Source organism: Lampris incognitus, chromosome 18, assembly GCF_029633865.1.
Source record: "Lampris incognitus isolate fLamInc1 chromosome 18, fLamInc1.hap2, whole genome shotgun sequence".
NCBI lineage: Eukaryota > Metazoa > Chordata > Actinopteri > Lampriformes > Lampridae > Lampris > Lampris incognitus.
Window position 1 is genome coordinate 10,396,227 of NC_079228.1, and position 71,793 is coordinate 10,468,019.

Consider the following 71,793-nt stretch of genomic DNA (forward strand, 5'->3'; position numbering starts at 1 on the left):
TTCACTTTTAGCATTGCATTTCTTGTGATGGAGTGATCTAAGGAGGGGTGTCTGCGGTGTAACAACCTGTCCTCCTTCTGCAGGGTAGGTTGATCATCAGGAGTGTCGAGGCTGTGCCTCCTATCATTAGCATGCCAAAGGTCCCCAGCTCCTATCTGAGGGCGGGGAGGGGGGGGGGTGCCGGTGTGTGTGTGTATGTGTGTGTGTGGGGGGGGGTGCAATTACTGTCCCCACCAATTCTTTTTATCCCCTTCAAAGAGACGGGTGATTAGAAGAGGAAAGTTTAGATTTCCTGAACTTGAAGTGGAAACGCAAGTGTGACAGACGAATCTCAGGGGCTCAATCCACATCAGGGTGGGCTGGTGTGTGTGTGTGTGTGTGGGAGATGAGAGAGTGGGGGGTGGGTGGGTGGGCAGGGGGGGGTAGTTTTACCGGTAGGATTATTTGAAGATGTAGGGAAGTGACTCGTTGGCCTTTCTGTCCTTAAGGCAACACCTCTTCATGCACACAGCGCCTCGCTCCCTGTAATAAAGAACCATTACAATACAATACAGTGGCTGACTGCGAATCCACCTTTACTCTTTCATGCCCCATTCACTTGATCACACAAAAAGACACTTAACACACTAACAACATGCAGGTGAGGTCGGCCGCGGTGCAGGGCAGGAAGTCCACGGGTTCGTTCTTGAACTTACATCCACGTTATTGTGTCACTGTGGGCATTCAGCCGACGCTCTCGTCCACAGTCAGCTGAAATAAATGGTATAGAGTTAACAATGGCCCTCGTATCGCTAACGTCTCAACTATTCAGCAGGAGGACATGGTTGGGGCAAAAGTTGCCCCATGCTGGTCACTAACATGAGAGCGCTGCAGAGCATGTCCTCTTTTTACTATGAGACAAGGTCATGTGAGAGAAGATAGAGGATAGGAACATATATTTTGATGTTTACTGGTAAGCTTAAAAGAAAATTACATGTGTCAACGTCAGTGGTTGGTTCAGGGAGTGTGCGTAGGTTAGTGTGCAGAAGTTCAGTTTGAGGTGTGGTTCACGTCTGGATAATCCATCCATTATCCAAGCCGCTTTTCTCAATTGGGGTCGCAGGGATGCTGGAGCCTATCCCAAAAGTCATTGGGCAGCAGGCGGGGAGACACCCTGGATAGGCCCCCAGTCCATCACAAGGCCCACTTAGTCAACTTATCTAAATATTATTTTTGGAGAGTTTTGTCTCCCAATATAGACGGGAGAGGTACACTCATTAGATCTTGTTCTAAGTGCTTCCATTTAGCTAGCTTCCATTTAGCTAGCTTCCATTTAGCCAGCTTCCATTTAGCTAGCTTCCATTTAGCCAGCTTCCATTTAGCTAGCTTCCATTTAGCCAGCTTCCATTTAGCCAACTTCCATTTAGCCAACTTCCATTTAGCTAGCTTCTGTTTAGCTAGCTTCCATTTAACCAGCTTCCATTTAGCTAGCTGTCTTGGACAGTAAAGCTGCCCTTAGAAAAAAGTTTATTCAAGTGTACTATTATTATACTTCTTTTAAACTAAAAATAAGCGAGTATGCTTTCAGTTTACCTTTTATGTACTTATCAGAGAGCTGCTAAACAAAATTACACCTAAGCATAATTGGCTTATACTGACAAGAATACAGAAAAGTTAAGTACATTTAGCCTATACTTGTACTTATTTGTCTTATATGCCTTATATGTGTCTTATATATTACTTATGTGTCTGGATACTATTGAGATATATTTACTGCACTGAGTTTCTGCACTTTTGGCCAGCTTGTTAGTGTTTTTCTTCAGAGACACATCTCTCATACATTTCTGAGGTCCGATCCTGTCCCGATTTCCCATCAACCTAACCAATGTTTCAACATTTTTCATATACTCATGCTCATTCTTCAAAATGATATTATTAATTATCGTTATGTCATGGCAGGGCTCAAATGAGAGGAACATGGTAACAATCTCCAACTGATGTATACTGTCATCCTCAGACACACTTTTAATTATTACTGCAATAATTACTGCATGGTTTTGTCATTTGTCATCTATTTAAGACATATGTAACAGAAAATAAGCTGTCAAGCCTTTTGTGTGTGCGTGCGTGTGTGTGTGTGTGTGTGTGTGTGTGTGTGTGTGTGTGTGTGTGTGTGTGTGTAGGTGTGCGACTGTTTTTTCTTCCCAGGGCTGACTCATTCGCCTTTCTGTGTTTACTTATTTGAGCCAGCGTAGTCCTCTGGAAAATATGCATCGTTATAACTGTCCCTTTGTGAAGCACCAGACCTCTGTAATATTTCTCACCTAGGTGAGTGTGTGCTGATGCCAGAGCAGGACCGAGCCGTTTAACCCCCGAGTCCCCGGCGAGTGGTGTGCAACAGGGAGACGAGCAGGAAACCTCCGGCGGTTTTCAAGTAAACAATATTCCAGACAGACGTTCGCTCATCGTCATGCTCTTCGTACGAACATTATTTGTAGACCAGTTTCGGGTGTTATTGGCTCTAGAGAGGTCCAGCTACTAGATATCGCCACTTAGTTGATGCAGAGAATGGATTTGTTGCCGTCATGACTCGGTGCTCTCTCACCTTTCTAAGTCTCTCAGATGTAGGATTCAGCTTCCTGTCACTGTTGTGCTGAGTACATCTCTATGAGGCTGTGTGTGTGTGTGTGTGTGTGTGTGTGAGAGAGAGAGAGAGAGAGAGAGAGAGAGACAGACAGACAGACAGACAGACAGACAGACAGACAGACAGAGGGAGAGAAGGAGAGAGAGACAGAGGGAGAGAGACACACACAGAGAGAGGGAGAGAATGACGGGGGGTAGAGAGATGGAGGGAGAGGCAGACAGACAGACAGACAGACAGACAGACAGACAGACAGACAGACAGAGGGAGAGAAGGAGAGAGAGACAGAGGGAGAGAGAGAGGGAGAGACAGAGAGGAGTGGAGAGAGAGACACACATAGAGAGAGAGAGAGAGAGAGTGAGAGAGACACACACAGAGAGAGGGAGAGAATAACGGGGGGTAGAGAGATGGAGGGAGAGGCAGACAGACAGACAGACAGACAGACAGACAGACAGACAGACAGACAGACAGACAGACAGACAGAGGGAGAGAAGGAGAGAAGGAGAGAGAGACAGAGGGAGAGAGAGAGGGAGAGACAGAGAGGAGTGGAGAGAGAGACACACATAGAGAGAGAGAGAGAGAGAGTGAGAGAGAGACACACAGAGAGAGGGAGAGAATAACGGGGGGTAGAGAGATGGAGGGAGAGGCAGACAGACAGACAGACAGAGAGAGAGTATCTCTGTCTGTGCATCTGTCTTTATTGGGGTTGGGGGGCTTAGGAATAGAGACAGCATGCCTAGTTGTAGGGGGTATGTCCTGTATGCGACTAGTTTAACACTCTCCCTCCTCTCCCCCCCCTCTCTCTCTCTCCCTCCCTCTCTCTCTCTCTCTCTCTCTCTCTCTCTCTCTCTCTCTCTCTCTCTCTCTCTCTCTCGGGCTCCAATATAAGAAAAAAAGGAAAAAGAAAGAGGCCGCTGAATGATATGGGATGGAAAGGTGTGAGAGAACCCCTTTACATTTATGGCCTTTGTGGAGCTGGAGGAAGTGGTGTAGTAAAGCGGAGTCGCGCTCCAAAGCCCTCACTCAATTCCAAGTACATCACAGAGCCCAGGATGGAGGAGACAGGAAAACAGGAGGGCCCACGTCACATCTAACATTTCACAGGATCAATGGGCCTGCCGGACAGCTGAGGGCTGCTGTGTGGAGGCCCGGTGGGAAATAACCAAGCAATCTGATGGTAATTGTATATTTATGGGAAGATAGATTTGTCGGTACACTTTCAAGTAAGAAATAAATATCAACTCTACGTGGTCTTATCATTCACAGTGAACAACCACTTCAATATCTGAATTGGCTGAGTATGTGTGGCCGAGATACTGGCACCAGTCGGCAATATACAGCCAATTATTCCGTCTAATAATGGAAACGAAGTGAGCACGCGGGCCCAATTTCTGACAATCTGACGGAAAATGCGATACTGAGACATTCGTGCCAAACTAAGCACCGTGACGGCAGCCGAAGGAAGCGTCCGCACTCTGGCTGCTGCATTTAATGGCTCGTCCCCGGTAAACACAAGCAGCCTCACATGTGTATTTGGAGCAACAAAAGATTAGCATTAGTTGCAAATATACAACTGAGTTCAAAGGCACTCGGGCCGCGGCGCTGTCTCTTTCCTTTTGTGCTTCACCATGCATGGCTCTCTATAGGCTCCCACTGGTGTGAAGGCAGGCTCTGTAAGGGCACCGATGAGAAGTTACACCGAGAGAATATTTCTCGATAATTTAAAAAAAAAAATCTGTAATTAATTCTGTAGACATTCATGGTACGGTCAAATCGGCCGTTACAAACAGCTATAAAATTACTTTTATTCTAAAACTGCATTAATACATCATGCTGAGAAAGGCCACATATCATAGGGTGGCAATAGGATGTTTTTCATAATAATTCTTCTTCTTCTTCTTCTTCTTCTTCTTTCGGCCTATTTCCTGTTTCCCAGGGGTCGTCACAGTGGATTTGATATTTCCATCGGTACCCTGTGAGTTTTGATAATAACTGCTTAGCCTAATTGATAAAGTATTTGTAAAGCGGCTCTGATGTTTAGAGAGGACTGGAGCGGGGGAAGGGGGCGTGGTCTGTTCGTTTAAGACACGCCCACTCCCCCCATGAGGTCCCTTGGGGCCTTTAAATTATAAGGCCTCGAGAGCATGGGTCAACACTATCTGTAGGCCTTGTCGCGCTGTCAGCGGAGACAGTCGAGTCCTACCACCTGCGGGCAAAGAGAAGAAGAAGAAGACGAACAAGAAGAAGAAGAAGAAGAAGAAGAAGAAACTTCTACATCGCTTGGAAATATGTCTTCCTCCAATCCCGACCAGCGTTTGGATCACCTCCTCAGCGCCGTGGAGAGCGAGTTTCAAAAGGGCAGCGAGAAAGGGGACGCCTCGGAGCGGGATATTAAACTGACACTGGAGGACGCCGAGTTGTGGACCAAGTTCAAAGAACTGACCAACGAAATGATCGTCACCAAAACCGGAAGGTATGTCCCCAAAGCCGGGCCCCGACCCGGTCTCGCAGCCCCCCGCGCCGAGGACCGTTATCACGCCGTGTGATGACGCAGAGCAGTCGGGGTTTGGGTTTGAACGCGTTCGGTTAGGGAAATAAATGCCGGTACATGTCAGCAGGTTGATTTGCCTCCGTGGATATATCGTAGTAGAATTACCGCTATAATATATTGTAACGTGTACGGATAAGTAGACACGCCGGCTGCCGGGTCTGACCCTTTAGCCGAGCGGTCAGCGATGTCTCCCGCGGTGCGGGCGACACGGGTTCGCCTCCCGGCCGCGGCACTTCCCGTGGTTGCGTATGTATCCATGTTCGCCTCTCGGTTCGCCGCTGGGTCAGTAAGCGTAACTCGGGAGGCCGCAAAGGCGCAAAGTTCCCCAATATGAAAACCCTGACGTGTGACTTCATGAGGGACCGTTTTGTCAATTGGCGTAAACACGTTACCGTAATGTATTAGCGTAATCAAAGGTGGGAAAAACCCCGGTCCAGAAAGTAAAAATCCTAACCGTGTCTTTACTCCATCCACGTATTAAACCGGCTGATTTGGGGGAAAATAGCGCAATCTGACGGTTTAACACATGGATGGAGTGAAGACACGGTTAGGGTTTTTACTTTCTGGACCGGGTTTTTCCCACCACCTCTGCATCGTTTTTGTTTTCTTCTTCTTCTTCTTCCCCCCTTCCTCTCGTTACTGTGTTACTCTAGGAGGATGTTTCCGGTGCTGAGAACAAGCGTCACCGGGCTGGACCCCAACGCCATGTACTCGGTGCTGCTGGATTTCGTGGCGGCGGACAACAACCGGTGGAAGTACGTGAACGGGGAGTGGGTCCCCGGCGGCAAACCGGAGCCGCAGAGCCCCAGCTGCGTGTACATCCACCCGGACTCGCCCAACTTCGGCGCCCACTGGATGAAGGCGCCGGTCTCCTTCAGCAAAGTCAAGCTGTCCAACAAGCTGAACGGGGGCGGACAGGTGAGGAGGCGCGAACCAAACCGGGACGGATCCCCAATTGACCGCCAGTCAAAAAAAACACTTAATCCACCAGTTCATCAGTTAGTCTAATGCAGTGTTTCTCAACCGGGGGTCCGCGGACCCCTAGTGGTCCGTGGTGTAATTGCAAGGGGTCCGTGAAAATAAAATATCTTTAAGAAAAAGATCCTATGACATTTATAGAAATAGGATTATTTTACTCAAATGTGACTGAGACCTTTATCTATCTAAACTATAAAGGGTAACAGGACTTTTTTCCCTAATTACATCTGTTTCACAAGTGTCATTTATTGTATTTTAATAAGAGATCTCGCTCCCGTTTGCATTGTTAAAAGTTACTGAATACATATTCTGTTTTGTTACATATATCTGAAAGTTACTGAATACATATTCTGTGTTGTTACATATATCTGAAAGTTACTGAATACATATTCTGTTTTGTTACATATATCTGAAAGTTACTGAATACATATTCTGTTTTGTTACATATATCTGAAAGTTACTGGATAAGAATTCTGTTTTGTTAACTATATCTAAGTTACAACTGAAAGCTCTTATTTTTGCCCCAAAGAGTGAATAAACGCTATAATGCAATTTAAAATGCAGTTTCTACTGTTTCTATCAAATTGCAACCCCCCCTCCCCCAAGATCAGGTGGAGGGGTCCTCAGGGTAGATCAAAAATACGCAGGGGGTCCAGGACCCCAAAAAGGTTGAGAACCACTGGTTTAATGGATGTTAAATGTTGGCAAGTCACACTGACCCAGGCCCACCTTTTGGATTTAATAGAAATATAATTGTAAAATGTATTTGGAAACTATCCAATATATCTTCACCTCAAATATTGATCATATCAATTATTTATTGTTGAGTATTTTCATAATGGGTTATTTGGACCCCCCCCCCCCCCAACAGAGCACACGGGCTCAAAACTCTTAAGCGAGGCAATAAAGGTCCAGATCTCTCTACATCCACATTGCTGTTGACACAAACCATGGACCGACATGTAGCTCTGTGGAGCTTCTTTTTCCAGAATAACACATTTCTGTAACGATTAACCCCTAACTTCTTTATAGATCATGTTGAACTCTTTGCACAAATACGAGCCGAGGATACACATCGTGAAAGTCGGAGGGATACAAAAAATGATCAGCAGCCAATCGTTCCCCGAGACACAGTTTATCGCCGTTACGGCTTACCAGAATGAAGAGGTAAGATCTAGCACAAGCAAACACGCTGATTTCCCCGTTAGTCAAATGAAACGGACGTTGACTGAAAGGTTTTAACAATTCTGACGTCTGCCGCTTCCACAGATCACCGCTCTGAAGATCAAGCACAATCCCTTCGCTAAAGCTTTCCTGGATGCGAAGGAGAGGTAAGGGGGAAACGACGAGCAGGATTACTGCAACTTAAAAACAACATTTCCTGACCTGCTAAGACTGAGACCTAGCACCTTTCTAAATGACAGTCTGTGATTTATTTGTTGTTTTGTTTGGATTGCAGGAGTGACCATAAGGACGTCCCCGATCACAGCGTGGACAGCCAGCAGTCTGGGTACTCCCAACGTGAGTTCCATCTGCAGCTCCACAACCTGGCAATTGCACGGTCCTCAATAATAAGAAGCGGCTATCAGAGAATTGGGGTGACGTGAAATCCCTAAACTTTTTTTTTTCTCCTCAGTTGGGGGTTGGTTCCTCCCGGGCCAAAGTCCTATCTGCCCCAGCAGCAGCCCTCCTCAGTTCAGCGGGACAGCAGGCCATTCCTCCGGGTCCTACTGTGAGCGTTACTCCAGCTTGAGGAGCCACCGGACTGCCCCGTACCCTAGCCACTACCCCCACCGCAGCCCCAGCACAAGTAAGATCCCCGCACAGCAGCTGTAATCACTATGATAAATGGTAAATGGACTGCATTTATACAGCACTTTTCTAGTCTAGCGACGACTCAAAGTGCTTTACAGTGTCTGCCTCACATTCACAAATTCACACACATTCATACACTGATGGTGGAGGCTGCCATGCAAGGTACCTGCTCATTAGGAGCAGTTAAGGGGTTCAGTGTCTTGCTCAAGGACACTTCAACACTCTCTCTGCAGAAGCTGGGGATCGAACCAGTGACCTTCCAATTACTAGACGACCCGCTCTACCTCCTGAGCCATGCTGCCCCTAAAACGATCGACTATAATCACGATTATGTCGTAGGGATAACAATGCATTAGCAGCCTTAATACTGAGTAGTCTTCTGTGCGTCTCTGTCACACCGCCGAAATTATGTCTGCCGGTGACATCGCTGGTGGAAAATCCGGGAATGGGAAACATTACTTCCTGGTTTGCCAATAGGCTGCACTGTATAAGAAAATGTGAATATCAACACTACGTACAGCTGTATAACAAAATGCAAATAACAGGGCTACATTGTTTATAGACGATGTTTTTATTTTCTCCTACGCTGCAGCCTATCAGGGAGCCAGGAAGTGATTTTTCACATTCACAGCTTTTCTTCCAGTGCCGTCACCAGCGGACACTTTTCCACAAAATGTTGGTGATGCACAGAAGACTTCCCAGTATAATGGCTGCTAATGGATTGTTAGCCCTACATCATACGTTGAGAGATAGCATTGAAAATCACGATTTATTTTCCCTCTGTAAAATTCAGCACGTTTGGACCCACCCCAACAAAACCCACTGGAATTTAACTGGGATCATAAACGCTCTCCATTCTGATTTTCAGACAACTACATGGACAACACCTCAGGGAGCCTGCCTACTCATGACAGCTGGTCGGCTCTTCAGATCCCCAATTCCACAGGCATGGGCACGCTGTCCCACACCACCAACTCCACATCCAACTCCAGGTGAGTCTATAGACGGCAGCATACACGGTCGAATTCGGTAATTTTAGAGGTGCACAAGGATGGACCGGCTTCCGGTTTGATCCTGCCGCTTTGTCCGAATACCCCGCTGTCCCACAATGCAAAGCGTCCCTACGTCCACCTCTTTGTCTTACCAGTGTTGACAGAGAGGACGAGGCGGGATGTTGCAAGGTACGCATTGCACTGTGGGATGAGCGAGGAGGACCCAATGACATCAATACCGGAGGTGGCCCTCTTTGGGCATCCAGTTATTATCTGTATGGTTGTATTTGAACATCATATCATATAACATATTTTTTTTACCATTCCCACACTTACACTTCTCATAACTATCTGTCAAGTGAGATACGGTAACGCCATGTATCTCTTTCCCACAGCCAGTATCCCAGCCTATGGTCGGTAGCTGGGACAACTCTCACTCCCTCTGGCTCAGCCTCGGGCTCCATCGCAGGGGGTCTGACCTCCCAGTTCCTGAGAGGCTCCTCCTACACAGGCCTGACCTCCTCACTGCCTGTCTCATCGCCTTCCTCCATGTATGACCCCAGCCTGACCGAGGTGGGTGTCGGGGAAGCCCAGTTTGAAAGCTCCATTGCTCGGCTGACAGCATCCTGGGCTCCCGTGGCTCAGAGCTACTGAGCAGGCGGCGACCTCCGAGACACTCGGCAACCAACCTCCCTCCTTGTCTCACTGCTCAGCTATCATTTGTAAGGTGATAGCCTAGGGGAGCGAAATGCAGCCGTCACAATGTACAGGACGGCTTTGTGTGAACAATCTCTCTTGATTAACCATTCCAGACTAATGACTGTCTGAAAGTCTCCGAACTTGTTACCCTGTCAGAGTCCTGCTGAAGTCGTAGATGGAGTATGCCGTACTGACAGAGGTCATCTGCAGCTTGAGAAGACACGATGATGTGATGAAGGAAGGGCCTCAAAAATCATCTAAAATGGAAACAATTACTTTTTTTTTCAACATTATCTTTATTTGTGTGTTGTAGAGTTAGCGCTCCATTAGCCGGCGTTATATTGAGCAGTCGTCTGTGTGTTTGTTATTCAAATCTTCTTATACAGCTATATGTGTGCAGCCAATAAGAAAACCAGGACATAAATTTTCCCATTCACGGATTGTCCGCCAGTGATTTTCCTGGTGGACACTTTATCACACAAGTTCATTGGTGTTTTAAAGACACGAAATACTGCTCAGTATCATTGCTGCTAATGCAGTGTTATCTCACACACATTTATATGGTGGTACGGTGGCGCAGTGGTTAGCACGGTCACCTCACAGCAAGAAGGTCCTGGGTTCGAGCCCCAGGGTTGTCCAACCTTGGGGGGTCATCGTCTTTGTGGAGTTTGCGTGTTCTCCCCGTGTCTGTGTGGGTTTCCTCCGGGGACTCCGGTTTCCTCCCACAGTCCAAAGACATGTAGGTCATGCAAATTGGCCGAACTAAATTGTCCATAGGTATGAATGTGTGTGTGTGTGTGTGTGTGTGTGTGTGTCGGCCCTGTGTGATGGACTGACGGCCTGTCCAGGGTGTCGCCCCGCCTGCCGCCCAGTGACTGCTGGGATAGACTCCAGCATCCCCGTGACCCTGAAAGCAGGATAAGCGGTTTGGATAATGGATGGATGGATACATGGATATATATATATATATATATATATACACACACACACAGAAAATGTTAAAAATCCTGATTATTTTGTGTGGAGGTGCAATGTTACAACAGTTAAAATGTGTACGTGGACCTGGTCACTAGACCAATTTCTGGTGACTTCTGAGCATTTGTTGTTAGGGCTCCTTGATTTTATTCTGAAATATGTTAAGAAAAAAAAATGGCTGTGCTAACATAAATGTGTATATGTGTGTAAATAGAATAAGTTAATGTCCTTGTTCATTGTTTACCATATATATATATCTATAGTATGTGCCTTTCTTGATCGCAGTTCAAAGGTGTGCCTCGTATGATAAGACAAAAGTGCCTTCGCATCCTCGTAGGGTTGTCAAACAGAAAGACTCAGTAGAACACGTGTACATATCTATTTGTATTTGAACTCAATGTGAGCTTTATTTATGCCATTTAATAATAAATTAAAAATGTCTTTTTCTGAAACTTTTTTTTATTTTAACGTCAAAATCACTGTTATCTGATGCAAACTTAAGAATTCTCTTTCACATCATTACAGTCAATGAATAATAAATGGATTACACATAAAAGATGCAGATAGTGCTGATTATAGTATATATATTTTTAAAAGCGAAATGCATGGGAGCAGCATATCCAATGCTAAAAGGTCAGGTATTTTCTCATGAGGGATAAGGGCTAAGGAGCAGGGCTTTAACAACAACAACTACAGCACATTACAAACCAATACAAAATATATAATTACAATAAAGTTTGTGTGGTATGCCCTCAAGCAAACATTAGGCCCAGAGGCGGTTCAGTGAGTGGCCAGTGAGCCTCATGTTAAGCTCATTTAAAACACTGGGCTTTACTCTTGAACTTGTACATCTAGAGGATTCATACCATCACACTGTGATTCTGACACTCTTTTCTATGGCTACTTAAACAAGATGCTAAAAGCTATGATTCTGAAGATTTACATGCAAACAAGTGTCTTTTTGATGCTTTCTATTTCTGGTATATTCAATACGATGCAACACATATCAACACATATCATTTTACATCTTCACCATAGTAGGCGGACGTGGGTGTGAACAAGCGATGCCAAAGCAAAATGGCAGACAAGGCTCTTAGGGGATCACATCAAGAGCTCAAACCAAGGTTAGGCCAGATTTTATCATGTGGTGGTGAGTAAGGTGCTAATGCGAGAACACCGATGAGTCTCTCTTTTGGCTTGTTTCTATGGGGTTTAGTGTGGTTGAACACCAATACATTTGCCAACATCACCACGGGTGTCAGTAAGTTAGAAAACAGCAACAAGAATAACAATGATTTCCAGGATTGTAGTTTTAACTGAATGCTTTCCCTCCACTAAGTGTTTACACACCTGGAGTCCCAGAAAGTTGAACCAATTCATCTGGACACAACGTTTATCGAGAGAAACGTTTAAACACTAATCTAGTTCTTTGATATACTATGTAGCACAACCTGGACACATTGGCAGTAATGAACCCGTGGTCATCAGGTGCTTTGGGTCTTAACATCAGACACCCTCGTCCGAGCACCTCAGCTGGAGGGGATCAAGCCCCGACTTCTGTCCAGGTAGTGGATTACGCCAAGTGTCACCCCTCTTCACCCAGAGCCAATGGGAAGCCTTTTCAATGCCTTTTAGGATGTTTCTAATGGCTCTTCTTTGCAGCCCACAAATTCCCAAGAGTCCAAGGACCCGGTGTACAGACTGGCCTGCAAAGCCCCTGCAGCCCGCTTCAACCGGCTCACAGTGGGCCTTCCGCCCATTCCTCCGACACTCATCTTACCTGATCTGCATACCTGGCTCTCTTCCTTTCTTGCCCCTCCTCCATCCAAACAAGATCTGCATACCTGGCTCTCTTCCTTTCTTACCCCTCCTCTATCCAAACATCATAGGGGACAGTTAGCTCTAGCAAAACCACTTGCTATGTTGCCACGGACATCAGGACCATGTCTGGCCTAAGTGTGGTAGCTGCAATGGTGTCTGTGAGCCTCAGTTGTCTCCCTAGGTCGACCAGGAACGGCCAGTCCCTTGCTGTTGTGAGCAGCCCACCCTGAGCCTTTGGCTGGGGCTGGGGCTTCTCCCTTGCTTGAACAAAGGCGATGGTGCATTTTGTTGGGTGTTGCTGCTTGCTGTAGCTGATCCTAGTGCAGGTGGTGTCTGCTACTGCCCGCAAAACGTGGTCATGGCGCCAACAATACCACCCCTCTCCCAAGGTCTTTGGACAGCAGCTCAGGATGTGCTCCAAGGAGCCCCTTTTCTGGCAGAGTTGGCAAGCAGGTGAGTCTGCCAGGCCCCGGCTGAACAGATTGGAAGGGCTCAGGAGGACATCATACAATGACGGGACCAAAAACTGGAATCGGTGTGATTCCGCCTTCCACAGTTCTGCCCAGGTGATCTTTCGGCCAATTGTATGCTCCCATTTGGTCCCAGCCCCCTGTTTGCATATACCCACCATTCTGCTGTAGCGAGCTTCCGTCACCTCTGCATGTACTTCCTCCTGGATTAGTTTTTGCCTCTCCTTTCCTCGGGTTTTACCAAAGCAAGATCTTGAGTTGCTCCTGAGCCCAGCCTGAGCAGTTGCCACAGTGCCCATCAGGGTGCTGTGCTGCAATCTTGCCTCAGCCCACACAACTGCCTCCTGCACGTGCCACTTACTTCCTGTTCTGACTTCGATACCCGCAGAGGAGACCTTGGTGTCAGCGGAATCTCGGTAGAGCAGGACTTCTCTCGCTCGGGTGACCTTGAAATCCTCTGCCAGACTGCTGAGAGGAAGCTGTAGCTTGGTGTTATTCCTGTAAAGGGCGATGCTGCTTAGACTCCGCGGCAGGTCCAGCCACCTGTGCAGCAACTGGCTGAGTTTCCTTTCGAAGCCCTCCACGATGGTGATTGGGGCTTTGTAGATTAGCAGTGGCCAGAGGAGTCGAGGCAGGGTTCCATGTTGATATATCCAGGTCTTGAATTTTCCAGGAAGCCCTGACTTATCCACTGTGGAGAGCCGAATGTTGAGGTCATCGCTGATTGCCTGGTGCATTGCTGTGTCCTTCAGATTGCGGGTGAAGATCTTACCCTGGCTCTTGACCGGCTTTTCAGTCACAGATGGAATTTGGATGCCTCCCAAAGAGAAGCTGAACTGGTCAGTTACGCTTACTTTCTTGAAGACTAGAGACCTGGATTTTGTGGGCTTGAAGCTAATTGCCATGTAATGAACCATTCAAATCCTTGAAGGAGCCATCTGCATCCGGGCACTGATGTAATTGTTGCCATTAGGTCATCCATGAACGCTCTGATTGGGGATTGTCAGGTGCCAGATTTGGATTGGGGACCTCTGCACTCCACTTACACAGACTTCACAAGCATATTCACGACCAGCGCAAACAGGGACACAAAAATTGTGCAGCCAGTGATGATACGCTTTTCTAGCCAAAGCCATGTTGATGTTGAGGTCTCAGAGGACACCCTCAGGGCTCAGGCTAAAGTTGTTGTAATAGTCGAGGATGAAGTTTTGGATGTTCTTTGGGACATGGTGTCTGATCAGGGCCAATTCTAACAGCTTGTGTGGGATCGATCCGTAGGCATTAGCAAGGTCCAGCCACAGTACTGCCAGGTCCCCCCTACTTTCTCGTGCCCCTCTGGTCAGTTGGGTTAACACACCTGTGTACTCTATTCAACCTGGAACACCAGGGACTCCTTCCTTCTGCGCCGAGGTGTCTATGTAGGAGTTTTTCAAGAGAAATCCCGTGAGGCGATTGGCAAAAATCTTGAAGACGATCTGACATTCCACCCTGAGGAGCGAGATCATCCTAAATTGCTCGATGTTGCTTGCGTTCTCCTCCTTAGGAATCCATATGGCTTCTGCATATCTCCACTGCTATGGCACCTTTCTCCTCCTCCAGATCACCCTGTAGATTTTCCAAAGGTGATCCAGAAGCCTGGGGCACCTTTTGAAGACCTTGTATGGTACTCCACTTGAGACTGGGGCTGAAAATGCTCTGGCTGACTTGATGATCTCTTTCAGTGTGGGTTCATTGATGTTGAACAGGGCGCTAGTTTCAGGTAGGGATATAAGAGCTGCACTGTGGCCAAGGTCTTGCTCCCTCATTCAGTCACTGTGGGTGTTGCTAATGTGACAGTTATCTCTTCCTCAGGGCATGACAGGTGAACACTGTGTTTCTGCCCCAGCAGCTTCTTCGTAAATTCAAATGGATTTGCGATAAAGGCACTGTGCTTGTGGGCCTTTTCCTTGCCCCTCTTCCTGTGCCACTCAGCACACTGAAGGATGATTAGCCTTTCCCTTATTATACCTCGAAGTTCTGACAATGCTGCCTTCTTTTCCTCACTTGTCTTCCTGTACTGGCTCTTGAGTGTCCTCAGCTCTTGTCTAAGTTGGCCAAACTTAACTTCCCGTCGGTTTGGATTTGCAGTAGTCTTGGTGGCCAGTTGTTCCTTGACGCCAAACCTCTCTGCAGTGATGCTCCTTATTAAGGTGCTCATTGTCTGAAGCCTCTGGTCTGCACCACCCTTGGTTGTTGCTTCAAGGGCTGCATCAACATCTTCGTCAAACTGGTGCCACCCTGACTGTTGGCAGCAGGCCACAAAACCTGACGATGTTCTGCTGGTCTACTTTGAGGTGTGGCTTGTGGTGCTTGGAGGTTCTGGGCACTGTGGGGTGTCTCTGGGCCTAGCTCCTCCTCCGTCTCACCAGGTGCTGTATCAGGTACTTTCACTGTGCGTTGCACCACTTACTCCTTCTTCAAGAAGCCCATCTTGGTCTGGTGGGATCTTTTTGGAGGTTTATGCAGACCTTGCCGCACCTGCAGACTGCACTTGTTGTCACTACCAGCATATCCATCCATTTGAGGTGCTCATCCTCTCCCCCTTCCCCCTCTCCGGCAACACTGGGGGTATTTCTCTGAAAGGCTTTTCGTAGCATATTTTCTAAGTGACCTCTTCAGTCTCAACTGACTGCAGGTATCCCCACCATTATAAACAATACAGTGGCATAACGACCGAAACCCCAATCCTATGTGAATAGTACACATTGCCATTGTAATTCGTTAATGGTGATGACAATTTGCATATGAAACTGATCGCTGTTTTCAGTTGTTATGCCACTGTATTGATTATAAGGGTGGGGATATCTGCAGTCAGTTTAGACTGAGGAAGTCACTTAGATTTGTGATGAAACATTTCCCCCAATAAACGTCCAGATGAACTGATTCAACTTTCTGGGATTTCTTACCTGGATTATTGAGCATGCATCAAGCTACCCACCTGGAGGTTATCTTCATGCATTTGGCCTGTTGCATTTTCAGAGGTCGAGCTGTATTACCAATGTAAACTAGTGAGCATGGACACTGAAGTAGGTCAGTTTCATTATTTGTCTAATACAAAGCCAAAAAACTGTTCCCCAATTTCAAACATGACAATTGATTTGTTGACTTTTTATAAAATTGCCAATTTTATAGAATGTGCAATCACCACAAGCAAATCAACTTTTAATGAATGTCTCTTCTACCACGGATAAGGTCTGTCCAAACAAACTGGAAAAGTTACATGGTCTCTTAGGTGAGCAGAGGGAAAATTGTAAAGAGAGATAGATCAGAAGCCAGAACATGCAAGCGTCTATTTACCGTGACTCTACTATGACAGTTTCCGTTATAGGCATGGCTTCTTTTACAGCATCTATTTATGAAAATTTAATCATTAAGCAAGAACAAATGGGAGTTGAGTGTAAAATACTACACATGACACTTTTCCTTTTCTGCAAAATTGACACAAACATGTAGGCTGAAAGGTCACGAAGGATGGCAGAATATGATAGAATATTCTTTGCTAGGTCCCAAAAACTAGCACAACATGCAGCTGGGCAAGAGAAACCTGAACATCATATTTCACACAACGAGACAAGGGGGACAGTTTCGTCCTGATATCTCAAGACTTGGTGTCTAGGTGCAAGTCTCACTTTGCCCTTACGCACCAAACCTCAATCGAGTTTTGGCCCGCGATATGGACTTTCTTGAAGTAATGTCAGCATGGCTGCGCTAAGTGAACATGGCTTCTTTGGCATGTAATTGAAATGACGAGTGGGAAGGAGAGGTGTGCACGGTTTTAGAAATCCATGCGAGTTTCTTCCATCACTGGCACCCTTTTGTTACAATCTGCATTATGGTGTGACACACAGCTAACACAGTCAGAATTCCCTGTCAGGTATTATGGACCCAAAACGTTAACACCAGGTGAAATGACCGTGGCCTCAAGACATCACGTTCACTGACACCATTTTGTCATCGGCCAGGTTTACGTTTGTAGTTCTGCATGATTAGTCCAGAGAACCCACTAGTGCTTTGTGTAAAATGCCACATTTTGATGGCCTAAAAAACTTGTACAACACTGAGAGCAGTATATACAGATAGGCGACAAATTAAGGATAAATCAACATAAAGTGTCTTAGTGAGGTGTTGGGCCACCACGAGCCTCCAGGACAGCCTCAGTGCTCCTTGTCATAGATTCTACAAGTCTCTGAACTCTACTGGAGGGATGGAACACCATCGGTCCAAAGTCTCCCATAGCTGTTCAACTGGGTTGAGATGTGGTGACTGTGAAGGCCATAGCATAAGACTTACATAATTTTCATACTCATCAAACCATTCAGTGACCCCTCGTGCCCTGTGGATGGGGGCATTGTCCTCCTGGAAGAGACCACTCCCATCAGGATAGAAATGTTTCATCATAGGATAAAGGTGATCACTCAGAATAACATTGTATTGATCTGCAGTGACCCATCTCTCTCTAAGGGGACAAGTGGCTAGGATATATATATATATATATATATATATATATATATATATATATATATATATATATATATATGTATATATGTGTGTGTGTGTGTGTGTGTGTGTAATGACATGTGTAATTGATATATGTGTAATTGATAAAATAGCTAGATGAATTTTAACCCTATCTATCTATCTATCTATCTATCTATCTATCTATCTATCTATCTATCTATCTATCTATCTATCTATCTATCTATCTATCTATCTATCTATCTATCTATCTATCTATCTATCTATGTTTTTGCACATTCTGGTCTTACAAAACCGGCACACAAATCCAGTGTGCAGTATCACAGCAAGGGGCTAAAAGAAGGGCAAAGGCAAACATCTTCTCTCCGGTTCACAGTTTGGGCCGCTGGCTTCGTTGGGCCCTTATGATGTCACAGCTGTGCTGTGTGACAGCTCCGGAGAGCGGTGGTCCCAGACCAGTGATGGAGCACTCCCACACCGAGGTGCAAATGAAGACCGGGGGGAGGGGGTGGAGGGTGGAGGTTGGGGGTGGGGGTTCATGGGGCCACAGGCTACTGGCAATGAAGAAGCAATGTGACATGCACCTGGCAGGGCCGAGCACCAGCGGCAAGCTCTGTGTGCAGAGCTCTGGGAGCAAAGGTTCCCTCAAAGGAAACGCTGACCTCTTAGGACACCGCCGCTTCAGGGAGCACCGTCCCTTACACTGTCCCTTACACTGTCCCTTACACCGTCCCTTACACATCCCTTACACTGTCCCTTACACTGTCCCTTACACTGTCCCTTACACTGTCCCTTACACATCCCTTACACTGTCCCTTACACTGTCCCTTACACTGTCCCTTACACTGTCCCTTACACCGTCCCTTACACTGTCCCTTACACTGTCCCTTACACGTCCCTTACACTGTCCCTTACACTGTCCCTTACACGTCTCTTACACCGTCCCTTACACCGTCCCTTACACATCCCTTACACGTCCCTTACACTGTCCCTTACACCGTCCCTTACACGTCCCTTACACCGTCCCTTACACCGTCCCTTACACGTCCCTTACACCGTCCCTTACACGTCCCTTACACTGTCCCTTACACGTCTCTTACACCGTCCCTTACACTGTCCCTTACACCGTCCCTTACACGTCCCTTACACCGTCCCTTACACCGTCCCTTACACGTCCCTTACACCGTCCCTTACACGTCCCTTACACTGTCCCTTACACGTCTCTTACACCGTCCCTTACACTGTCCCTTACACCGTCCCTTACACTGTCCCTTACACTGTCCCTTACACGTCCCTTACACCGTCCCTTACACCGTCCCTTACACTGTCCCTTACACGTCCCTTACACCGTCCCTTACACGTCCCTTACACGTCCCTTACACCGTCCCTTACACTGTCCCTTACACCGTCCCTTACACCGTCCCTTACACCGTCCCTTACACGTCCCTTACACTGTCCCTTACACTGTCCCTTACACGTCCCTTACACGTCCCTTACACCGTCCCTTACACTGTCCCTTACACCGTCCCTTACACCGTCCCTTACACGTCCCTTACACGTCCCTTACACCGTCCCTTACGCCGTCCCTTACACATCCCTTACACCGTCCCTTACACCGTCCCTTACACTGTCCCTTACACTGTCCCTTACACTGTCCCTTACACCGTCCCTTACACCGTCCCTTACACTGTCCCTTACACCGTCCCTTACACTGTCCCTTACACTGTCCCTTACACTGTCCCTTACACCGTCCCTTACACTGTCCCTTACACCGTCCCTTACACCGTCCCTTACACTGTCCCTTACACTGTCCCTTACACGTCTCTTACACTGTCCCTTACACCGTCCCTTACACCGTCCCTTACACGTCCCTTACACTGTCCCTTACACTGTCCCTTACACTGTCCCTTACACCGTCCCTTACACTGTCCCTTACACTGTCCCTTACACCGTCCCTTACACCATCCCTTACAGTCCCTTACACCATCCCTTACCCAGTCCCTTACACTGTCCCTTACACGTCTCTTACACTGTCCCTTACACTGTCCCTTACACCGTCCCTTACACTGTCCCTTACACGTCTCTTACACTGTCCCTTACACCGTCCCTTACACGTCCCTTACACCGTCCCTTACACTGTCCCTTACACGTCCCTTACACCGTCCCTTACACATCCCTTACACGTCCCTTACACGTCCCTTACACGTCCCTTACACTGTCCCTTACACGTCCCTTACACTGTCCCTTACACGTCCCTTACACGTCCCTTACACTGTCCCTTACACGTCCCTTACACCGTCCCTTACACTGTCCCTTACACGTCCCTTACACCGTCCCTTACACGTCTCTTACACTGTCCCTTACACTGTCCCTTACACATCTCTTACACTGTCCCTTACACTGTCCCTTACACTGTCCCTTACACTGTCCCTTACATGTCCCTTACACCGTCCCTTACACATCCTTTCAACTGTCCCTCACACATCCTTTACACCATCCCTTACATGTCCCTTACACCGTCCCTTACACGTCCCTTACATATCCCTTACATGTCCCTTACACCGTCCCTTACACTGTCCCTTACACCATCCCTTACAGTCCCTTACACCATCCCTTACCCAGTCCCTTACACCGTCCCTTACACGTCCTTTCCACCGTCCCTTACACGTCCTTTCCACTGTCCCTTACACATCCCTTACACATCCCTTACACATCCCTTACATGTCCCTTACACATCCTTTCCACTGTCCCTTACACATCCCTTACACGTCTCTTACACTGTCCCTTACACGTCCCTTACACGTCTCTTACACTGTCCCTTACACCGTCCCTTACACTGTCCCTTACACCGTCCCTTACACGTCTCTTACACTGTCCCTTACACGTCCCTTACACGTCTCTTACACTGTCCCTTACACGTCCCTTACACGTCCCTTATATGTCCCTTACACTGTCCCTTACACCGTCCCTTACACGTCTCTTACACTGTCCCTTACACATCCCTTACACCGTCCCTTACACCATCCCTTACACGTTCCTTACACCGTCCCTTACACGTCCCTTACACTGTCCCTTACACTGTCCCTTACACCGTCCCTTACACCGTCCCTTACACTGTCCCTTACACTGTCCCTTACACCGTCCCTTACACCGTCCCTTACACCGTCCCTTACACTGTCCCTTACGCCGTCCCTTACACCGTCCCTTACACTGTCCCTTACACCGTCCCTTACACTGTCCCTTACACGTCTCTTACACTGTCCCTTACACTGTCCCTTACACGTCTCTTACACCGTCCCTTACACTGTCCCTTACACCGTCCCTTACACCGTCCCTTACACTGTCCCTTACACGTCCCTTACACTGTCCCTTACACCGTCCCTTACACCGTCCCTTACACGTCCCTTACACTGTCCCTTACACTGTCCCTTACACATCCCTTACACCGTCCCTTACACCATCCCTTACACGTTCCTTACACCGTCCCTTACACATCCCTTACACTGTCCCTTACACTGTCCCTTACACGTCCCTTACACTGTCCCTTACACCGTCCCTTACACTGTCCCTTACACTGTCCCTTACACTGTCCCTTACACGTCCCTTACACGTCTCTTACACTGTCCCTTAAACGTCTCTTACACTGTCCCTTACACTGTCCCTTACACATCTCTTACACTGTCCCTTACACTGTCCCTTACACATCCCTTACACTGTCCCTTACACCGTCCCTTACACGTCCCTTACACGTCCCTTACACGTCCCTTACACGTCCCTTACACGTCCCTTACACCGTCCCTTACACTGTCCCTTACACCGTCCCTTACACCGTCCCTTACACCGTCCCTTACACTGTCCCTTACACCGTCCCTTACACCGTCCCTTACACCGTCCCTTACACGTCCCTTACAGCGTCCCTTACGCCGTCCCTTACACATCCCTTACACCGTCCCTTACACCGTCCCTTACACTGTCCCTTACACCGTCCCTTACACTGTCCCTTACACCGTCCCTTACACCGTCCCTTACACTGTCCCTTACACCGTCCCTTACACTGTCCCTTACACGTCCCTTACACCGTCCCTTACACCGTCCCTTACACATCCCTTACACCGTCCCTTACACCGTCCCTTACACGTCCCTTACACTGTCCCTTACACCGTCCCTTACACTGTCCCTTACACTGTCCCTTACACGTCCCTTACACGTCTCTTACACTGTCCCTTACACCGTCCCTTACACCGTCCCTTACACTGTCCCTTACACTGTCCCTTACACTGTCCCTTACACGTCCCTTACACGTCTCTTACACTGTCCCTTACACGTCCCTTACACCGTCCCTTAAACTGTCCCTTACACGTCCCTTACACCGTCCCTTACACGTCTCTTACACGTCTCTTACACTGTCCCTTACACGTCCCTTACATATCCCTAAACTGTCCTTTCCACTGTCCCTTACACGTCCCTTACACTGTCCCTTACACGTCCCTTACACTGTCCCTTACACTGTCCCTTACACGTCCCTTACACTGTCCCTTACACGTCCCTTACACTGTCCCTTACACTGTCCCTTACACTGTCCCTTACACGTCCCTTACACTGTCCCTTACACGTCCCTTACACTGTCCCTTACACGTCTCTTACACCGTCCCTTACACTGTCCCTTACACGTCCCTTACACTGTCCCTTACACGTCCCTTACACCGTCCCTTACACTGTCCCTTACACGTCCCTTACACATCCCTTACACGTCTCTTACACTGTCCCTTACACGTCCCTTACACTGTCCCTTACACGTCCCTTACACCGTCCCTTACACGTCTCTTACACCGTCCCTTACACTGTCCCTTACACGTCCCTTACACCGTCCCTTACACTGTCCCTTACACGTCTCTTACACGTCCCTTACACCGTCCCTTACACTGTCCCTTACACGTCCCTTACACCGTCCCTTACACTGTCCCTTACACGTCCCTTACACTGTCCCTTACACCGTCCCTTACACTGTCCCTTACACGTCCCTAAACTGTCCTTTCCACTGTCCCTTACACGTCCCTAAACTGTCCTTTCCACTGTCCCTTACACGTCCCTTACACTGTCCCTTACACTGTCCCTTACACGTCTCTTACACTGTCCCTTACACGTCTCTTACACCGTCCCTTACACGTCCCTTACACCGTCCCTTACACGTCCCTTATATGTCCCTTACACCGTCCCTTACAGCGTCCCTTACATGTCCCTTACACCGTCCCTTACACATCCTTTCAACTGTCCCTCCCACATCCTTTACACCATCCCTTACATGTCCCTTACACCGTCCCTTACACGTCCCTTACATATCCCTTACATGTCCCTTACACCGTCCCTTACACTGTCCCTTACACCATCCCTTACAGTCCCTTACACCATCCCTTACCCAGTCCCTTACACCGTCCCTTACACGTCCTTTCCACCGTCCCTTACACGTCCTTTCCACTGTCCCTTACACATCCCTTACACATCCCTTACAAATCCCTTACACATCCCTTACATGTCCCTTACACGTCCCTTACACGTCCCTTACACTGTCCCTTACACCGTCCCTTACACGTCCCTTACACATCCCTTACACCGTCCCTTACACCATCCCTTACACGTTCCTTACACCGTCCCTTACACGTCCCTTATACCGTCCCTTACACCATCCCTTACACGTCCTTTCCACTGTCCCTTACATCGTCCTTTCCACTGTCCCTTACACATCCCTTACACCGACCCTTACACCATCCCTTACACGTCCTTTCCACTGTCCCTTACACGTCTCTTACACTGTCCCTTACACGTCTCTTACACTGTCTCTTACACCGTCCCTTACACGTCCCTTATATGTCCCTTACACATCCTTTCAACCATCCCTTACACGTCCTTTACACATCCCTTACATGTCCCTTACACATCCCTTACAGTCCCTTACACCATCCCTTACCCAGTCTCTTACACTGCCCCTTACACGTCCATTACACATCCCTTATACATCCCTTACATGTCCCTCTAGTCCCTTTAAAGATCCCTTTAGATCACGTTAGTTCTCTGTGAAGCAGCAAAACTGTAACATCAGTGAACTTCTGTCTGAGCTGTGGAGGAATACATACACACCTGAGCTGTGGAGGAATACATACACACCTGAGCTGTGGAGGGATACAGACACACCTGAGCTGTGGAGGGATACATACACACCTGAGCTGTGGAGGGATACATACACACCTGAGCTGTGGAGGAATACATACACACCTGAGCTGTGGAGGAATACATACACACCTGAGCTGTGGAGGAATACAGACACACCTGAGCTGTGGAGGAATACATACACACCTGAGCTGTGGAGGGATACATACACACCTGAGCTGTGGAGGAATACAGACACACCTGAGCTGTGGAGGGATACATACACACCTGAGCTGTGGAGGAATACAGACACACCTGAGCTGTGGAGGAATACATACACACCTGAGCTGTGGAGGGATACATACACACCTGAGCTGAGGAGGAATACAGACACACCTGAGCTGTGGAGGGATACATACACACCTGAGCTGTGGAGGGATACATACACACCTGAGCTGTGGAGGGATACATACACACCTGAGCTGTGGAGGGATACATACACACCTGAGCTGTGGAGGGATACATACACACCTGAGCTGTGGAGGGATACATACACACCTGAGCTGTGGAGGGATACAGACACACCTGAGCTGTGGAGGGATACATACACACCTGAGCTGTGCAGGAATACATACACACCTGAGCTGTGGAGGGATACATACACACCTGAGCTGTGCAGGAATACATACACATCACTTTATGTGAGAGTGTCTCCCTGGTTGAGATTAACAGACTGAAGTGTGTGTGAGTTAACATGTGTGTACATCCATGTGTGTGTCTTTTGCCGTCTCAGTGTGTCTGCCTGAACGGAGTGTGTGCATATGTGTGTGTGTGTGTGTGTGTGTGTGTGTGTGTGTGTGAGAGTGAGTGAGTGAGTTTATGGGCACTGTTCAAACTCGGTGGGGAGGATGTTTGCAGATAGACTTTGCTCAGTCTGGAGCGGTAAACAGACCCTGCCGGGCCGAGCCCATCTCCTCTGGCCCGCTGATGGGGCGTCTCTCTGACTGAAGCCTTTGTCTCCCCGCAGGCCTGAGCCGCTCCGCACGCCGTGACCTGCAGCCTCTGTTGGTCTCCATTAATTGACAACTTGATTGCCTTTTGCACACTAGCGTCCTCTCCTCCCCTGGAAGTGTGTGTGTGTGTGTGTGTGTGTGTGTGCGTGTGTGCGTGCGTGTGTGTGCACACATGTTTGAAATATACTTTTAAAAGTGTGTCCGGCACCCAAGTGTGGAGGGAAAACACGAGGACTCTCAACAACAGATGCCGATGATGTTTGGCCGGCTCGGTGTGTTGTGTTACCAAGGCTGTTTACACAGCAACAGTAACTATAAACCCATTTCCTGCCCCTCCTGCCCCTCCTGCCCCTCCTCCGAAGGGAAGAGCGTCACTAAATCGGCTTCGCTCACAAGTAAGTCCGGTGCGTTTCATGTCTTTTTTTCCTTCTTCTTCTTCTTTTGTTAATCACAGTCAAATCCAGAGGAGCACATAGAGGTCGGAGGTCAACGACACACCGCTCTCCGATCCGGTTCGCCCTCATATTTTCTCCCATTTCCAAGAACGTTTCTCCTGATGGGCAGCGGAGGAGCGAGGGGCGAGGCCGCCCCTGCCAGCGAGCAGCCCTGCTATGACGGTGAGTCACAGAGCGAGGCCTTATGGGTGATTTATGAGGGGCCCCGCAAACCCAAAAAAACAAGTCGCCAAGTCTGGAACAGCGAGTCAGCGGACCGATGGGGGCGGTGTGTTTGCAGACCCCCCCCCCGCCCCCGTCCGCCTGGTCCACATGCCCTCATCCACCCAACCCCGACGACACCGCCCTCTGAAGTCTGTGTGTCCTCGTTAATGAAGAAATTCTGGTACCTGGGTGAGACATTGCTGTCAGCTGAGCAGACTGTACCGCTAGCCTGTCCTCGGCCTCCGCACAGCCACACAACTTGCCCCACCCTCGATCCCACCCACCCACAAACCCCTGAGGCCTTTGGCTTGACTCCTGCATCCAGGCAGGGAAGCCTTGATCTGAGCCGGCCATTCCAGTGTGGAGCGGCGTCAGTCCTTTTCCCAAAACATTTTGACGCGCCGTCATCCGTTTTTTCCGTCTCTATTAAAAGTCCAACCACCTGACGGACTTTCACTCCCTGCTGCTGCTGCTGGCCTTTTGAATAACATTGTAGCGAATTCGGGGGGGGGGGGGACACGGGCCACTACGTTAACCAGTCGACTAAAGGGTCCGACCCGTTACCCACGGGCCTAGCGAGTCCAGTCGTCCGTGATGGTTACAACACTACGCAATTCTACGTGTCTTTTGTGTGAATTGTGTATTGATCGGTGTGTGCTGATTGATGACGCTGATTGCTTTTACTGCAACAAATTGCCCCCTCGGGGGGGTAACAGAGACGACCTTGACCTCGAACTCCCACGTGGAATATTATTTTTAGGGCCACTTCTTTAGGACGTTCAGTGCGTTGAGGGGAGTGAAGCCGCCACACTTGGCCAAGACCGTCCGGAGGAAGGAGGGTTTGCGCGGACGAGGGACCGACTTTTCGAAGGGTCCTCTTAAAACTACACACAAGCAATTTCACACATTAGGGCTTGCTAGCTAGCATAAGCTAATGTATGTCACCTACAGCCACCACGGTACCGGCGACACGCTCTCACCATCCTGACAGACCGGTCAAGTTAGCTGTGGACAGTCGCACAAGTAGAGAAGACTTGTAAACAAACTGGTCCCCACTGAAGTAACACTTAGCAGAGACGCACGATATCCAGTGTGGCGTGTGTGAGAAACCGTGTCTTCCCTCGCCGGCCTCGGCCTGCGGACCGGTCTCACTGCTCGGCGACCGGTCAGCATGCGAGTCACCGCTTTCGGCAGGCAACAAATACATAAATAAAGTTTTTTTTTAATAATGAGGTCAAAGTTGGCATGGACGCAAATCCATTTCATCCGATTGTGATTTGTTTGACGTGACCTTTTTAACCTCAGCCAACGATAGAGACATTTAGACGGTGTGTGAAGTGGCCGAGGGCCCACTCACTTTGCCTGTGGTCGCTTCATGTTTTACTGTTTTAATTTAAATTCCTCACTTTGTTTGCCCTGTTTTATGCATCACACTGGGACGAGAGAACGTGGTACAATCAGATATGTGAAATGGGTAACACTTTAGTATGGGGAACATATTCTAAGTAGAAAAACTTAATTACTAGTGAATTAGTAATGATCAAGATGTCACTTTAGTATGGGGAACATATTCTAAGTAACAAAAACTTAATTACTAGTGAATTAGTAATGATCAAGATGTCACTTTAGTATGGGGAACATATTCTAAGTAACAGAAACTTAATTACTAGTGAATTAGTAATGATCAAGATGTCACTTTAGTATGGGGAACATATTCTAAGTAACAGAAACTTAATTACTAGTGAATTAGTAATGATCAAGATGTCACTTTAGTATGGGGAACATATTCTAAGTAACAAAAACTTAATTACTTGTGAATTAGTAATGATCAAGATGTCACTTTAGTAAGGGGAACATATTCTAAGTAACAGAAACTTAATTACTAGTGAATTAGTAATGATCAAGATGTCACTTTAGTATGGGGAACATATTCTAAGTAACAACAACTTAATTACTTGTGAATTAGTAATGATCAAGATGTCACTTTAGTATGGGGAACATATTCTAAGTAACAAAAACTTAATTACTTGTGAATTAGTAATGATCAAGATGTCACTTTAGTAAGGGGAACATATTCTAAGTAACAGAAACTTAATTACTAGTGAATTAGTAATGATCAAGATGTCACTTTAGTATGGGGAACATATTCTAAGTAACAACAACTTAATTACTTGTGAATTAGTAATGATCAAGATGTCACTTTAGTATGGGGAACATATTCTAAGTAACAGAAACTTAATTACTAGTGAATTAGTAATGATCAAGATGTCACTTTAGTATGGGGAACATATTCTAAGTAACAGAAACTTAATTACTTGTGAATTAGTAATGATCAAGATGTCACTTTAGTATGGGGAACATATTCTAAGTAACAACAACTTAATTATTAGTGAATTAGTAATGATCAAGGTGTCACTTTAGTATGGGGAACATATTCTAAGTAACAAAAACTTAATTACTAGTGAATTAGTAATGATCAAGATGTCACTTTAGTATGGGGAACATATTCTAAGTAACAAAAATAAGCTAATAAGCAATCCTTCTGAGGTTATAGAGGGAAAACTCATAGTTAATGGCTTACTGGTTGTATAAGGCCATGCAGAATAAGGCATTAATAAGTGCTTAATAAAGACCAATGAAGAGCCAATATGTTGCTAATTTGCATGCTAAAACCCTAACCCTAACCCGAAAAAAAATCATTTACTGAGGTGGAGAAGCTCCGGTGTGACTCCATCCCAGACCGGAAGTGCCCAGAAGTGCAACATTTAACCGCTGGATTTCCTCATGGGGCCCTGTGTGATGGTCTGGCCGCCTGTCCAGGGTGTCTCCCCGCCCGCTGCCCAGTGGCTGCTGGGATAGGCTCCCTGAGAGCAGGATAAGTGGTTTGGATAGTGGATGGCTGGACCTTTTTACCATCAAATGCCCTGGATACAAACCTTCAGAAGTGACCCCTAAAAAAGACGTGAGACGTACGTCTGAACACATTACAGCATTTCTTCTCAGCCACAGCTGACAGGAAAACCCAAGCTGTTATTCTGATCTCATTACCTTTCTACCAAGGGTTACATGGTAAGGGCTACATGGTAAGGGCTACATGGTAAGGGTTACATGGTAAGGGCTACATGGTAAGGGTTACACGGTAAGGGCTACACGGTAAGGGCTACACGGTAAGGGTTACATGGTAAGGGCTACACGGTAAGGGCTACATGGTAAGGGTTACATGGTAAGGGTTACATGGTAAGGGTTACATGGTAAGGGCTACATGGTAAGGGTTACATGGTAAGGGCTACATGGTAAGGGCTACATGGTAAGGGTTACATGGTAAGGGCTACATGGTAAGGGTTACATGGTAAGGGCTACATGGTAAGGGTTACATGGTAAGGGCTACATGGTAAGGGCTACATGGTAAGGGTTACAAGGTAAGGGCTACATGGTAAGGGCTACATGATAAGGGCTACATGGTAAGGGTTACATGGTAAGGGCTACATGGTAAGGGCTACACGGTAAGGGCTACATGGTAAGGGTTACATGGTAAGGGTTACACGGTAAGGGCTACATGGTAAGGGCTACACGGTAAGGGCTACATGGTAAGGGTTACATGGTAAGGGCTACACGGTAAGGGCTACATGGTAAGGGCTACATGGTAAGGGTTACATGGTAAGGGCTACACGGTAAGGGCTACAAGGTAAGGGTACAGACTTTACATAAACTTGTGAACGCGCCCAACAGTCAGTTTAAGTGAAACACCACCCCCTAGTGGTGAGAAGAAAACACAACGAGGGTTGGACATTGTGTATAAAGGTACAAGGATTTCCACTGACTCCATTCCAGTGGATATGTTAGTGTGCTGACCCTGATGAAGACTATTACACCTTGCCAAAAACTGCCAGGCCTGGAAACAGCCGACTACCACCTCAGCCTTCTAAACAGTTAGCAGATTATTCATATTTCTAAAAGGCTTTGCATGTCATGACTTGGAGTGAAATACGAATCGATAAATCTTGGGGAAAAAAAATATCAAGATTTGCACTTCATAATTTCCCTCAGGCGACTAAAACGCTGAAATAAGGACGGCCCGGTCCTCCTCCGCATCCCACTGTGAGATGTGCCAGTTTAACCACTACGACGGGTTAAAGGCGGAGTATGAAATAGCTTTGAAACTTCTTTCATAATTTATTGATATTTGAAATAAGACATTCAGGAAAGCTGTTTTACATATTTTGGGACTCCTAACCCGCCGGGCTAATTCAGGAAAATTTGGGTTTTACCGTCGGTCTGGAGCCCTTGGCGGTCGTCCTAGCAACACTTTGCTGAGGTCAAACACTATGGACCAACACAATGGCTAATCTCAGCCTTCAGCTCAAGAGGTTGTGAATTCAGATTTATTGTAAAAATGTACAGGAGCAGGTGAAACGTTGGCACCGACAGTCCGCCCCAACTTCCTTCCCCCATGACGGTCTATCGCCGATGCCAAATTACCCGGCTGAGCCGTTTACCCTTGCATAAGCATTACAGTCACATTCAATAACTTCCCTCCAGAGAGGGAAAATGTCACACAGTATGACATGATATGACGTAATATAAGAATTCATGTTTATTAAAAAAAAAACCAAACACACATCTTTAAATATTCACAACACATGCTGAGGGAAACTGTAGGAGAGTTACAGTATTCAAGTTTGTTATGACTCGAAATTGAGAACTAACTGAATTGAAGAAAAGCACTGTATATATATATATATATATATATATATATATATACAGGGAGGGTTTAAAGGGGACGGGACAGTCGAAGAAGCAGTCCAGTTCAGTGCCCGAGGCTAGCTCCGATAAGGATTCACATGAATCACAGGCAACATGGATGTAGTTAGACACCATGGGCGGGCCAACCACAGCAGCTCTCAGCTGAACTTGGCTTTGGAGAAATCCATCTCTGGGTGCTGAGCCATAAACCTGCACACAAGACGTCACACTGTTGGTCACCAATACAAGGCATCGACAAAGCAAGTGGGTGTACAGTAACTGTGCGGTACTACGGCCAAAGAAAGTCTCGCCTCACATAAAACTATCGCAGGTCTTTTAAAGCTACTTAGATACACTCAGGAAAAGGAGTAATAGTCATGTTTACTGCACACACACACACACATCCTCAGGTCAAGCTGAACAAGAATAAGCTACGGGGGGCGTCCGGGTGGCATGGCGGGTCTATTCCCATTGTCTACCAACACGGGGATCCCAGTTCAATCCCTGTGTTACCGCCAGCTTGGTCGAGCATCCCTACAGACACAATTGGCCGTGTCTGCGGGTGGGAAGCCGGATGTGGCTATCGAGGTGCCTGTTTAGGGGGGAGGGGGAACTGGGGGGAATAGCGTGATCCTCCCACGTGCTACGTCCCCCTGGTGAAACTCCTCACTGTCAGGTGAAAAGAAGTGGCTGGCGACTCCACGTGTCGGAGGAGGCATGTGGTAGTCTGCAGCCCTCCCCGGATTGGCAGAGGGGGTGGAGCAGCGACCGGGACGGCTCGGAAGAGTGGGGTCATTGGCCAAGTACAATTGGGGAGAAAAAGGGGGGGGGGACGAGAATAACCTGGCTTAAAGCATCAAAAGACATGCATAGGTTAATACTCCTGTCTGTGCCCCTGACCGAGGCATGGATAAGAACTGGAGTTGGTCCCCGGGCGCTGCACGGCGGCTGCCAACTCCTCATAACTAGTGTGTGTTGGAATGGGTTAAATGCAGAGGATGAATTCCCCCACAGGGATTACTAAAGCACAAACGATCTTATTAAACCTTCATTGTGACATTATGAACGGGAGGAGGGCTGAATAAACACAGGTTACGATGATACTGTTATCGTCGTAAATCGTGTAGTCATAGTCTAACAGCCTCATCATCATCCCACCTCCAGCCCAATCCCTGCTGTCACACACGTAAGTCAAATCGCTGTCCCGATATTATCTGAAGTCTGGACACTTAAAAAGGTACATCCTTTTTTCGTGAAAAGCTCGGGATAAACCAGATGTAGGAAATGAGGCTAAGCGGAGAATTGCTCAACAGCAGAACAACGGAGTTGAGCGGACAACCGGGCAGACTCGACTCCTCACCGGCTATGCGTCACCGTGGACGAGGTCACGTTTGGTGCTTGGTGGAAGCTGGTACAGACGGCCTATCTTTTTTTATTACTGTAATCAGCGTGTAGCCTGACCTTGGGTGTAAAGAGGCAACAGAAGGCAAGCGACGTGGTCTGCTTCCAGATTCGGCATTCTTTTAAAACTTTTAAGTGCTATAAAGTGTCTATATACAATAGCTAGAGATAGCCCAGTAAAAAGCAGGGAACACCAACAAACACACTTAAAGGACCAGTGTGTAGGATTTAGGCGGATCTACTGGCAGGGATGGAATATAATATTCATAACTACGTTTTCATTACTGTATAATCACCTGCAACCACGAAATCGTTGTGTTTTTGTAAGCTTAGAAGGAGCCCATCATATCTACATAGGGAGGGGGGGTCCTCTTTCACGGAGCCCGCCATGTTGCGCCGCCATGTTGCTACTGTTGCCCAGAAGGGACAAACCAAACACTGGCTCTACTCAGTGCGGTCGTAGACGATGAGATCATTTTGGAAGTAGCTGTCGGCACCTGAAGGCCACTGGAGGTTTTCCTATACACTTGGAATGGGAGAGGTGAGTGTAGGGGCATCCAGTTGGTTGCAATCTGCACCTTCACCGCTAGATGACACTAAATCCTACAAACTGGTCCTTTAAAAAGGACGTTTGAAATGAGGCATGCAGAAAGAGAAAAAAAAAGGGGTATATGAAGATGTTTGGGGGAAGATCGGCACACTGGATTTAGAGAACAGTGGAATAGGTTAATTGAATGTACAATAAGTGAGTGTAGTGAGTTAGTCCCAGGAATCTGAATTACCCTGTTGAGCTTTCTTGAAGTTTGCCTGACTTGGTAAGGAAGTAAGGTGCCAATATGATATAACCACCAATGACATGTCTATAATTTAACACGCAACCCTTTGTCAACTTAGTGAATAATACATGTGTGCTCAGTGGCTAGATTCACGACAGGGCAGCCTGCTGTCATTTACGACTACAGTAATAGATTAGTGCATTGTGCCAGGACATGGATTAGTGTTTTGGCTGGTTGTCTGAATTGGGCTTCAATACGAACACTCACTCTTAAATACTGGACTAGTGATTAGTACAGCACATCCTTTATCAGGGAAAGAGAACATGCAAGCAATGTTCTATATGGGAATAAGTCGACATGAATTTGTTACTTTTTGAGAATGTCTTGTTTCTTCTGCTCCTCAGAGGTGGGCAGCCCCATAGATTTCTGCCTTTGGTCGTACATCATCTTCTCTACCATTCCCCGTGTCTCTCCATCTAGGTCTGAGAGCTAAGCAGGAAAGCAAATGGAAGAAAAAGAGAAAAAAGAAAAGATCAAAATAAGGGTTTCCCCAATAATCTTTGTAACTTGTTGTTTAAGTAGTGTACAATTTATGCAGAAATTACCTTTGAGTTCTCTGGACAAATTTTCTTGGTGTTGATTTCTGGATCTGTTTCAACAATCTTATTCCACCAGTCCATTTTATTAATCTGGAATTCAAGAATATAGTTTAGATCCATCAGCACTTCTTTCAGCACCTATATGTAGAACAGATCTGGCTGGCATAGAAATCCAATTTTTCTGTAGCATTTTGCACTGTTACTTTAACCAATACAAGACGTTAGACATAATTTTTCAGTACAGATGCATGAGAGATGAAGGCTTGAGCCATACAACAGCTACAATTTAATCCACAATAATCTACAGTGTTTAAGACCACGTTTTTCTGTACCTTTTCCAGGTGGATGGTGATAACCTTTCCATCCTCTATGAGCCAAGAGCTCTCCTCTACCTTCACCTCATTGTGCAACTGGCCTTCAATAACAGGAGGATGCCCCTTCAGGCCAACCAACAGGGAGCGTCGCTGGATGTCCACCACCACATCTTTGCCCTTAATGCGGAACTTCACATCGAAAGGCACTACCAGCTACGAGAGATAGCGGGGAATTAGTGTTGTGTGTCCCTGTTTTGTCTACTCCTTGGCCCTCCTCCACACAGCTGTGTGTGATTTAAGCGGTGTAGGTCTTAACAGTTATTTTCCTTTTTCTTTCAGGGAAACTAATCCCTGCTGCATGATTTTTTAACAGATTGCCTTTTCCCACAGGGATAAGGACAGCTGCCAAACAAAAAAATATGAGCGAAGAGTGACTTCTACGAAAACTGACTTCACCGTGAGATTGGGGTAAGACGTGTCTCAAGACACCAGTATAGAGAAACACAAAAGATATGGTTTGTCAAGCGGGGGAACCTAATAAATATCCTAAATCAACACACTTTCTATGGGAGGCTTTTTAAGCACTAGTATAAAATGTCATGTTTTAATGTGACTACAGTTCAATACATATCTTTAGTGTACAGTCAAAGGTACTTACATCGACTTCAGACAGCGTCTGTGTCCACCTATAGTTGGGCAGGTCAGCTCCGTTCCCTGCATTGGGCTTCAGCTTATCTTTGTCCTTCTCATCCTCCTCTCCTTCTGAGTCAGACTGGACAAAATGAAGACATAAGCAAATGGGCTAACCTATTCTACTTTTCATCATACCGCACCCCCAAATTACACTTGACCCTTTAGTACCACATATATTCTCACCCCCTTGTCTCCTTTCTCTGTTTTTTCAGATATGTTTTGTACTTTTGTTGTTGTTGTTGTCCCAGTTTTCTCTTGATTCTTTTTCTAAATCAAAGAAAAAAAAATTAAATCACACATTGAGTGCTCATCAATTTAAATACATGGACCAAAATGACAGTGAAGCGACGGGTTGTCAAGGCATTTATCACCTGGTCGATTTCAGATTGAAGTTTTTCTGCTTCCTCGTCAGTCAGTTCCCGAATTTGGGGTCCACTGTCATCTTTCTTCTTCCTTTCCTCCTCCGCCAGCTTAGCAGCCCTTTCAGCCTTCTCTTTCTTCTCCTTCTCCTCTCTGGTCTGTTTTTCTTGGTTGGCCTTCATTGCGAGCTTGCTATGGTAAGCGAAGGAATCCGTCACAATCTGGAAAAGAAAGACGGAAAGATTTAGAGGAAGCCAGTGAGGGTCTGTAGACTGCGGTGTACCAAACTTCACGGTGCACACAGACACCGTTGCCGGCCTGGGGACCCACCTTCTCTGCGGCACCTTGCTCTCCACCAGTGAAGAAATCAGTTTTGCGTTGTAGAAAGCTGAAAAACGTGTTCACCAACTGTTGAGGCAAAAGGGAGAATATGGAATGATTCTGACTCTGGTTGGTAGGCAGCATTGTTGGCATGTGACTGGGCTGGACTCAGACATTGATGGCGACAACAAATGAACATCAACACAGCAGTTAGTCTTCTGTGGTCAACGTGCTTGACTTCTTACCACCGAGCTCATTTGTTTCACTCATAGGCCAGCCTGCAGAGCCCCATACCAAGATGTGCTGAAACCAGTAACTTTCACATAGATGCTACTGACCCTCAACACCTCATGCATGCAGCAGATGGCTTCTTAACAAGGCCTAACAGCAGACGACCACTGAATGAATGAACGGTAACGTGGAAGGGCTGCAGCACAGACGAGGGGTAGTTTATCCTTCTTGGACAACTTAACTAAACTTCTGCAGCTGTGTAGCTTGGCTAGCTTAGCCCAAGCGGACCATCTCTTCGGGTTAATGTTAAATATCGTCGCATTTAAGGAATGCCCTCCATTGTAGACACCGGGGGCACAGCTAAAAGCCATTTTCCAGTACGTGCAGGTTCTTGTGGCTTTTGGTGGTGAACGCTAGCTAGTAAGCTACGAGGCGTAGCTTACTAGCTAGCGTTAGCCCCGTTCACTCTGCCGGTAGCTAAGAAGCTATAGTTGGGTATCAGTAAGTCAACATACCTCTTGTACTCCTCCTTCGTGTTGCTGCGCCATAACAAGCAGCATTCCGTCATACTTTTGCTCATCGTCGCCCATCTTGGTGAGATACGTTAGCGTAGATATAAAGTAAACGTTCAAATGAACACTTTAAAAAAAAATATATATATATAGAGTTAGCAGCAAACGTGATGCCAGTCACGCCGATTATACTTCCGGGAAATAAGCGCCGCCTACAATTATTTCGCCCAATCGGCGACGTAGGTTTTGAATGACACCCGAGCTCGCCAACAAAATGAGAGGTTGGTCACCTAGCGAGGGACTCGCGAAACCGGCCGAATTTTCTGGACGTTTCATTAACGTTTAAACTAGGAACGTCTTTAATTGAAAAAAATGAAAAAAATAAAAAGACCTCGAGAGTGGAAATGAAATACAATTATTTTACAACTGCAAGGTATCATTACTTGTCCAGTTCAAGTGTTGTTTATCATATGTGCAACAATGCAGCGTGGCAGGCATTGCTGGCAATGACATGCTTGGGCAAAAATAAATAAATAAATAAATAAATAAACAAAATGAAAAAATTCGACACTAAAATTTAAAGTTAAACTAAAATCTAAAAAAAAACCTGGAAAATTGTGTTATGTGGCTTCATGTTGTGCATTAAAGCATCTCCACTGTGGTTATTTTGATATAAATAGATAACAATATAACCTGCCTCTTGGTTTTACTAAGTGGAATGATAAGACAGGTTTATTCACTGAGTCCAGTAGCATCATCAGTAGCTTCCTGACAGGTAGCCCAGGCCACGTGTTGATGTTCCTGACAGGTAGCCCAGGCCACGTGTTGATGTTCCTGACAGGTAGCCCAGGCCATGTGTTGATGTTCCTGACAGGTAGCCCAGGTCATGTGTTGATGTTCCTGACAGGTAGCCCAGGCCATGTGATGATGTTCCTGACAGGTAGCCCAGGCCATGTGTTGATGTTCCTGACAGGTAGCCCAGGCCATGTGTTGATATTCCTGACAGCTAGCCCAGGCCAGGTGTTGATGTTCCTGACAGGTAGCCCAGGCCATGTGTTGATGTTCCTGACAGGTAGCCCAGGTCATGTGTTGATGTTCCTGACAGGTAGCCCAGGCCATGTGATGATGTTCCTGACAGGTAGCCCAGGCCATGTGATGAAGTTCCTGACAGGTAGCCCAGACCACGTGTTGATGTTCCTGACAGGTAGCCCAGGCCACGTGTTGATGTTCCTAACAGGTAGCCCAGGCCATGTGTTGCTGTTCCTGACAGGTAGCCCAGGCCACGTGTTGATGTTCCTGACAGCTAGCCCAGGCCACGTGTTGATGTTCCTGACTGGTAGCCCAGGCCATGTGTTGATGTTCCTGACAGGTAGCCCAGGCCAAGTGTTGATGTTCCTGACAGGTAGCCCAGGCCATGTGTTGATGTTCCTGACAGGTAGCCCAGGCCATGTGTTGATGTTCCTGACAGGTAGCCCAGGCCATGTGTTGATGTTCCTGACAGGTAGCCCAGGCCATGTGTTGATGTTCCTGACAGGTAGCCCAGGCCATGCATTGATGTTCCTGACAGGTAGCCCAGGCCATGTGCTGATGTTCCTGACAGGTAGCCCAGGCCATGCGTTGATGTTCCTGACAGGTAGCCCAGGCCGTGTGTTGATGTTCCTGACAGGTAGCCCAGGCCATGTGATGATGTTCCTGACAGGTAGCCCAGGCCATGTGTTGATGTTCCTGACAGGTAGCCCAGGCCATGTGTTGATGTTCCTGACAGGTAGCCCAGGCCATGTGTTGATGTTCCTGACAGCTAGCCCAGCTGCCCAGGTCACGTGTTGATGTTTTTACGCCGGATGGCATATCGGTCTTGATATGCCATTGTGTTTTATAGCACACAATTTAAGATATGCAAATGTGCAATTGCATTATCTTATATTCTGTATTGACCCATACCTTTACTATGGCAAAATGTATGGAGACATAAGTGTGATAGTAGTAGATCCCATATTGAGGCATAACAGTTGCTGTAAATGCATTTCCAGTGCTGTGTTCACAAGATACCAATGACACCACACACAGTGTTATTCAATTCAATTCAATGCAAATCAAATCTTTATTTTCCTGCTAGGAGAAATCTGGCCTGTAACCAGGGTTCATAAAGAACATAAATATAATTTAGATGACCACATAAAAACACATCTATTACAGTCATTTTGGAGGATTTTTTTTTTTTTTGTGGTTCATAAAAACTTACAAGGATTACTAGTAAACCTGATTTACACTACATATCTATTTAAGCCCTTCTTATGGTGCAAAGTTAGTTGAAACAACAGCTTCTGCCAGTTTGGACAATATGGAAAAGCCAGACCTTGAATAAAAAGTGTAGATATTTCTATTTAAGCAAACACCCCTGGTGGTCCATGGTGATTTGGATGGCAAACTTAGGATGCCCGCTATAAAATGTTGACCGGTGTGATGATGGAAAGAAGCTTTTGTCCAGCATACGAGATATCTGTTGTTGTTGCAAATGCATAGTGTAGTTTCACATTACAGGCTGTGTTGAAGCTCAGCTTCCTCAGCCCCAGGCACCAATTACATGTGAGCAACTCATATTTCCACCCGTCCATCCATCCATCCATCCATCCATCCATCCATCCATCCATCCATCCATCCATCCTTCCATCCAAACTGCTTATCCTGCTCTCAGGGTCGTGGGAATCCTGGAGCCTATCCCAGCAGTCATTGGGTGGCAGGCAGGGAGACCCTGGACAGGCTGCCAGGCCATCACAGAGCCAACACACACACACACACACACACACACACACACACACACACACACACACACACACACACACACACACACACACACACACACACACACACACACACACACACACACACACACACACACACCTAGGGACAATTTTACATTAGCTAAGGATAGCTAGAAATGGTTTTTATAATGCTAATTTTGACCACGCTAGCTACCAAGCTAAAGTTGTTTTAAGCATTTACACATTCTGACTAACTTCAATCATAAATATTAAAAATATATACATATCGTAACACTTTCCAACAGCGTTGATCTATAAACGAAGCACAAATAAAGACAAGGACTGCTAGCTTGGACAACCCGCCTTCAGAGACTTGCCTTTTCAGGCCTTCGCCGCCATTTTGCAGCCATCAGTCATAACTAACGACTGGAATTTTAGGGGATTTGCTTGCAGTGAGTTACAAATTGATTTTACCCGTCTCTTTTTTTTAACTCAACATCTTTTACTCCACTCTTTTTACCCTAACCTTAACACGAATAACGTCAAAGCCACATGGTTTTGGACGTATTCGTCAGCTTCTGGAGCATCACCGTGTCTAGAAATACACTAAAATCCTCCCAAACACTGATGTCTCATTAAGGTCCCCCTTTGTCATTTTCCAGTTTATCAGATGACTCATTTGTCCAGGTCCACCTGCCCCCGTGTGTGTCCGCTGACCCGCTTAAGCAACAGTCCAGCCGAGCTGAATCCATCAAGCATAAGGCATCGCACACCCTGCAGAGATCAGTTACACACAACATCCCACACCCCGCACAGATCAGTTACACACAACACCCCACACCCTGCACAGATCAGTTACACACAACATCCCGCAGAGGTCAGTTACACACAACATCGCACACCCTGCAGAGGTCAGTTACACACAACACCCCGCAGAGGTCAGTTACACACAACATCGCACACCCAGCAGAGGTCAGTTACACACAACATCCCACACCCTGCACAGATCAGTTACACACAACATCCCACACCCTGCACGGATCAGTTACACACAACATCCCACACCCTGCAGAGATCAGTTACACACAACATCCCACACCCTGCAGAGGTCAGTTACACACAACATCCCACACCCAGCAGAGGTCAGTTACACACAACATCCACTACCCCGCAGAGGTCAGTTACACACAACATCCCACACCCTGCAGAGGTCAGTTACACACAACATCCCACACCCTGCAGAGGTCAGTTACACACAACATCCCATACCCTGCAGAGTTCAGTTACACACATCATCCCACACCCTGCAGAGATCAGTTACACACAACATCCCACACCCTGCAGAGTTCAGTTACACACATCATCCCACACCCTGCAGAGGTCAGTTACACACAACATCCCACACCCCGCAGAGGTCAGTTACACACAACATCCCACACCCCGCAGAGGTCAGTTACACACAACACCCCACACCCTGCAGAGATCAGTTACACACAACATCCCACACCCTGCAGAGGTCACTTACACACAACATCCCACACCCCGCACAGATCAGTTACACACAACACCCCACACCCCGCAGAGGTCAGTTACACACAACATCCCACAACACCACACACCCTGCAGAGGTCAGTTACACACAACACCCTGCAGAGGTCAGTTACACACAGCATCCCACACCCTGCAGAGGTCAGTTACACACAACATCCCACACCCTGCAGAGGTCAGTTACACACAACACCCCACACCCTGCACAGATCAGTTACACACAACACCCCACACCCTGCACAGATCAGTTACACACAACACCCTGCAGAGGTCAGTTGCACACAACATCCCACACCCTGCAGAGGTCAGTTACACACAACACCCCACACCCTGCAGAGGTCAGTTACACACAACACCCCACACCCTGCAGAGGTCAGTTACACACAACATCCCACACCCCACAGAGTTCAGTTACACACAACATCCCACACCCTGCAGAGGTCAGTTACACACAACATCCCACACCCTGCAGAGGTCAGTTACACACAACATCCTACACCCTGCAGAGGTCAGTTACACACAACACCCCGCAGAGGTCAGTTACACACAACACCCCCGCAGAGGTCAGTTACACACAACATCCCACACCCTGCAGAGGTCAGTTACACACAACACCCTGCAGAGGTCAGTTACACACAACATCCCATACCCCGCAGAGGTCAGTTACACACAACATCCCACACCCTGCAGAGGTCAGTTACACACAACATCCCACACCCCGCAGAGGTCAGTTACACACAACATCCCATACCCCGCAGAGGTCAGTTACACACAACACCCCACACCCCGCAGAGGTCAGTTACACACAACACCCCTCAGAGGTCAGTTACACACAACATCCCACACCCCGCAGAGGTCAGTTACACACAACATCCCACACCCTGCAGAGGTCAGTTACACACAACACCCCTCAGAGGTCAGTTACACACAACATCCCACACCCTGCACAGGTCAGTTACACACAACATCCCACACCCTGCAGAGGTCAGTTACACACAACAGCACACACCCTGCAGAGGTCAGTTACACACAACAGCACACACCCTGCAGAGGTCAGTTACACACAACATACCACACCCCGCAGAGGTCAGTTACACACAACACTGCACACCCTGCAGAGGTCAGTTACCATAACTCTCACTTAGTATTATCTCTCTCTCTCTATCTATATTTTGTGTGTGTGGCATAAACAGCCAATCAATGGCAAAACAAAGCTAAAGTAAATACTCAGCAAGTACAAATACTTTTCTTCTATTATTTGTATTTGATCTTTTTTTTACTTTTAATTTAATTTTATATATTATGGGCGGCACGGTGGCGCAGTGGCTAGCGCGGTCGCCTCACAGCAAGAAGGTCCTGGGTTCGAGCCCCGGGGTAGTCCAACCTTGGGGGTCGTCCTCTGTGTGGAGTTTGCATGTTCTCCCCGTGTCTGCGTGGGTTTCCTCCGGGGGCTCCGGTTTCCTCCCACAGTCAAAAGACATGGAGGTCAGCTGAATTGGCCGTACTAAATTGTCCCTAGGTGTGTGTGTGTGTGTGGGTCCTGTGATGGCCTGGCGGCCTGTCCAGGGTGTCTCCCCGCCTGCCGCCCAATGACTGCTGGGATAGGCTCCAGCATCCCCGCCACCCTGAGAGCGGGATAACTGGTTAAGATGATGGATGGATTTTATATAAATAATTCTATATATTATTTATTGTTTTAGAAAAGTGCTATATGAATAAATATATTAATTTTTTCAACAAAAATCAGTATTTGTGTGCAATACTGCTATATCGACATACCAGACTATTCCACACGTAATAAGTGAGCACCTATCCAGACTATCAGTTGTGACAGATATGAGTGGGGGGGGGGGGTATATCTGTATATGAGGTAGCAGTGACTGAGAGGGCGCTGCTCTCACATGACCCACATAACATATCTACGGAGCTGAAAGTGGTTACTGCATTTATTAGACTGCTGCGCCGGCTTATCACTTCATATTCAGGGTTACATTCTTCCTCCAGGCTTTTTTTTATTATTATTATTATTATTATAGCATCTTCTTCTGCTTAGCACTAAATGAAATGAAGATCAAATTAAATTGTTTTTTAAACCTGTGCAAGATTTATAATTCTTTTACCTCGTGACAATAGACTGGGACAATGCCTCCAAAGTGGCACGTTGGGTGCAGCTGAGAGGACGGCTCGAGCGGCAGGCTGTGCGTTGACCCCGTCAGTCCTTGGTAGACTGGTACAGGCGGAGTTAATGACTGAGGTAAATGTGATAAATGTCATTCACCCCGCCAGCTCCTGTGCTTCCCTTCTCCTGCAGCATTAGCCGGGGTCGGTTTGTCTTATCGCCTCCACGTGGACGTAACCCACCTCCGTCTGCATGAGGTCAGTGTTTTCATGACTGCAGGAGGTTGAGGGAGGGAGGGTCAAGGCTGGCTCGTCATGTTCAGGTGATAGCCTGTATAAATAGGAGGCACTGCCACCCTGCCAGCTGCGTCGCACGAAGACAGCGAGCGGCAGTTTGGATCGTGGCCTTCAGACCTGAAACAAGGCTCGCCGCTGGTTTTTCTTTGTGGAACAAAATATTTTGCACTATGTTCCCTTCACAGGAGAAGATGAGCAGCTGCGCTTGCCCAGGTCACCGGCGGCAACATCCTCACACGATCCTCTGCAACATCTTGAGCTGGAGGGACACTAGCCACCTCCACAACAAGCTGAACCACACCATCACGGGGCACAGTTGTGTGTGTGAACAGGGCCGGACCGTTTGCCTGAAGAACCCTGATGCGACCTGTCCGGTGGCTTCCAGCGTCCTGGTCAAGACTGTGCTCTTCATGAGGGGCCTGCCATCTTTCACTCAGCTTCCAGCTAGAGATCAGTTTCTGTTGCTTGGGGACAGCTGGGCGCCCCTCTTTCTGCTAGGGCTCGCCCAAGAACGGGTTGTCTTTGAGGTGGCGGACGTGCCACATTCGAGCATGCTGCGGCAAATTTTGCTCGGGCAGAGACAGTCTGACAAGGAGGCCGATGGGACCGGCTTGCCGCCGACTCACAACACGGTCCACAAACTCCAAACTCGCTTGCGCCGGCTGTGGAATCTGGATCTCAGCCCAAAGGAGTACGCCTACCTGAGGGGTGTCATGCTGTTTAACCCAGGTACATCACATGGCATGAAAATGATAACCCTTGTAGAACTATCACAACAGCCGTGTTGGTTAACACAAAATTGTTAGCTTTTTGGAGTATGAACCGCTAGCGTTACATCATTGAACAGGACCTTGCTAATTTATGCAAGTGTTAACACAGAGTTGTCCTCCTCTGTACAGATGTTGAAGGTTTGACAGCCTCGTTCTTCGTCGAAGGCCTTCACCGGGAGGCTCAGAGAGCTCTCCAAGAGGTCATCCAGCTTCTGCACCCAAAGGACACCGGCCGGTTGGGCTGCATCCTCTCAGCAGCCTCTTCCATTCAGACTGTCAGCCAAAACCTAGTCCTGGAGCTGTTTTTCAGGCCCGTTGTTGGCAACGCAAGTCTTTTGGCTCTATTAAGCGAGATGTTATTCATCCAGCAGGATTACAGATGAAAGCTCCTGCGAGACTTTTGTGAATGACTGTGTGTGTGTGTGTGGTTAGTATTGTGGTGTTTTATACCCTGGAAAATATGTTCTGAATAAATCTATCCAACATTGTTTTCTGATTGACACTTTTATTTCATTCTGAGGGATTATTTCCAACTCGGGAAAAATGTGCAATGATCAAAAGACGTGGGAAAATGTGAAGGCTTATTTGTCAAGTATGGACGTTACGATGAGAGGACTGGTTCTCTGAGCGCAAGGGAGTTGCAATACTTTGTCTCCACCTTGTGGCAAGCAATGGTATTACCTTGTATCAAATTGTATTGCAATCGATATGAACCTGTAGGGGGCAGTATAAGACACTTAATGTTTGGCTGACGAACGCATGGACACCACCCAGGTGTGCTCGATCATAACTTTGCTCACAATGGAAAATACAATAAGGCACAATCATAATTTTGATTTTTTTTTAAAAAAGAAAACTAAATGCGTTTGCACAGTACAGGAATGAAAAATGACACGCTGCCTAAAGCTCCATAAACCTGGGTCAGCGAAAAGAGAAGTACCCTTGATAAGAATGGTTGTCGTTGCACTTTTCCATAGCAACAAGGAGGAGCAGGGAAACTGCAGTGTGGTGTCACTTCATGCACCTTGGACACACACCATCTAAACACAAACAGGTGATTGTTAGACCAGACAGGGTTCCCGCACTTATTAGGAAATAATTGTCCATGGTTTTTCTTGGATATGCGTGACAGCCGTTTGATATCGTCATGAAACTGATACTACAGTTAGGTCATATTATTCAGCATCAGCTATCGGCGGAGGTCTCAACAGTCTTCAGATGGACTGTGCAACTTTCTGCTGCTCACTGAACAGACCACCCAGACACCACGTACTGATGGGACACCTCAGTGGCTAAAATATGGTTGAAATTATGACCCAATCTCCATCCATCCATCATCCAAACCATGTATCCTGCTCTCAGGGTGGCGGGGATGCTGAGCCTATCCCAGCAGTCATTGGGCGGCAGGCGGGGAGACACCCTGGGCAGGTCCGCAGGCCATCACACACACACACACACACACACACACACACACACACACACACACACACACACACACACACACACACACACACACACACAATTTTAGTACGTCCGATCCACCTGACCTCCATGTCTTTGGACTGTGGGAGGAAACCGGAGCCCCCGGAGGAAACCCACACAGACACGGGGAGAACATGCAAACTCCACACAGAGGACGACCTGGGACGACCCCCAAGGTTGGACTACCCCGGGGCTCGAACCCAGGACCTTCTTGCTGGGAGGCGACCGCGCTAACCGCTGCGCCACCGTGCCGTTATGACCCAATCTCAGCAGGTGAAAATACATTTTTATAATTAGGGGTCCTGGGACCCTACAGATTTTCATTTTGATTTATTTTTCCGTTGGTAAAAGTGGTACTGCAGCCTACACCGTAACAGGTTCTACAAAACCCTTTGGAGGGCTGGTACAGAACTTCGCACTTACCCCAGATACAAAAAATGACACACGTCAACCAGTTGGTGGCGCTATTTTTAAGGTCAACGCGTTTTGGCGAGTAACTCCCAAACCGTACATCGGACACTCAAAGACGTTACATGCACAGATTCACTGAGCCCAGCTGAATCACGTGGTATAGGCCACGCCCATTTCTGCCTGTAATTTTATTTCGCAAATTTGCGAAAATAGCCAAAACTACTCGTTCTAACTCCTCCTAGGCCGTGCGTTCGATTTACACGAAACGTGGCACACATCATCTACAGTCACTCAGGGCAACAAGTTATCGAAAGAATTTTGATCCGTTGTTCGGTTTCGATTTGACAGATCAATGAACCTTGACTGAAAAACGGTGATTTTCCATGACGGTGCCATAACTCATCAATGCATTGACATATCAACTTGAAATTTTAGACGTATGTCACGTATTGTCAAAAGATCCTAACCCATTAAGTGCGTTTCATGTGTCCAGTAGGGGGCGCTATAAATGGGAGAAGTTTATATCTCGTAATTGGCACCATGGATTTGGATGAAATTTGGAGTGCACAATCTAGGATCATACTGGAGTTGAAACACGCAATTTGGTCCTGATTGAAAAAAGTGGGCGTGGCTTACGACAAAAATGTAAATTTCACCTGCGAAATTTCAAAAATTCCCCAAAAATCCCCTGCACCTCCTACAGAGCTGAGAGTTTGTGAGCAGATCCAGTAAGTGATGCCAACACTTTGCTACCTGCAACATATGGTCAATTCAGAAGTCAGTCACTCTATATTTTTCAAAATATGAAAAACCATAAAACATAAATATTTCTGCACAGGTTCATTCAATTGCTACCAAAATGGCCACAGCCATTCTAGAGAATGAACATATCAAGGGGATCAAAGGTCATTCTAATCGGTCAAAAAATGCATCCACAGCAATGTACAATATATGCCTGCACAGTGTACGATATACGTAATATTTTTTATTTTCAAAAATATTTGATCAAACTATTCCAAAATATTTGACACGACACATGACACTACCAGAATGATGTGTGAATTTTTTCAGATTTTTATCACCAACGGTTTTTGTGTTATAAGCGTTTAAATGATAAGGGACAACATGCAGCTCTTTAGCAGCAGCTATGCTATTGGTTCAAGGTGGCGGATCTTGTTCACAGCAACTCCGATTAACACGAAACTTGGTCCACCAATAAGTCATGACGCCCTGAGGTTCTGTGCATTGTTTAGTGTTAATTGGCCACTAGGTGGCGCTATGCTGCAAAATCATGAAATGCGCTAAAATTATATATCCAAACTAATTGTAGCCTGTCAGTGTGATCAAACTGAAGCTTTGCAGCTAGCAGCTATGTACTCTTGTGAGCACCCTTCAGTAAAGGACAATGTATAATGCAAACCATTATCACCCCAAGTCCACTCTACTGCCCTTTGACACGGCTACACAACGCACTACAGGAGTACAACTACACATTTCTTTCAGAATCAGCAAACAACTCACAGAATTACACATGAAAAACTGTAAGATACGCTTTGCTTTCACATCTTTGGCTCAGACACCGCCATTAGCTGCGTCTATTAAGAATTAATCTCAGTTTCCTGATGACGCCTTCATGCATTCACTGCATAGATGCTGAACTCAGATGCAACATACTCATGCTTCATTATATACCCATACTCCCACTTCAAAAGTTTCAATTAAAATACAAATAAGTTCACTGAAGCTCAGAACAAGGTTTCCAGCAGGCTGCATTTCTCCCACTTTACTGAATAACTCACTGCAAGACTGCCAAGAAACCCTCTGAAGTTAGTGGAAGACAACAACCTCTTCGCTCCTGTCAGCCCCACACTTGCCATACTACAAGCTCTTCCACTTTTATTACTCAGTACTTAACTCTCAATATTGTTGAAAAGTATATATAGCCTACTACTACTCATTCCCCCCCCACGTGATCTGTAAATGTCATTATATTCTTTTAGACAAATATTTTGTTTTTCTTTGAGCCCCAACCCACACGATGTTAATAACCTGTTCCAGTTTCATCAATAATCATTTGTTTACTTCATATATTACACTGGTCTACAAAAATATAGTTTTTTTTTCTTGCATGGGAACTGTTTTTGGGCTAATTTTGGGCTGCTGAATCCAAATCTGAGCTCAGATTTGCTCTGGCACATCAAGTTTTTGTGCTATCTGCACGCTCCTTATTCAGGATTTTACAAAAGTTGACCATCTAGTCTGGCAATCTTGGTGGGGATAAAAAATGACCCCTATTCATTTCCTAAGTAATTTCATGCTAGGCCGAGTGTTTATTTATTCACTGTAATCATTTTTGCATCTATCGATCTTCTAATGCAGTGTTTCTCAACCCAGTCCTCAAGGACCCCCTATCCTGCAGATTTTCATTGTAACCCTGCATAGGGAGCCCCGCTTGTACTTACTCAACCAATCATCTCACAGCACTTAATTATGCAAGGTGTGCAACATCTGACAAAATTCATTGCTGATTGGTTGAATAACTACAAACAGGTACCTATTCAGGGTTGCAAAGAAAATATGCAGGATAGGGGGTCCTTGAGGACTGGGTTGAGAAACACTGTACTAATGCAACAGTGTTTTTTTAACTTTGAGTGTAAAATTGCTGTTTTCTCAAAAATAATGATTTTTCCTAGTTCAAAAACCTGATGTGATAGGCAAAAACCGATGCCAGATTTGGATTCAGCACCCGAAAGTTAGCTAGAATCCGTTGAAAAACCCACATGCAAGAAAAAGTTGTGTTGACCAGTGTTATCAACAGTTGTACGCTATATTCACAACCATACTCATACACCATCTGGACGGACAGCTTTATGACCACCGTCGCTCTTTAAGACTGAGACTTTGCATCCATCTAACAATCAAACAGTTCAACGAGCGTGGCTCCTACAGACAGCCAGATCCCACTTACATGGGGGGGGGGGCTTGGGCCCCGTTAATACCTGCTTGCAGGTCTAGTCTAATTTTAGAATTGTCTCAAATAATATATCCTGGACATTTCATTGATTTTGTCATTTCCAGGTGGTTTTCATGAGAGGCAAACTACTGTATAAATTTCCAGGTTTTCCAGGATGCACGGGAACCCTGCCGTGTTCTGCGTTCTGAGCTACTTCTTATCAAATCATGGCGAGTGGAACATGAAACTCAAGAAGAGGCTTCACGCCGACCAGAGTCTAAGATTAACGTCCTTGAAACCGTCCCACTGGACTAAAAATGATACGCTTTAGCAACCTCCTAACTGCAGGGGCTGGAATGGGGTCCATAATGAAAACCAACCACAGAGATGTCCAACATACAGGACAGAGAGGATCCCACAGATTCAGCTGGCGTGGTCCCGTGGGAGACCAGGAGCTCGACAGAACCAGCATGTTGGTGGAAAGACGGCTTATGATGTGGTCCCTTGGGGCAATTCCAGCCACCCGAGCACGGTAATCCTGCACAAACACGCTTACAACAGACAGACTCCATGCAGACACACCAAGCCGACACACGCTCGCCCGTCAAAAGACGAGGATGGGTCTTTTTAAGGCCACAAGAGGACACTGAACAGGACGGGCCTATTTACCTGAGCAACAAAGAAACGATTTTATACGAAGAAACATCCCAGATAGCAACATTGCTGTGGCCCGGACCCGTCCCACACCCGACACTTTCATCCGGTCCACATACCACGTGGAATGATGGCACTTGGGTGGTCTGCTCCTGTTTGCCAGATCTGGGCCAGAACCAAGCCATAGCAATGCCACATATTTGCCAAAGGTGGCCCATATTTGTTTTGTGATATTTGGGCCATATTCACCATTTACCACACGGGCCACTTCAAGGTCACATCCAGATCACATGTTGCCCAGAGCACCACATCTTTGCCAAAAAAGGCCCACATTTGATTTGGCATATTTGGGCCACAGTTGCTATTATACATGTGGGCCACTTCAGGCTCACACCCGTTGTGTCAGGGCCAGAAGGCCACCAGTGCCGCATCATTGCCTGAAGTGGCCCACATCCGGATGCCATCTGGGATTTGACACACGACACGGTATGACGCCATGCCGTTAAGTTCACCACTGACAACAATCTGAAGAGGCATCATGATCCAGATTTAAATGATCTCAAAACAACTGCTCAAATACCCCAGCCAGGTTAGAGAAAGGAAATATTTCCGTGAGATGCGCTTAAGAGGATCCCCCCCCCTTATCTCCCCAGTTGTATTTGGCCAATTACCCCACTCTTCTGAGGTGTCCCGGTCGCTGCTCCACCCCCTCTGCCGATCCGGGGAGGGCTGCAGACTACCACATGCCTCCTCCCATACATGTGGAGTCGCCAGCCGCTTCTTTTCTCCTGACAGTGAGGAGTTTCACCAGGGGGGACGTAGCATGTGGGAGGATCACGCTATTACCCCCCAGTTCCCCCTCGAACAGGTGCCCTGACTGACCAGAGGAGGCGCTAGCGCAGCGACCAGGACACATACCCACATCCGGCCTCCCACCTGCAGAGACGGCCAATTGTGTCTGTAGGGATGCCCAACCAAGCCGGAGGTAACACAGGGTCTCGAACTGGTGACCTCTGTGTTGGCAGGCAACGGACTAGACCGCCACGCCACCCGGATGCCTCAAGAGGATTTTTAAACACGGTCCAAAGCCAAACCTGGATGTCCTTTACAAAACACAGCACGAGGGTCTAACCAAAAAGAAAAAACATAAATCCGAGTCCGGTTTCTCAAACGGACGTCAGTTCTCCTTCGAGGACAAAGGGACGGCGGGTGGTGGCGCACCGCCGTGTGTGCTCACGGGGAAGCTGGATCCGCATGTCAGGTCAGCTCTGAGCCAGGAAATCCTTCAAAACCCCCAGCAACGATGAGGGAAACACATACAGCCCTGAGAACGCTCAAGTCCTCCAAATGCAGATTTGACTCTTCACTTTATTGTTTTTTGGACCAGCAGAGCCCTCCTCGGCTTATTGGAGTCTAAATTAGCCGGGATCCCCCGGCGCGGTCCGTAGTCCCTGTCACCTCCCCACGTAGACCCTCCTGCAGGAACGGACGCTCCGGCGTGGATCCCCGGACCCGAGGGGGTGATCAGGCTCTCACGGAGGAGCAAAGCAGCGGCACACCCGAGGAATCGGCCTCCGTCCGAGTGGGCGGGTGTGGCGTTGTAGAGGCTGAGGTATAACCTGCAGGAGCAGGAAACACACGGTCAGTAATCACAACCGAGGAACTGCGAGCTTTGCTACTTAGGAGGACAAGCAACATGACAAGACGAGCTGGTTCCATGGTCTGGGCGTTACCCCAGTGTGACCTCACCAGTCACTTTTGTTCGTTTTTGCTTCTTGCAACCATGCACAGCTTAGAAACATACACAACAGTACAGTTTGGATAAGCCTATTGATCAATCAATCAATCAATATTTATACAGCAAATTTCTTTCTCTCTTTTTTTTGGATCCCCCCTCCCCCCCAATTGTACTTGGCCAATTACCCCACTCTTCTGAGGTGTCCTGGTCTCTGCTCCACCCCCTCTGCCGATCCGGGGAGGGCTGCAGACTACCACACGCCTCCTCCGATACATGTGGAGTCGCCAGCCGCTTCTTTTCACCTGACAGTGGGGAGTTTCACCAGGGGGACGTAGTGCGTGGGAGGATCCCGCTATTCCCTCTGACCGACCAGAGGAGGCGCTAGTGCAGTGACCAGGACACATATCCACATCCGGCTTCCCACCCACAGACACGGCCAATTGTGTCTGTAGGGACGCCCGACCAAGCCGGAGGCGACACAGGGATTCAAACCATTGGTAGGCAACGGAATAGACCGCCACACCACCCAGACGCCCCCTACTAAACCACTTAACACCAACTGAGCATCATCTGAGAGCAACGTTTTTGCTTACCACATACATCCCTTCAGTCTATACTCACATGCATACCTCCAGCGGGAGTCTGTGCCACGTCATAAAGTATGCATCACCACAGCGTGGCTGCAGGAACATGACGGCAACTTTATTTTACTATAGACACCCATCCATCCATCCATCCATCCATCCATCCATCCATCCATCCATCCATCCATCCATTATCTGAACCGCTTATCCTGCTCTCAGGGTCGTGGGGATGCTGGAGCCTATCCCAGCAGTCACTGGGTGGCAGGCAGGGGAGACACCCTGGACAGGCCGCCAGACCATCTCACACACACACACACATATTCATACCTATGGACAATTTAGTATGGCCGAGTCACCTGACCTACATGTCTTTGGACTGTGGGAGGAAACCGGAGCCCCCGGAGGAAACCCACACAGACACGGGGAGAACATGCAAACTCCACACAGAGGACGACCCGGGACGACCCCCGAGGTTGGACTACCCCGGGGCTCGAACCCAGGACCTTCTTGCTGTGAGGCGACCGCACCCACCACTGCGCCACCGTGCCGCCTGTTACCATAGACAGACATTCATAACGCATTTACTCCCACCTCTGCTAGATGCACAGCAACTCCAATTAGTTACTCTAGAACATTGTGTAGTAATGTTGGATACACCGGCCTTGCCAACCAGAGGGGGGGAGTTTTCATCCTAACAGTAGCCGTGTCTTAGTCGAGCAGAAAATATCCCCCAATGACCACCAAACCAGTGAATCGTGCCGTTAAGAGTCACAAATGTATACGAGAACGCAAATCAGGCGATATGCCACATACAACACAAAGCCAGGCATCTAGCTCCAGTACTAAGAGACAGAGGTGGTGAAACCTTCGTTCACTTTAGAGGACGATCCCCAGACTCGCCTTGAAATCACACCGCCGTCTTTTCCAACCCAAAACCCATTACGAACAGCAGAATGCGGGTGAACACATCCTTCACCGTGAGAGTCCGAATCTTACCTTCATTGTTTGTCCTCATCTTCCTGGCGTACACGTCAGAGTGCGTCTGTTCCGATATCTGGATGTTTGGATTTGACTTGTAGTCATCTTGTGGGAATAAGGCAACAAAAGGTCAACAGCTGACGGAAAAGCCACTCTTGAGGATTTTCTCATGAGGCAAATTCTCAAACAACGACAAAATATCAGCACCGCTGGCGTGTGCATTATAACCAGACGATGACACCAAAAGGCACCGTTTACCGAAGTTAAGAAGCTCAAAGGACATGCGACGCCGAACTTACTGTTGTTGCTGAACGAATAAGAATCACTGTCTCTCATGGTTTCATTGCCGCTGTCCGACAGCGTCGTCTGGGCCCTCACGTACTGCGGCCTCCTCTTCTTGCTCTTCCGCGTGCTGATGCGGATGATGCCGCGCACTAGCCGGCACTCCGCCTCCTGCTCGCCCAGCTTGTGCTCCTCCGCCAGGGAGCTGATCAGCTGGTTGATCTCGTTGGTCTTCTTCAGAAACACAGAGTCTGACGTGCACCTGGCCAGCTCCTCGATCTGGTACTCGGAGTAGAGGTCCAGTAGTTTCTTGGTGATCAGGGAGTCCACGTCCCCGTCCCCGTCTTCCCAGTCGTCGTAACTCACGGACTCATAGGTGGTTAGCCGTTCCTGACCTCTGGGCAGAGACCCATGAGGCAGAGCTTCGGTCACCACAACCAGGTCCAGTCTTTGACTGTTTACTTTGACCCCGCCGATATGGAGATCCTCCAGCCAGCCTGCGTCCTCCTCCTCTTCCTCCTTGGCGTCTCCTGCGTTCACGGCTTGCAGGCTGACCTTGGCCCGTTCATCTGGATATCGCTCAATGGGCACCAGGCACGGAAGGAGGTTGGCGTTCAGGCAGACCCGGTATAGACCACATGTCAGGACGCTGCACACAAAACCCCTGCATCTTTTATGGGAGCCACAGGGGGCACAGGATTGGGCCCCAGCTGTAGCGTCTGCTGAACCAGGAATGAAGCCAAGGGTCTCGGGCTCCTGTGCACGGACATCTTTTAGATGGGATGTTTGGACGGTCTTTGCTTCCGTCCAATCGTCCAGCGGGTCGACGCACCGCTCCTCGTACGTGGACTGGCCGCTGTACTGGGAGAGACCGGGCCCTGAACAGTGTCTCTGGCTCCCAGTGCTGCTGGTAAGCATAGCTTATTGGATCCAAGATCTGAGACAGTACACATGTGGATGGAATCAGTTAAAGCAACCATACGTCAATCTGCCAAAGAAAACCTAAAATGACAAGATTTGAAAGTATACCTGAAATTAAACTATTGTCCTCGAGATGAAATTAATACCCTAGAGCTCGGCAACAACACGGGACGAGACATCGTCCAGGATTTTGGTTATCATAACATTGCGGTAGCTATAACTTAAACGTTTCCATTTGCTGGTCTTAAAGGCTGTTTTACAGCAAAATGATGCAGTTTCTCAACTTAATGGACTGTTTGAGTCAAGTCCATTTTATCTGTATAGCCCAATACCACAAATTTGCCTTACGGCGATGAGGTCTCTAAACATCCCCAGTGCTGGAGAACCCCAGCCTTGTTGCAATAAGCAATGAAGTCTCTCCCCCCCCCCATATGCAGAGTTGTCAGTTCTGAACCTGAAAATCTCCTCTCATCCTCACAGACCCCTCTGCGAGTTTGTCCAATCACCTTTAAACGCTTTCCATCAATTTACTCTCAGTGAAGCAGCTCCAGTCTTTCCATCCATCTACCCATCTGTTTAGCTATCTGACCATCTGTTTGTCTATCTCTGAGTGACATGAGTGACATCATATCTCAGTGTTTCTCAACCCAGTCCTCAAGGACCCCCTATCCTGCAGATTTTCTTTGCAATCCTGAATAGGTACCTGTTCGTAGTTATTCAACCAATCAGCAACGAAAGTCTGAGTTTGCACACCTTGCATAATGAAGTGCTATGAGATGACTGGTCGAGTAAGTACAAGCAGGGCTACCTATGCAGGGTTACAATGCAAATCTGCAGGATAGGGGGTCCTTGAGGACTGGGTTGAGAAACACCGTCTACATTACTGATACTTTTTCAAACTTTCATTGAACGGCACAAATTGTCACCCCCCCCCCCCCAAAACACCGCTCTATTACGAACTTGGAGGTATGAAGTCAAAACATATGCATATAATTTCGTTACCCCCCCCCCGCCGCTAGTCTGAGCCGAAACGAAAGCATAACACGGAGCTGCCCGGCTGGTTCCGCCGATGACGTCACCACCACGTCCAGGCCGTCCTCTACTGCGCGCGCGCACCGAACACGGCCGTGCGCGCACGTGCATTCGAGATGGAATAACGGCAATAAATCGACCGACGTTACAAACGGTCTAAGACGAAGCGATCCCCCAGTCAAACGAGGCCACGATCACGACGAGTCCTTCTCTAAATCGCCAGACAGGAGTTGGCTCTCATATGCAGCAGGTGAACGGATGCCACGCAGACCCCGCTCATTGCTCGGTCCTCCATTGGGGGTGGGGGGGGGGTGTTGGGGGTCCACTAACCTTCCTCACATGACGCGGTCGGGCTGCGTGTTCGCCACACGGCTGCAGGAACAGCGTGGTTTGGTCCGCGGAAGGGCGCGCGCGTCTCGCCTCATTGTTCCCAACGCTAATATGGCTGAAAGGAAACGCCAGGCGTTGCTATCCGAACGCGCGTCCACCTGACCGTCAAGGTGGAAGCGCGACGCTCGGCCCGCGGGTGACGTCACGCTTAAAGGCGCCGTCCACCGCCCAAGTCCGGTAGGCTCCATATTTGCAGTTCGGGAACTACTGGATAACGCTTAGTGTTAAAACGCTAGTGGGTAACACTTTAGTCACCATTAATGAGGTGCTTATTAGCATGCAAATTAGCAAGATATTGGCTCTTCATTGGTCATTATTACGTACTCAATGCCTTATTCTGCATGGCCTTATTATGCAACCAGTAAGCCATTAACTATGAGTTTTCCCTCTATAACCTCAGAAGTATTGCTTATTAGTAGTACCATCTCAATATGCTTTGCTTAGTATGGCCTTTATAAGGTGGTAGTACCACAAGAAGAGTTATTCTCCCTTACTAACACTTAATGAATATGGTCTGTTCTTACATAACAAAAGACAAAACTACAAGTGTTCATAGTGTTAAATTACTGTAAATTAAGTTTTTGTTACTTAGCATATGTTCCCCATACTAAAGTGACATCATTACTGTAAACTACTACTAACACACGTCAGCCCCTACCTAATGGGTCTGACCCTGTAGCCGAGCGGTTAGTGACGTCGCCTTGTGACGCAGTACACCTCGTATCAAATCCCGCACCGGGCAAGAAATTAGCCGGTTACATTGGTACTAATTCACTAGTAATTAAGTTATTGTTTATGTTCCCCATACTAAAGTGTTACCCGCTAGTTGATAAGCACGCGCAGCCGCCAGTGACTGGTTAAGTCCCGCTTAAACCCTGGTTTCCTTTCACTTGGTTCAAAATTCAACCCGACAATGTAAATGGGTTTTACAGTTAAGCTTGATTTTTATTTTAAATAGGCAGCAAAGGACCTGAGCACAAGACAACCCACTTAAAAAAAACCCAGTAGTCACTCGACTGGGTCAAACACGGAACCAAGCGACTCTGCATAACTGTAGTCCACCGACTTCCGGTTTCTACTGCAGCGGTCAACCAGTTTCCCGTTTGTTGGCGTGCGTTAACGGCACATTTTTCGCGATCCTTGCAAGATTTGCCATGGATAAATGTCAACATGCACAGAATTGTCGACGACCGTTCACCTGCACCTACCAGCAAAGGGATTTAAAGCTGCATATATCAAGTTACATGCTCCATTGCATTGCCAATAGCACACACGCCAACAAACAGGAAATTGTTATGACCACTGCAGTAGAAACCGGAAGCCCGTGGACCAAGTTAAGCACAGAGTCGATTGGTTTTACGCTTGGATTTAAAAAAAAAAAAAAAAGGCAGCAAAGGACCCCACATGCCCGAGCACAAGACAACCCACTTGGACCCCCCCCAGCAGTCAACTCGACTGGGTCAAATATGCAACCAATTAAACAGTAGCTGGCACGAGACACTTTTTTTTAAATGAAACCAAACACATACCATTTAGTTTAAAAATATATTTATCTGAACCTTTGGAAGGCATCTTCACTGCACCTAAAAAGTAAGAAATTAGTCAGGCAACCAACACAAGGGATTAAGGTGACAAGGGGGGAATAAAAAAAAAAGAAAAAAAAGAATTTGCCCCAATATTTTGACTGCAAAGCCAACTTGCTCTTTAGCTGTGGCCCTCTTGATACACTGCACTCTGCTGGACGGCGGTTCTGGTGGGCTCGATGAGCTGACATTAGAAAGAGGCTTAACCGGGTCTCCGAGCCGACGTATGGCAGTGCCACCATATTGTGTAGGGATGTTAAGGGTCTTTGTAGGGGCGAACCGTTGACCAGGGCTCCTGGCTCCCCCAGTCTGGAAAGAAACTTGAGCTGCAGAGGCAGTGTCACCCCTCTGGCCAAAGAACTGCTTTTCTTCAATGGCAGTGTAGCTGGGTTGATACCTGAGGCCCTGGCTGCTGGATAGCACTGAGTTTTTTGGCTGCAAGGTATTCCTTTGTAGTAAAGGGAATACTGTGCAGACTGGCCATAGCCGACATGTGGCGTCACAGTGTCGAGCTTGTAGCCACTGTTGGCCTGGTGATTGCTTGGGCCAGACCTACCCATGCTATATACTTTTGCAAAGCCAGGAAGGCGCATTTGCGCTGCCTGAACAGGGCTAGGATGTGAAGAAAATTACCCATTTTTCCTGACACTTCACCACCAGAAGTGAAGCGTCCTTGTGGAACACCAATTTGTTTTAGCTTGCCCGTCTCCTGACCATAGGACTGCCCTGCTAGCTTCTGTGCACTGTTGGCCTAATGATTGCTTGCACCAGAGCTATCCCTGCTATATACTTTATAAAAGCCATCAAGGGGCATTTGTGCTGCCTGAGGAGAATCCAGATGGCCAAGGGAATTATCAATTTTCCCCAACACTTTACCACCAGAAGTGAAGCGTCCTTGGAGAACACCAATTTGTTTTAGCTCGTCTGACCCCTGACCATAGCACTAGCCTGCAGACTGAGAGGTTGAGTAAATTCCCCTAGAAGGAGTCTGAACCGAGATAGGCTTGCTAGACCCAGACTGTCCCGTACGTGTCATGCTGGACTCGGACTTGCGTGAACCACCGAGATCAAGCTGACTTTGCTTCACCCTTGGGCTGATAGCACTTGACATTTCTGAGAGGCCAAAGACACGCTTTGGTTTTTGAGGCTTGGATTCCTTTACCAGAGATGAGTTTGCACGCCAGCTAGGCTTCAGTGCTGTAGCAGAGTTGTAGCTGCTCTGAGCAAAGACATTCCCTCAGACTCAAATGTGAAAGAGCTTTAGAACCAGTAGCAGGTTCCTGGCCCAGAGCATGATTTACTACCTTCTCTCTACAGATGCTTTTACTTAAAGAGCCTGGCACGGTGAGGGCTTGTCTGAATTCAAACCGGGGAGAGCTGCTGCCATCATCTCGTCTTTGTGCAGTTTGTGAGAAGCCACTTTGCCACAGAAAAACAAAGCAGTTGAGTGATGTCCACTATGAGTTAAGCTCTACACCCCCTAAGGATAAACCACTAAGTTCCCTGCTTTACCTGTTGGCTCCCACTAACAGTTAACATATTCTGCTAGCAAAGAGAAAGTCAGAAAGCACCTGTCCAGAACATAAAAAGCAACAAGGTCAGAAAACAACAACAAACACATTAAATATTTAGCCTACACATGAAGACTTACCCTAAATTAATTCCACAAGCCATTTTATTGTATGAGAGCATCCACACTAGATAAGGCAATAGCTGCTCACACCAGGTCTACTGTCATGAACCCATTCACTCCATACCCTGACCTGCAGGTCTGCAGGTATTTATTGCTTCGACATGCAGCCCTCATCCAATCACAGATAGTTAATGGATGGCATGCAGGTGTTACTTGTTAAAATGTCAGTATAACTCTGGGATTCAACAGCAGCGAGATTTTAACTCAGGAAATTAGTGTTATATAATTTTATTTCAGTATCTTAGAATAACTAGTTTGACTGAGAAGATATGAGTCTTTTTCTTTTCTTTTTTAGTAAATGGACATTCTGGTACACACTCCACTCCAGTTGGTGGCGGTAAGGCACAAAGTTGTTGGTTGCCAACTGCAAATAAATTTTAAGAAGAAGAAGAAGGAGGAGGAGGAGGAGGAGGAAGGGGAAAAGAAGAAGAGGGGAGATTGCGTGTTTGTTTGTTTTTTTGTGCCTCAACAGAAAAGTTCATTGCTGTTTGTTTACTCTTAGTTTTCCCCCCTGACAACATCGCACACACAAAAACACAAAAACGAATTCTTCACATTGGTCAGCTTCTCAGATGCTGTCATTTGTATACAGCACTCTGAATAGTTATCAAATGTTCCTTTGTCTACACAACTAAAGTCCCCCCTCCCCACCATGAATGGAGAACTAGTAGAGTACAATGGTAGAATAAAATTGAGGAACTCCAAGACCCACTGCATCACTGGTACTTTCAATCTCTACGTTTGTCATGACAGAGAGAGATCCTTCTAGGCCTGTTGCTCTTGTTTTACCCCGTGCCACTAATGGCGGCACCCTGGGGCAGTGCTTGCACTGATGCCTCATAGCGAGAAGGTTCCAGGTTTGACTCGGGCATGGGGTGGTGTTGGCACTGGGGCAGTTGTAATGTTCTCCCCAGGCCTGTCAGTGTGCGGTGACGGTCTGTGTGTACTCTGCATGTTGTCCTCATGCTCAGGTGGCTTGTTTCTTGACTTTCCGTGTGGACTTTACATGTCATCCCCGTGCTCACATGGGTCTCCTCCAAAATCAAAAAGAAGCCCAGTAAAAACGTGCAGAACACTCTCCTGCCCTGTCCCTGACCACGACATGGATCCCTGGGCGCCGAAGGAAAGGGCTGCCCACTGCTGATGGCTGCCCCTGGAGGGAGGACAGCAGGATGGGAAAAATGCAGATGGAACATTTCTTCAGCCACCACTCCCTGCATGTGTGTGTGTTCTCCAGTGTGTAACTGTAAGACAAAGTCTCTCTCTCCTCTAATGGGGGTCTCATAGCACACTGTAATTATAATGCAGTAAAGCTAGATGCGACGTGCAACATTTACGCCGTTATCAGTGACGAGAACGGCGCAGAATAAAAGACCATTGCATGTAGGATTAGATGTGCTTCAGAGTCCATATCATAATATACACGTGCAATGTTAAGATTACAAACAATGGAAGGCAAATTGGGCCCTGTCATCCATCCATCATCCAAAGCGCTTATCCTTACCCAGGGATGCTGGAGCCTCTGCCAGCAGTCACCGAGCAGCAAGCGGGGAGACACCCTGGACAGGCCGCCGGAACTGTCGTGTTGGGCTAAAATTCTATTTGCTTGATAAAATAACAGAAGAAGACATTTGGCTAGGATCGCTTTTGTACGGCTACTCTTGAAGAATGATAATTGTAGGGCAGCTCACGAATTGTCTGATTTAATGACTTCTCAGACAATCCCCCCCCCTCTAAAATAATCCTTGATGCCATCAATTCTTTGTAAATGGAGCTTTGAAAGCCAAAACTTGCATAAATCTGAAATTGAATAACTATTCTTTAATATAGAAAAAAAAACATACACTTGTACTGTTTAATGTCATTCAGCCTGAAGCAACACTCGGTCATTTTTTCCAACTTTACATTTTAAGTTGCTATCATGTTCATAAATTCGCATTGTCAACTGTATCGTATTGTACCAACTGTACCCTATGGGCAACCTGGGCACATGCTCAGGGGCCCCTGAGCGCAAAAGAGCCCTCCGAGATGGGGGGGGGGGGGGAGTATGCATTTATTTGTTATGTCGAGATCCAAAGAAACGACACACAACTTGACCCATTCTCTTGATAACTATCCAATCAAATAAAAATAAAAGTGGTTTCCATGAAAATGAACTCTCACGATTGATTATTATGCTGGTGAGATGGCTGAGCAAGCGGTGACTGGTGAGCAAGCGGCAATACACTGTGTAGATTGGCTAACGGTCAAAGGTGGGCGGGCATAGAGAGCGGGGGGGGCGTGGCTTACGCTGCACAGATTCAAGATCAGTTTTTCTCAAGCCAAGTCGAGGTTAAAAACAGCGGAATTAATTTTTACGTGACCCACTGTCAGGTAGGTTGTACCAGCGAGACGTGCGCGGGAAAACTTGCCAAGCAGCAGAAAATGGACGGCGTTACCCAAAAGCCCAGCGGGGCTGCCAGAAGAAAGAAAGGAAAGTGAAAGAGGCGAGCACAATTTTGAAAAGTCCCAATAATGAGAAGCCTTTTCAAAAAAACAAAATGTAAACAAAGTGAAAAAGAGGGCATTTCGACGGCGGATGTCGGGCTAGTTCCTAGTGTAACCGGTTATTTTCTTGCCCGGTGCGGGATTCGATACGGCGTGTACTGCGCCACAAGGCGACGTCACTAACCGCTCGGCTAAAGGGTCTGACCCGTTAGCTAGGGGCTAACGTGTCTTATTAGTAGTTTACATTTAGCTAGCAGTAGCGCTAGCCTGGAAGCGTCTACCGTCGGTTGCAGTGACGCACCGCTGGAATTTGAGGACTTGATCACAGAGTTTGCAAAGAAAAAGTCAAGAAAGAAGAACTTCTAAAGGTAAAACCCGTTTGATTCGGCTGTCTGTGCATCGAGGAGTATCCGTCGTGATTGTGTGTTTCTGTATATTGTAGCGAATTCGGGGGATAACGCAACCACAGGAAGTGCCGCGGCCGGGAAGCGAACCCGTATCGCCCGCACCGCAGGAGACATCGCTAACCGCTCGACTAAAGGGTCAGATCCGCCAGCCAGCGGCCAGCGTGCCTTCTTATCCATGCACGTTAGAATATTTTGTGGTTGAGCTCATTTGATAGGCTGTTTGTATAACGTGTATTGCGTCACTGGTGTGTGATGCTGCTATATTGTGTTGGAGTCAGTTTGTCCAGCTCATTATACGTTGGCTTTTGCAGTTCTGTGTGAAGCTGCCTGGTGAGCCTTATTTGGAAACCTGCATTCAGCTGTGCTGTGTGATGACCTTAGGATGGCGTTGTTGTAAGCCTAGTACTGGTCAGTCACATTATTATGTGTCAGTAATAGCTGGTGTGCTGTCTGCTTGGGTAGTTTTCCATGAACACAAATATTGCCATAGTCTAGAGTCATACCCTGCCTTGGGATGATGTAATCCATTGTTTCCTTGTCTTGTGATTTGTGAGTGAAATGGCAGTACTTGGTCTATTGAACTGTATAGGCATACCTGCTCAGCTAGACTGGTTATTCAGCCTTTGAGCAATAAGTGTGCGATTATGGTCTGGTGGATTTGACATGCCAGCTTGACTAGAAGCTCAAAATAATTAAGGTGGGATTTAATGGCTGCGGTGGGTGGCATGGGGCGGGCGTGGTTTGTGTGTGGGAGGCAGGCGTACGAGTTTCAGTGCCCAGGGGCCCCTGGGGCTACTAATACAGCCTTGAGTAACACACACGGTGAATACACGCAATTTTATTTGCACATGTGACATCAATAACGTTAGCCATCCCTGCTCCCGGAGCACCACACGATGCTCCCTATGAGGATTCATCCATCCATCATCCAAACCGCTTATCCTGCTCTCAGGGTCGGGGGGGATGCTGGAGCCTATCCCAGCAGTCATTGGGCGGCAGGCAAGGAGACACCCTGGATAGGCCCGCCAGGCCATCACAGAGCCGAGACACACACACCCCCCTAAGGACAATTTAGTACGGCCGATTCACCTGACCCACAAGTCTTTGGACTGTGGGAGATGAAGATCGATTCACCCTCTGAAGATGATCCTCTTAAATTTCTTGCACACACGCACTAAACCAATCAAGTACAATGTATTCTCCTCAGTAGTCTGGCACGTATGCTATGAATCTGTCCTTGATCGCAGCGTTAATGACACCGTCCTGAAACCAATGGTAACATGGATCCTTTCTGTGCCACTGACCAAGGTAATAGGAAGTACTACTAACTAGAGTTGATCCCCGGGTACTGCCCACTCGCTACACAGGTAGGATGGGTTACATGTACAGAGTAAATTTCATTGTATGTATTACAACTGACAAACTGCTCTATTAAGACTACATTTATGTTACATATTTGAAATTCAGTGCTCTTCAAACCTGAAAAAAAAGTCACTGGTGTTCAGGGGGTTGCATTAAAAAAAAAAGACACTCGACTGAGTCAAATAGTCTGATAGCCAGTAGTGCAACCAATTAAACAGAGGATGGCACCCATACTCTGCATGAGTGCCTTTTGAATGAATCCAGACATAGCATCCCATCCATCCATTATCCAAACTGCTTATCCTGCTCTCAGGGTCGTGGGGATGCTGGAGCCTATCCAAGCAGTCATTGGGCAGCAGGCAGGGAGACACCCTGGACAGGCTGCCAGGCCATCACACTCACACCTAGGGACAATTTAGTGTGGTCGATTCAGCTGACCTGCGTGTCTTTTAACTGTGGGAGGAAACCAGAGCACACCCGACTACTGAGGACCTTCTTGCTGTGAGGCGACCACACTAACCACTGCGCTGCCCCAATTATAGATGAATATGTAGTAAAACAACATATTTAATTATACCATTTATAAAGCACTTACTGTACAATTCCAAAGCGCTGTCACAGATTAAAATAAAAGTGTACACATCTATGGAGAAGCCAAGTGGACCCGTTTCAACAGTAAATTCAAATAGAAGTACTAAAACTAAAAGCCTTTTTATGTAAAAAAGTCTTTAAACAAGTTAAGAGAATAGCGTTTCAAAACAAAACACTGAACATCCGAGATGAAACACTAGTTTTCCATTCATCTCATTTGTAGATTCTTGGACTGTTCGGTACCTTGGGGTCATGCCCTTGAGCCAATAACTTCTCTCGCATGGCTTCTTCCTCTCCCCCCCCCTACTCATTTTCATCAGTGTAGGCCAGACACCATTTAGTTTAAATATTTCTGAATCTTTGTAAAGCATATTCATGCATTCAGCCACTTCTCTGGGGTTGGCTCGCGGTGGCCGTAAGCCAAGCAGGGCACTCCAGATGTCCCTCTCCCCAGCTCCTTCTATAGGATCCCAAGGCGTTCTCAGGCCAGATTGGACATGTACTCCCTCCAGCGAGTTCTACGGAGGAAACTAATTTCAGCTGCTTGTATCCGCGAGCTCACCCTTTCGGTAACTACCCAAAGCTCATGACCATAGGTGAGGGTTGGAACGAAGATTGACAGGTAAATTGAGAGCTTTGCCTTCCAGCTCAGCTCCTTCACCACAACGTCCGCATTACTTCACCAATCCGCCTGTCAATCTCCTGCTCCATCCTACCCTCACTCGTGAACAAGACCCCGAGATACTTGAACTCCTTCACTTGAGGCAACAACTCATCCCCAACCGGGAGGGAACAATCCACCGTTTTCCGGTAGAGAACCATGGCATCAGACTTGGAGGTGCTGACTCTCATCCCGGCCATTTCACTCAGCTGCAAACCGCCCCAGTGCATGCTGATGAAGCCAACAAAACCACATCTGTTAAGAGCAGAGATGCAATTCTGAGGTTCCCAAAACGGACATACTCCTCACTCTTGGCTGAGCCTGGAGATACTGCCCATAAATATCAAACAGAATTGGAGACGAGGGACAACCTTGGCGGAGTCCGACATCCACCTAAAGTGTTTGATTTTGTGCCAAAAATGTGGACAGCTCTCACTTTGGTTATACAAGGACCGGATGGCTTGTAGCAACTGCCTCGGTACCCCATACCCCCGCAGTACCTCCCACAGAGTGCACAGTCGTAAGCCTTCTCCAACTCCACATGTAGAGTTGCTGGTCAAACTCCCATGCCCCCCCCCCCCAGCACTTCAAGGGCAAAGAGTTGGTCAGTTGTTCCACAGCCAGGACAGAATCCATATTGTTCCTGCTGGATCCGTGGTTGGACAATCGGTCGGAGCCTCCTTTCCAGCACCCTAAAGTAGAGAGTTTCTCAGCAATGTGATGCCCCAACAATTGGAGCACACCCTCCGGTCCCCTCTGAGAATCTTCACCTTAACGTGCTGGAGAGGTTTGTGTGTCCCCGTGATCAATAGCCCCTCGTAGGGTCTCCCAAGACAAATTGGTCACAGGGGGAGGGGCCGGACTAAGCGATTCCCAAGAAACTACAGCGCCTCGCTCGGGAAAAGGGAAACCTGGGCCACGTCCTGGAGCCAGACCTGGGAAGGGAGCTCACCAGTGAGCGTCTGGTGGCCGGGCCCAGCACGAAAACATGGAGCCACCACCCCGTGGACGAGCTTTTGGGTAGGGCACAATGCAAGCCGGGCGGCAGACAAATGCGGGGACTGGGGCGTGCCGACTTCCGGCATTGCAGATTGGAATGTCACCGCTCAGGCAATGGTAGTTGGACTTCCGTCCACACATAGCATGAGCTCCGATACCAAATTCCTTGAGGGGCTGAACTCATTACTTTTCCTGAGTTGGCCAAGGTGACAGGATAATCATAAGTCCCAGGTTGAGCGGCACGATGTTGGAGTTCTCCCCAGAGAATGAGAGGGTCACGACTGCGAGTCGCTGGGGCTCTGGCTGTTGTGTGCTTATGCACTGAATAGCAGTTTGGCATATCAGGCCTTCTTGGAGTCTATGGGTGGTGTCCTGAATAGGGCTCCGCCTCAGGACTGTACAGTTCTGCTGGGGGGGGGCTGTGAGGAATGGCCATAAAGCACCAGGTCGAACATAAGTGTACTTGGTACCAGAACACCTTAGGCCAAAGATCGATGATAGACTGTTGTATCATATTTGCAACCCTATGTTTTGGACACTCGGGCGAACAGAGGAGCAGAGCCGTCAACTGATCACCACCTGGTGGTGAGTTGGATCAGATGGCGGGGAAGGACACCGGACAGACCTGGCAAACCCAAACGTGTAGTGAGGGTGAACTGGGAACTTCGGGCTGAGCCCCCCCCCCCGCCCATCTGTGAAGTCTTGAACTCCCACCTCCGGAATAAATTCTCATGTATCCGGAGGGAGGCTGGGGACATGGAGTCTGAGTGGGCCATGTTCAAAGCCTGTATTGCAGGCAGGAGCTGTGGTCATAAGGTCATCGGTGCCTGTCAAGACAGCAACCGCTGGTGTGATGAGAGAAGCCGTCAGGCTGAAGGAGGCGGCCTTGGTTGGCCCAGAGGTCTCCTGAAGCAGCAGACAGGTACCAGAAGGGCTGCGGAAGCAAACCTCAGGTGTGGGAGTAGTTTGGGAAGGCTATGGAGGTCTTTCGGTTGGTCTCAAGATAGTTCTGGCATCTTCAGTCACTGCACCTAAACAGAAATACCAGTACAAGCGATTCAGGTGGGGGAAAAAAATTTAGCTTAATGTTTTGAGTGCAAAGTCAACTTGCTCTTCATGATACGCTGCACTCCGCTGGATGGAGGTTCTGGTGGGCTCGCCGACATTAGAACCAGGCTGAATCGGGTCTCTGAGCCGACGAATGGCAGTCCCACCATAGTATCCAGAGATATTAAGGGTCTTCATTGGAACAAACTGTTGGCTAGTGCTCCTGGCTCCCCCAGTCTGGAAAGCAACATCACCCCGCTGGTTAAAGATCTACTTTTCTTCAATGACAGTGTAGCTGGGTTGATACCTGAAGCCCTGGTTGATAGATAGCAATGAACTCTTTGGCTGCAGGGGGCTGGAAGGTTCTCCTTTGTAATAAAGGAAATCTGGTGCAGCCTGGCCATAGCAGACATATGGCCTCAAAGTTAAGCTTGTAGCCACCGTTGGCTTGGTGATTGCTTGGGCCACCTCCAATCTCCCAGTCGGCAGGGTAGACTGGGAGGTTGAGGTGAAATAAGTTACCGTAGAGGGATTCTGAACAGAGATCGGATTGCTAGACCCAGACTGTTCAGTACGTATCGTGCTGGACAACTAGACTTGTGTGAACCACTGAGGTCAAGTTGACTTGACTTCACCCTTGGAGTGATAGCACTTCCACCGGTAATCTGAGGCCAAAGACACGCTTTGTTTTTTGAGGCTTGGATTCCTTTACCAGAGATGAGCTTGTGTGCCAGCTAGGCTTCTGTGCTGTAGCTGCTCTGAGCAAAGATGGAGAAATTTTTTTTCCCTCAGACTTAACTAAACGAGCTTTAGAATCAGCAGCGAGTCCCCGGCTGTGAGCACGATTTACTACAGTCTCTCCATGGATGCTTTTACTCGGAGTTGAGTCTGGCACTGCGAGGGGTTGTCTGAACTCAAACTAGGGAGAGCTGCTGCTATCATCTTGTCTTTTTGTTTAGTTTGTGAGAAGTCACTTTGCAACTGAACCCCCCCATTAGTTTACAAGTGATAATATCACTAAATCGGAGTGATCACAACTACCAATTTTTCAGCTTTACCTTTTGGGTCCCACACACAGCTTACATATTCTGCTAGCAAAGAGAAATCCAGAAGGCACCTGCCCAGAATATGAAAAGCATCAATGTCAGAAAAAGAACATCAAGCATGTATTTAACAGCTAGACTACAGCTGAAGACTTACCCCAAATGAATCCAAGAAGCCATTTCATTGGCAAAGCATCCACATTAGATAAGGTAACGGATGTGCACAAGAACCCTACTGTCATGAACCCACTTACTCCATACCTTAACCTGCATGTCTGCAGGTATTTATTGCATCGACATGCAGTCCTCATCCAATCCCAGTTAATTAATGGATTGCATGCAGGTGTTTCTTGTTAAGATGTCAGGATAACTTGGGATTCAACAGCAGGGAGGTTTTAACTCAGGAAATGGGTAGATATTATAGAATTTTAGAATAACTAGTTTGATTGAATTGGAGAAGATATGAGGTTTTTTTTTTAAATTTTTTAAGTAAATAGATATTCTGGTTCACACTCCATTCCAGTTGGGGACGGTGAGGCTTTAAGTCGTTGTTTGCCAACCGCCAATAAACAAGACGAAGAAGGAAAAAACGTTTGCGGCTGTTTGTCCAGTCTTACAGTTTTTCGCCGGACAGTATGACGCGCTAAATCACAAAAAGGAATTCTTCACATCGGTCATCTTCTCAGACGCTGCCATTTATATGCAGCACTCTGAATGTTTACCAAATTTAGTTTTGTGTCTGCACAACTAAAGGCCCCCCCCCTCCCAATTGGATGGAGAACTATTACTCTACGAGGGTAGAATAAAATTGAACAACTCCAAGATCCAATGCGTCACTCGAACTTCTAATCTCTACATTCGGTATGACAGATCATGTTCGGCCTGTTGCTCTTGTTACCATTGTTCACGTTTTACCCCATGACACTAATAGTAGCACCCTGGTGCAGTGCTTGCACCGATGCCTCATAGGAAGAAGGGTTTCGGTTTGACTCAAGTATGGGGCGGTGTTGGCACTGCGGCAGTTTTAATGTTCTCCCCCGGCCTGTCGGTGTGCAATGACCGTGCGTAGTCTGTCTGCGCATGTTCTCGTTCTTAAGTGGGCTGTTTCTTGACTAGGGAGTGTGTGGGGTTTGCACGTTATCCCCGTGCTCACATGGGTTTCCCCCAGCATGAAAAAGAACCCCAGTAAAAACATGCAGAACCCTCTCCTTTCCCATCCCCGACCACGACATGGATGTCCACCCGGAACTGGTCCCTGGCCACCGAAGGAAAGGGCTGCCCACTGCTCCTGGAGGAAGGACAGCAGGATGGGAAAAATTTGCAACATTTCTTCAGCCACCACTTTCTGCATGAGTGTGGCTGTAAGCCTCTCTGTTCTCTAATGGGAGTCATTAAGCACAATGTAATTATAATCCAGTAAACCTTGATGTGCCACGCAACAAAATAAAGCCCACTCAAACTTGGTTTCTCACCTGCATTTAGACTTGTCAGTGACAAGAATCGTCACTCTTCCGTTGAGACTGAAGAGGTCACTTAGATAAGTGATGAACTGTCAATGAGCATACCCAGATGAACCGATTCAACTTTCTTTGATTTCCTTACCTGGATTTTTGAGCATGCATAACGACAAATTACAGCCTGTTCAATAAACTCTCTCATTTGCATTTAGACTATCAGTGGCAAGATTGGCACAGGATAAAACATTTAATCTGCCGTTTGAGTCGACATAATATACATGTGTAATGGTAAGACTACAATGCAAGGCAAATTAGGCCCATCTGTCATGTTGGGCTCAGACTCTGCTTGATGGAAAACCAAACCTAGCAACGTTCGCCATTTTTATGGCCAGTCCAAGAAAAAAAAACAGTCCAGTGCACGTGACAAATAGGAGTCTGATTTAATGACTTCTCAGGCAATTGCCGTACTCCCACCTCTAAAGTGAGCGATCAGTTTCGTACATGGCGTTTTGAAAGCCAAAGGCTGCATAAAGCTGATGACATTAGACCGCTCCTTGTTGATCTAAAACATTTGCACTTCTTAATAGTCAGGCCGAAGCAACCCCTCACCATATGTTCATAAATTCACAGCAATACCACACTGTACTAGAGGGAGGAGTGACAGTGAATACACACAATGTGTAATCTCATGTGCATATGTGAGATGCAATATCAAGAACAAGCCATTCCTGCTCCCAGACAGCCCTGGCCCCTGCCAACACCGTTTGTGTCTGCATGATCACACAATGACACTACCATGTGGTGTGATGCTCCTTACCAAGACGCTCTCCAGTTTCTTTGTTGAGCACACACACACACACACTATCAAGTACAGTACATGATCCGAGTAGTCTAGCAAGCATCTCTGAATCTATCCTTGATCGCAATGTTCAGTTAATGACACTCTCCTAAAACCATGGGGAACATGATTTCAGAAAGGCCCAAGTTCAATACTTCAAAAAAAAAAAAAAAGTAGTGCAACCAACTAAACACAAGATGGCACCGAGACTCCGCATTTGTCACTTAAATGAAGCCACACATACACCATTTAGTTTAAGATATTTCAGTTTAATTTAAAATGTGAACTTTTGGAAAGCATCTTCACTCACTGCACCTAAAAAAGATAAATAGATAAGTCAGCCAGCCAATACAAGGGATTAAGGTGACAGGAAAAATGAACTTGCCTCAATATAGGGAGTGCAAGGTCAACTTGCTCTTCATTTGTGGCAGCTGGCCCTGAGGATATGCTGCACTCTGCTGGATGGAGGTTCTGGTGGGCTTATAGAGTTGTGGTTTGCCGACATTAGAACCAGGCTGAACCGGGTCTCTGAGCCGTCGTATGGCAGTGCCGCCGTAGCGTTCAGGGATGTTAAGGGTCTTTGTAGGAGCTAACTGTTGGCCAGGGCTCCTGGCTCCCCCACTCTGGAAAGAAACTTGAGCAGCAGCATCACCCCCCTGGTTAAAGATCTGCTTTTCTTCAATGGCAGTGTAGCTGGGTTGATACCTGAGGCCCTGGCTGCTAGATAGCATTGAACCCCTTGGCTGCAGGGGTCTGGAAGTTTCTCCTTTGTAGTAAGGGAAATCTTGTGCGGACTGGCCATAGCCGATATATGGCTTCTTAGTGTCGAGCTTGTTGCCACCGTTGGCCGGGTGATTGCTTGGGCCAGAGCTATCCTTGCTATATACTTTTGCAAAGCCATGAAGGGGTATTTGTGCTGCCTGAACAGGGCTGGGATGTGAAGAAACCCGATGGTGAAGGGAACTACCCGTTTTTCCTGACAGTTCACCACCAGAAGTGAAGCGTCCTTGGAGAACACCAATTTGTGTTAGCTTGCCTGTCTCCTGACCATAGGACTGCCCTGCTAGCTTATGTGCACCTTTGGCCTGGTCATTGCTTGGGCTAGAGCTACCCATGCTATATATCCTAGCAAAGCCATCAAGGGGATTTGATGCTGCCTGAGGAGAATCCAGATGGCCAAGGGAACTACCAATTTTTCCTGACACTTCACCACCAGAAGTGAAGCGTCCTTGGAGAACACCAATTTGTTTAAGCTTACCTGACCCCTGACCATAGGAGGTTGAATAAGAGGGATTCTGAACAGAGATAGAATTGCTAGACCCAGACTGTCCAGTACTCATCATGCTGGATTCAGACTTGCGTGAACCACCGAGATCGAGCTGACTTTGCTTCACCCTTGGGCTGATAGCACTTGCACTCTCCGAGAGGTCAAAGGCACGCTTTGGTGTTTGAGGCTTAGATTCCTTTACCAGAGAGGAGCTTGCATGCCAGCTAGGCTTCTGTGCTGTAGCGGAGTTGTAGCTGCTCTGAGCAAAGAGGGAGGAAGGAAATTCCCTCAGACTCAAATGTGAAAGCGCTTTAGAACTAGTAGCAGGTCCCTGGCTGTGAGCACGATTTACTACATTGTCTCTATGGATGCTTTTACTCAGAGTTGAGCCTGGCACTGCGAGGGCTTGTCTGAATTCAAACTGGGGAGAGCTGCTGCTATCATCTTGGCTTTTTACAGTTTGTGAGAAGCCATTTTGCAACTGAACAGCTGAGAATAAAAAATGAATACAAGTTTACAAGTGCTCTCAACTATGACTTAATATCATTAGATCTGAGCGATTAGCAACTGCCAATTTTTCAGCTTTACCTTTTGGCTCCCTCACACAGTTTACATGTTCTGCTAGCAATAAGAAAGTCAGACAGCACCTGTCCAGAACATAAAAAGCAACAAAGTCAGAAAACGAGAACGACAAGCACGATATTAAATGTTCAGACTACAAATGAAGACTTACCCCAAATGAATTCCAGAAGCCATTTTGTTGTCAAAGCATCCACACTAGACAAGGCAATAGTTGTGCACAACAACCCTACTGTCACGAACGCACTTACTCTACCTTAACCCGCATGTCTGCAGGTATTTATTGCATCCCCGCGCAGCCCTCATCCAATCACAGTTAATTAATGGATTGCATGCAGGTGTTTCTTGTTAAGATGTCAGGATAACTTTTGAATTCAACAGCAGGGAGATTTTAGTCTTAATAGAAAAGTTCATTGGCATCCGGATGTGGGCCACTTCAGGCAATGATGCGGCACTGATGGCCTTCTTCTTCCGGCCCAGACAAAATGGATGTGAGCCTGAAGTGGCCCACATGTATAATAGCAATATGGCCCAAATATGCCAAATCAAAGGTGGGCCTTTTTTGGCAAAGATGCGGTGCTCTGGGCAACATGTGATCTGGATGTGACCTTGAAGTGGCCCGTTTGGTAAATTGTGAATGTGGCCAAAATATCACAAAACAAATATGGGCCACCTCTGGCAAATATGTGGCACATGCGGCATTGCTATGGCTTGGTTCTGGCCCAGATCTGGCAAACAGGAGCGGACCGCCCAAGTGCCATTGTTCCACGCGGTATGTGGGCCGGATTAAAATGTCGGGTGTGGGACGGGTCAGGGCCACAGCAATTTTGCCATCTGAGGACAATATCACATAAATAAAAAAATGAATTCTGCACATCAATCAGTTTCTCATATGCTGTCATTTAGTATATACAGTACTCTGAATAGTGGGGCGGCACGGTGGCTAGCGCGGTCACCTCACAGCAAGAAGGTTCTGGGTTCGAGCCCCAGGGTAGTCCAACCTTGGTGGGTCATCCCGGGACGTCCTTTGTGTGAGGTTTGCATGTTCTCCCCGTGTCTGCGTGGGTTTCCTCCGAGGGCTCCGGTTTCCTCCCACAGTCTAAAGACATGTAGGTCAGGTGAACTGGCCGTACTAAGTTGTCCCTAGGAATGAATGGGTGTGTGGGCCCTGTGATGGCCTGTCGGCCTGTCCAGGGTGTCTCCCCTGCCTGCCGCCCGATGACTGCTGGAATAGGCTCCAGCATCCCTGAGAGCAAGATAAGCGATTAAGATGATGGATGGACTCTGAATAGTTATCAAAATGTTGTGTTTGTCCACACAGCCAAAGGTTTTTTTTTTTAATTTCCATGGAGAACCGGTAGAGAGTACAAGTAATAAAATTGAGGCGCATATGCTGTGACACAGAGAGAGATCATGTTCGGCTTGTTGCTTTCATAATGTACCATTATAATTGTTAATAATTAACAATCCGCGACTTTTACCCCGTGACATGACGGTGGTGCAGTGCGTGCACTGATGCCTCATAGCGAGAAGGTGCTTGACTCAAGCATGGGGTGGTGTTGGCTCTGGGGCAGTTTTAATGTCCCCCCTAGGCCTGTCTGTGTGTACTGCGCATGTTCTCCTCATGCTGAGGTGGGTCGTGTCTTGACTAAGGGCC

General features: G+C 47.4%; 4 protein-coding genes, 1 long non-coding RNA gene and 1 pseudogene across 5 annotated transcripts; 3 read left to right on the plus strand and 3 right to left on the minus strand.

Annotated features, from left to right (window-relative positions):
* Positions 1 to 4,908: 4,908 nt before the first annotated feature.
* tbxta (T-box transcription factor Ta) lies at positions 4,909 to 9,610 on the plus strand. The gene is made up of 8 exons (XM_056298547.1): positions 4,909 to 5,093; positions 5,825 to 6,089; positions 7,182 to 7,316; positions 7,419 to 7,480; positions 7,609 to 7,670; positions 7,786 to 7,959; positions 8,833 to 8,956; positions 9,352 to 9,610. Exons 1-8 carry the CDS (start codon positions 4,909 to 4,911, stop codon positions 9,608 to 9,610), a joined length of 1,266 nt encoding a protein of 421 aa, XP_056154522.1.
* A 2,526-nt stretch (positions 9,611 to 12,136) lies between these two features.
* Positions 12,137 to 15,480, minus strand: LOC130128320 (uncharacterized; annotated as a pseudogene).
* A 14,139-nt stretch (positions 15,481 to 29,619) lies between these two features.
* On the minus strand, positions 29,620 to 35,393 carry nudc (nudC nuclear distribution protein). Its single transcript, XM_056298548.1, has 9 exons — positions 35,206 to 35,393; positions 34,469 to 34,546; positions 34,150 to 34,359; positions 33,962 to 34,045; positions 33,744 to 33,857; positions 33,104 to 33,298; positions 32,778 to 32,861; positions 32,543 to 32,661; positions 29,620 to 30,205 (listed from the first exon to the last, which is right to left on the minus strand). Exons 1-9 carry the CDS (start codon positions 35,278 to 35,280, stop codon positions 30,154 to 30,156), a joined length of 1,011 nt encoding a protein of 336 aa, XP_056154523.1. The 5' UTR covers positions 35,281 to 35,393; the 3' UTR covers positions 29,620 to 30,153.
* LOC130128810 (uncharacterized) lies at positions 33,490 to 38,668 on the plus strand. The gene is made up of 3 exons (XR_008811933.1): positions 33,490 to 33,553; positions 34,732 to 34,872; positions 38,652 to 38,668. It is a non-coding gene; the product is annotated as an uncharacterized LOC130128810 (long non-coding RNA).
* Positions 38,669 to 42,097: 3,429 nt separating this feature from the next.
* LOC130128321 (nuclear receptor subfamily 0 group B member 2-like) lies at positions 42,098 to 43,080 on the plus strand. The gene is made up of 2 exons (XM_056297956.1): positions 42,098 to 42,656; positions 42,827 to 43,080. Exons 1-2 carry the CDS (start codon positions 42,098 to 42,100, stop codon positions 43,078 to 43,080), a joined length of 813 nt encoding a protein of 270 aa, XP_056153931.1.
* Positions 43,081 to 49,721: 6,641 nt separating this feature from the next.
* On the minus strand, positions 49,722 to 52,697 carry kdf1b (keratinocyte differentiation factor 1b). Its single transcript, XM_056297957.1, has 3 exons — positions 51,797 to 52,697; positions 51,516 to 51,602; positions 49,722 to 49,816 (listed from the first exon to the last, which is right to left on the minus strand). The coding sequence occupies exons 1-3, from the start codon at positions 52,695 to 52,697 to the stop codon at positions 49,722 to 49,724; spliced, it is 1,083 nt and encodes a 360-aa protein (XP_056153932.1).
* Between the last annotated feature and the right edge of the window lie 19,096 nt (positions 52,698 to 71,793).

Bases quoted from the DNA above. Each gene is read 5' to 3' on its own strand.
- tbxta (XM_056298547.1), top strand. From the start codon at position 4,909: ATGTCTTCCTCCAATCCCGACCAGCGTTTGGATCACCTCCTCAGCGCC. The intron at 5,094-5,824 runs GTATGTCCCCAA...GTGTTACTCTAG, and splicing joins ATCGTCACCAAAACCGGAAG to GAGGATGTTTCCGGTGCTGA. The intron at 7,960-8,832 runs GTAAGATCCCCG...TCTGATTTTCAG, and splicing joins CCACCGCAGCCCCAGCACAA to ACAACTACATGGACAACACC.
- nudc (XM_056298548.1), bottom strand. From the start codon at position 35,280: ATGGGCGACGATGAGCAAAAGTATGACGGAATGCTGCTTGTTATGGCG. The intron at 33,858-33,961 runs GTGAGAATATAT...CATTTTGTCCAG, and splicing joins CAGAGAAAGGAGACAAGGGG to TCTGACTCAGAAGGAGAGGA. The intron at 32,862-33,103 runs GTACAGAAAAAC...CTTGAATTCCAG, and splicing joins TCACCATCCACCTGGAAAAG to ATTAATAAAATGGACTGGTG.
- LOC130128321 (XM_056297956.1), top strand. From the start codon at position 42,098: ATGTTCCCTTCACAGGAGAAGATGAGCAGCTGCGCTTGCCCAGGTCAC. The intron at 42,657-42,826 runs GTACATCACATG...TCCTCTGTACAG, and splicing joins TGTCATGCTGTTTAACCCAG to ATGTTGAAGGTTTGACAGCC.
- kdf1b (XM_056297957.1), bottom strand. From the start codon at position 52,697: ATGCTTACCAGCAGCACTGGGAGCCAGAGACACTGTTCAGGGCCCGGT. The intron at 51,603-51,796 runs GTAAGTTCGGCG...TATTCCCACAAG, and splicing joins TTATTCGTTCAGCAACAACA to ATGACTACAAGTCAAATCCA. The intron at 49,817-51,515 runs GTAAGATTCGGA...CTGCTCCTGCAG, and splicing joins GATGAGGACAAACAATGAAG to GTTATACCTCAGCCTCTACA.